This window comes from Ricinus communis, chromosome 5, assembly GCF_019578655.1.
Source record: "Ricinus communis isolate WT05 ecotype wild-type chromosome 5, ASM1957865v1, whole genome shotgun sequence".
Lineage (NCBI taxonomy): Eukaryota > Viridiplantae > Streptophyta > Magnoliopsida > Malpighiales > Euphorbiaceae > Ricinus > Ricinus communis.
In genome coordinates this window covers 3,044,460-3,116,548 of record NC_063260.1, presented here as the reverse complement: position 1 = coordinate 3,116,548, position 72,089 = coordinate 3,044,460, and the positions used below count along the sequence as shown (strand labels likewise).

Genomic DNA, 72,089 nt, shown 5'->3' with positions numbered 1-72,089 from the left:
TAATAAGATAATAAAATAGTGAGGTGGAGATTATCTATCTTTTAGGAAGTGATAGAGGAGGTGAACGATTATGTCTCTATTATTTGCGTGGAACAATACCTTCTAACAGGTATGCATCACTTATAATTCAATCTATTAAATGGATGGATTGAAAGAAGCTAATAGTTTTAAAAGCTTTCTTTACCTTTTAATTATTGTTCATTCTTTCCAAATTAAGTAAACCTTCTAAAACTCTACCTCTATTTAATGTACAAAATCTTACCTTACCTTGGTTTTCTTTGCCAAAGAGAAGGTTAGAAGGTAGAAGAGCAAAAGTCCAAGACATCTATGTTGCTAAATTCTTTTTGAAACTTAAACATGAGCTGCATCTTCTCCATTTGCTTAGGTAGGGCCTTGATCTATTCATCTTTTTTATTATCCATATAAAGTTGGACCCCTTTGATGGCTTGGGTCTTAGACACCTTAGATTCTTTATCAAGTGAACCTAAGTCATCCACTCGGGAACTTCTTACTAGAGGTGTCAACCTCTTAGAAAGTTTCTCTTCAATGAGCAGTACATTTCTTTGCCAAGCTATAGGGCTTTTTCCATTTTACTATGTTTCAGGAATCGCATCATTATTGATTTGAGCTCATCGAATTGAGAAATGATATATGCCATTATGTTCTTAGCAGTTTCTTTCAAAATTCTTGTATTATTGACAGTTATAGTGGGATCTTGAATTGGGAGGTAGCCTCCTGATAGTCACTTGTTTGACATCGAGAAAGGAAAAAGGCATTATTAAGTCATTGAAATTTTTGATTTTATTTATTGAATCTCTTATATTTTATTAAATTCTTATATTTTTATATTTATTTTAATTAAAAACTATTAAATTTCTGATTAAAATAAAAATAAAAGCTGAATAGAATAAGTAAAAATATTATAAAATATGTATAAAAAGTCATGAATTAAAATAGAAATAAAAATAACAAAAATTCAAAAACTTAATAAAACAAAACTGAAAATTTTCACAAACCTCATAATGGCTCTTATTTTATGTGCCGGCTAATTAGGAAATTCTCAATTTTTGCTTGCAGTTGATTTGGCCTTGGCTGTGAGGTATAAACACTGAAGCTAATCTCGTATTTGGTGCCATCTTTCATTGATATTTGAAGTTCTATTGGTTAGAGAATTTGTATTGACACTTAGTTTAGGAAAATCTTGGAAAAGAATCTATCAAACAAATGAAGTTTAGGAATAGCTATGGAAGAAACAATGCAGACTGTTACACATGAGTGTTGACACTTAGTTTCTTGAGAAAAAAAAGGTTAAAAGACCATATATTTGATATTTTAACATAGTAAAATGAAAAGATAAAAAAAAAGGCCATAAATTTTATTGTTTATTTCATTAATTAATAATATAAAAATCTAAACTATAAAAAATAAAGCTATGAGCAGGCAAAAAAGAGCATATAAGAAATCCATGATATATCCTACTATGATTTCTTCGTTCATAGTTTTCATTTTCACTTAAAAGAGTGAGATAGAGCTTCTTCTTCTTCTTCTTCTTCTAGTTCTATTACGTAGGACGATATTAAGAGTTTGTCAAACATGACCCTTCCGAATACACAAGTATATCCGCAGCCATGCATTATTGCAGTTATTTAATTTAATTTATTTTTTTATGAATTCTTAGCTTTTAATTATTGTTTAGAACCTTAATTAATGCTCCTAGATATAAAAATAATTTTAATTTTTGCTGTTAAAAGTAATATATCAAATGTATTTAATAAATAAAATTGCATAATATTAAATACCGGATGCATAATTTTGAACCTTGGATAACTAATTATTTCTAATTTTTTTAAACTGATTTTTAATTTTTTTCTCTTGTCTAAAATATTAATTTTTTGCGATATCATCTAATAAGATGGCTTTGTTTTATTTTCCAAGCTTATCATATTTTTCTTTTCTAGTGCTTTCCCTGCAGACATGTATTTGCACCATCTCCCAACAGTCTTCTTCTTCTAGACGATGCAATTGGAAGTTTGACCACTTGGCCTTTGAACCTTTCTACACAATAAAAAGGTGTAACAAGTAGATGCAGCCATGCATTGTTGAATGACATAACAAGTAGATGCATTATTGAATGACAAGAGTTTATCTTTAAACAGTTCTGATCTTCAATTATTTATACATGTTCAGACAGAGTGTCCGGTGGTATAATCCCTTCCATTCTTTCCTTTTCTAACACCTATTTGTCCTTCCCATTCCCCACCCAGCTCATATAGTCGTCCTTTTTGATATAATATTTCAAACATATATATCGATTGAAGATGATGAAGCAAAAGGCTGCTTTACTGGTAGTAATGCTATCTATAGCAGCAGAAACGACACAAGCAATGGTTTGCAGCCCCACTTATTCAGTGTCATCATGCCAATCGGCACTCACCATGACTGTGCTGCCATCTAGCCTTTGCTGCCGGAAAACAATGGAGGAGAGACAATGCTTTTGTCAGTATATCAGAGATCCAAATCTCAAGCAATTCTACTCAAACATTGTTGTTAGAAGAAATGCTAACGCCTGCGGTCTTCCTTTCCCAGTTTGTGGCTATCAGATATAAATTATAATCATGCTGATAATGTAGTAGTAGAGTGTGCAAGATCTGTTTATTCTTTTTAAAGCTCTACTTGTAACTGTGTAACGCTAAATTGATGGTGTCAAATGCTTTAGCAATGGGTCTTTTCTTTGTCCGTCACTGATTCAGTGAACAAATATTTTTCCTTAGAAATAGATAGTCTGTCACTAAGTTTAGGGCAAAATCCTCTTGCACGTTCAATACAGTGACAAGAGACTTGGGTTTACTCAGCAATAAAGTTGGCAGTTTCTTTATATGAATTTGGGATTTAATTAGATTTTGTAGCAGTCATGATTCAATGTGGACAACCGCTACAAAAGCAAGGAAATAGCAAAATCAAATACCTTCTGTAAGAAGCTAAACGATTTTAGATTTGTGTCCCACTCAAATTCAAACAGAAGTGAAAAAATGACGTGGCCCAACTGTCTGTTTTTAATATTAATTTAAGGTGCTTTCCAGATGATTTTATTTAATTTTACTTTCTTTTAAATACCATTAATTTTTAATTAATTTAGAATTTATCTTTTAAATTTTCTAAGCAAAGATGACCGATAACCCTAAACTCTCTATAATCTTATAATTATAAAAATAATTAATATTTTATAAAAAATTACAATATTCTTCATATTTTTTTACAAATTATGTTAATTTTTTGTAAGTCTTTGTAAGAAAATAAATAATATTATAAAAAATAATTATTTTTATAAAATATAATGATTTATGAAAAAATTAATAAATTTATGAAAAATACCAAATTTCTCGTAATCGTGAAATATATTGCTAAATTGCGAAAAATGATAATTTTTTTATAAATTATACTAATTTTTATAAGTGTTACTAGTTGCGAAAAAATGAATGATATTATAAAAAAATGATAACTTTTGCAAAATTTAATGATTTTATGAAAAATTAACAAATTTAGAAAAAGTATTAAATTTTTTATTATTGCAAACATTGTTAAATTATGAAAAATAATAATCTTCTTCGTATTTTTTTCGCAAATTACACTAATTTTTCGTAAGTGGAACTAGTTGTGAAAAAATAAATAATATTATAAAAAAATAATAACTTTTATGAAATTTAATGACTTGTGAAAAAATTGATAAATTTATAAAAAATATGAAATATTTCCGTAATTGTGAGATTTATTGCTGAATTACGAAAGATGACTATCATCTTCGTATTCTTTCATAAATTAAACTAATTTTTGTATATTTTAAGGGTGTATGAATTTTGAAATATATCTTATGTTACTTTAGCAAACTCCATTTTAATTGGTAACTTATAGTCATAAGTTAATAATTTTTTTAAGAAAAAATAATATAAATTGTCATTATTTTATTGGTGGATTAAAATAAAGTTTAACAAAGTAATCATAGAATTCATCTTAATTTAGACGTGGTTAATCAAATTTGATCCACATCGGTATTTTAAAAAAAAAAGTATTTTTACTCTATAAATATATAAATAAGATGGTAAGGTTTTTTTTCATTTCAATTAAAATTTGAAATTCGAGTCTTAAAAACATAGTTGTATTAATATTTTTAAAATAATTTTTTATTTTTCGTAAAAAGCATGTCTCATATTTTAAATTAATTTTAGATGATACACACTAAAAAAATATTTAATAAAATAAAAAAAATATTTAACAACTCACTAAAATAAAATAAATGTACGTAGGCTCGGTGCACCAAACACAACTAGTTCAGAAGCTCTGCAGTGCATTTTGCTCTTTTCTTTTTCTTCTATGGTTTGGACATACAGCTTATTCAAGCTGACGTCACTAGCATTTCCACAGTCTTGACTCGTGGATAGGTCCGACGCGGCTGCTGAGGTCTCTCACATGTCCAGGATCTTCTTAGAATTTGAAACAGCTATGCTTGCTTGCTCGGCATCGGTGGGACCCAAAGGAACCCAAGAAGTAAAACGTAAGGTATCCGGCTGGTGAAAGTGGGACCCTCTGAGTCCTATATTGAAATTAACGAAGGGGACAAGGGAATGGATTCTCTGCTTGTCTTTGTCGGAACCCCTTTTCTTTACATTTATGCTCAACATTAATGCTATTAAATTCTATACATTTTGGCAACATATGAACGAGCAAATTATTAATTTGAATAAATCTGTTCTTTCCCTTTAGTGGGGTTTTGACTGAGGTGGAGTTAACTGTGGAAGGAAATATTCATTTTCAAGCAGCAAAGCAGATTTTAATAGAATCAATATAATTCAGGGCATTCCACCATGTACTATGAGTGTCTTTCGACTTTCTTTTGATCTCTGTAACCATGTCTAATTATTAGCGGAAGGAATTAGGGTTTAAAGGAAGATCCAGTATATTAGTCGGGAAAGTTTCGAATGATTTCAATCTAGCTTTATTGGCTAAAAAGGGTATCAAGAATCCATGGTGGCCAGAGCTCTCAAGGATTGATATTGTCCTAATTCAAACTTTTATATGCCAAGTTGGGATACATGCCAAGTTACGCGTGGAAAGTATTACAGGATGGTCAAGCTTTCCTGAAGAAAGGGGTTTGATAGAGACTTGGAGATGGTGGTTCAATTATACTCTCTCCATTCCGTATTAACATTAACTGTTTCTTTTTTAATTTAAAAAAAAAATTAATTATTAATCATTTTTATATATCTAATAAGACATTAATTTTTAATTTTTTAATTTATCCAAAGCTGCACTCCAAACACAGCTGATAATGCCACAACAGGAAAGTTCTATGGGCATAATAAAAATAGCTAAGAAATAAAAAAAGATTTTACAGAAAGCTTATTATGTGTCTCTTGTTATTTTAATCTTATTACATGTCATTGTCTTATAGAGAATTAGTTAGCAAAATTAGCTGATATTTTAGTTGCTAGTGTCTAGTCATGATTCGGATAAAATATTTCCAATCAATTGTTATTAATAATGCTGGAATGTATGGGACAACAATGAAGAATTATTAATACAAATTCCTATTTCTCTCGGATTTCTCTTCCATTCTTCTTTTTTATTCTTCTTCTTACTTTTGCAACTTTCTTTCTCACTATTCTTCCTTCCTTATTTTGTTTCTTATGAACCATTACTTATTCACTGAAGCTAGTCTGTACTAAGTTGCTAAATCCATGTTTTCCATGAGCTTAGTACATGAAAAAGGGTAGTAGAGCAGTTCCATTTCTAGGGATTGCCTTTGATTTCGGCTATTTTCTCCTCTTTTAATCTCAATTCTTTTCTTTCTTCTTCCCATTTCATTTCTTCTTGATCTCATATTTAATCTTCCTCTATTCCTTTAATTTATTGATTATCAAACATGAATCAAATTTGAAGTTAATCCTACAAGACTAAGAGAGCTTGTACAATTTTTTGACCCAAATATTATAACCATTAGCATGTTATGCCACAATTGGAAGAAAATTTCAGCATCGATTTATCTGATAACAAAGTATTTATAAAAGAACAAGTTAAGTTATTTCTCTTTGATCAAGATGGAAATCTTAATACTGAAGTAGACGCTTTTAAATTAGAGAAGAAAATGATGAGCTCATGTAATCACAAACTCCAACTGTAGTTAGAATCGATTTCGGTGAATATTGCTCTATCGACAAACGATCATTATGAATATTGCTCTAACTTGGTTAATTCTTTTTTTATAATTAAATCTATTAAATATTTTTTTTAATCTAAGTTAGGAAGACAAATGGATAGACACTGAAAACTTTTGTTGAAGCTCCCAAATCAAACAATACCTGCAAAACTCAGCAGGCAAAGACTGGTAGTAAGGACCAACAGTCTTTGACTGTTGGTCATGGCCTTAAATATCAAGATCATCACAGGCCTAGTTAGGAAAAAGGAGCAACACCTCTCCCCTAAGGGAAAAGGCTGCTTCTACCTCTCCCTACACAGAAAATTACTGTTAGACTACAAGTGTATATAACAGAATGCATATCCCACTTGTAATTCAGAATTCATAAAACATCATTGATCAATAAAATCTCAGTTCTTCGATTTTTCCACATGGTATCAGAGCAGGATTGATCCTGTCATCATCTACCCAACAATCAAAAATTTCTTCTTTCATCATGTCACAAAATGATCTCACCAAACTCACAAACATTGTGTTAATAGGAAATCAGAATTATTTCGAGTAGTCAAGAGTAGTTTACATTGGTTTAAGTGGCAAGAAGAAGTTAGGGTTCATCACAGGAACCCTAACCAAGCCAACAATATAAAATCCGAACCAACCAACAAAAGAGGAGATTGAAACCATCGAAGAATGGCAGACAAACGACCATTTGGACATGTCCCTCATTACCAACACGATGGAGCCTCAGATTGCCAGATTATGTATGCTTCTGGCATCATCACAGGCTGTGTGGGAGAAGATGAGAAACTTGTATGGACAAGAGCACAACTTCGCACACATTTTCAATTTAAAACAAGAATTAGCACACATCAAGCAAGGAACCAGGTCCAGCGCAAGCTACGCAACCGAAGTGCTGACCCGGTGGAGGAATTACAGAGTTACCTCCCACCCACGATAGATCCCGATCAAGCACGCAAGCGACAGGAACAAGACTTAGTCTACACTTACCTCGGCGGGCTCGATACGAGCTATGAAGCTCTCCGGTCCCAAATACTTCTCTCTAGCAACCTCCCTCCGCTCGACGCCGTCATAGCATTTATTCAGCAAGAAGAAACTCGTCGCATTACCATGGGAGCATCAAACACCGAAGAGCATGAAGGTCGAGCCTTCGCTGCACTCTCAAGAGACCAAGCCCGATGCAAGGGGATGCCCATCAACCTCGAGCGGATGCCTATCAACCTATGGCAACTTCTTCATGGGGAGATAATGAGTCACCAACAGAAGAACTTGCCCTACGGAGATCTACTAGACCTACCAGACCTCCTGCTCGGCTAAAGGACTATGTGTCCAATTCGGTATCGTATCCCATTCATCACTATATCAGTTATACTTCAGTATCACCTTCATACAAGGCTTATTTAAATATTCCCACATCACACACAGAGCCCACCTCCTTCTATGAGGCTAATACCAATCTCAATTGGTGTAAGGCTATGAAAGAAGAACTCCAAGCTCTAGAAAAAAATGAAACATGGGATCTTGTTACCCTACAACCAAATAAAAAACCAATTGGCTGTAAATGGGTGTATAAGATCAAATACAAGCATGATGGTACCATTGAAAGGTACAAAGCCCGGTTGTTAGCGAAGGGTTTTACCCAAATTTATGGTGTAGATTACTAGGAAACCTTTGCTCCAGTGGCTAAAATGAGCACAGTCCGTATTTTATTATTTGTTGCTATTAACTCAGGGTGGAGCTTATTTCAGATGGATGTTAAGAATGCATTTCTTCAAGGATCTCTAGCCGAAGAGGTATACATGAAACTTCCACCAGGCCATACATTAGCCTCTAATCCTTCCCTAGTATGTAAGTTGAAAAAGGCAATCTACGGATTGAAACAATCACCGAGAGCATGGTATGCCAAGCTTAGTCAGTTTCTCTTAATAATTAATTTCAACAAATGTACCTCTGACTCTTCTATGTTTGTTAAACACACTCACACTCACACCATAATTATTTTAGTATATGTGGATGATATCATTATAACAGGAAATAGTAATGAGGAGATTGAGAAAGTAAAACAAGCTCTAAAGGAGGAATTTGATATTAAGAATCTCGGTCAATTAACTTACTTTCTCGGAATAGAAATAGCCAAATCTCATAAAGGACTATTCCTATCTCAAAGAAAGTATGTCCTGGATCTTCTACAAGAAATAGGAAAATTAGGAACCAAGCTTGTAGATACTCCAATGGAAACAAAAAACTGTCTTAATCTAGAGGATGGCGACTCTTTAAGTGACATAGGTCACTACCAGCGTTGGTAGGAAAATTGATCTACTTAACCGTCACCAGGCCTGATATTAGCTATGCCGTAAGCATGATTAGCCAATTTATGCATGCTCCCGTACTTCCCACCTGGATGCGGTCGAAAGAATCCTAAAATATCTCAAGGGTACTCCAGGCCAAGGTATTTTGATGAAGAATAATAATAATGCTAACACCGTTACTAGTTTCTCCGATGCAGATTGGGCAGGCAGCTGCGATAGAAAATCAACCTCTGGGTTTTGTGTCTTGTAGGAGGAAATCTGGTAACGTGAAAAAGCAAAGAGCAATCAGTAACAGCAAGATCCAATGCTGAAGCTGAGTACCGAGCCATGGCATCAACAGCTAGCGAGCTTTTTTGGATTAAGCAAGTGCTCACTGACATGGGAGTAAAATACAAAGATCCAATGGAGATGTACTGTGACAACCAAGCAGCCAGACATATAGCATCGAACCCAGTCTTTCATGAATGGACTAAACATATTGAAGTTGATTGTCACTTCATAAGGGAAAAAGTCCAATCAGGAGAAATCACAACCCCATTTGTCAGAAGCTACGAACAGCTGGCAGACGTCTTCACCAAGGCCCTAGACAAAGCAAGCCACCAAAGGCTCCTAAGTAAGATGGGTTCTATCAATTTATTTGAACCCACCTTGAGGGGGAGTGTTGAAGCTCCCAAATCAAACAATACCTGCAAAACTCAGCAGGCAAAGACCGGCAGTAAGGACCAACAGTCTTTGACTGTTGGTCATGGCCTCAGATATCAAGATCATCACAGGCCTAGTTAGGGAAAAGGAGCAACACCTCTCCCCTAAGGGAAAAGGCTGCTTCTACCTCTCCCTACATAGAAAATTACTGTTAGACTACAAGTGTATATAACAGAATGCATATCCCACTTGTAATTCAGAATTCATAAAATATCATTGATCAATAAAATCTCAGTTATTCAATTTTTTCACAACTTTCAACTATATTCCCTGACAAATTTACTTCCCAGAGATGCCACAGCTCGAGATATTTTTAATCAGGAAGGTAATGGCTAGAATCCTGATTTAATTAATCTCATTTTTTATCCTGAAGATCTGGTTAATCAAATTCTTGTGCCCAAGACAGCCTAGACCAGATAAAATATTTGGCATTATTCTTCTCGTGGTTTCTTCTCTGAAAACAATTATTTTTCAGGATGAAGAAAAAATATAGATATACAAATCTTCCCGAAATCTCGAAAGAGAACTATTATTTTATTTCTCAACCTATTTTCAATTTGAAGCCTTTTAATGTTGTGATATCATCAATTTAATGGCCACACAAGTGTATGTCAAATTTAAATGCAAACAAGTACTCTATCTATTTCATATTGTCTGTCTATTTTTTAAAATTAAACAACATAAATCAATTATCTGATATTTTATATATTTAATGTAATATTTTATTTTTTATTTTATTCTTATATAAAAATAGGTATAGCAAATTTTACAATATTTATAAAAAGGTAGTTTAATTAGCTATTTTTCTATAATTAAACTTATTAAATATTTTTTTAGAGGATGTTTGGTTTAACTGCTGGGGCTAATCGTTAGCTGATTTACACCCAACAGTTGAACAAAAACTGTTTGGTGAGGATTTAATATCAGCTGCTGGTAGCTGATTCAAATTCGAACAGCAATTGATAGGATCAATTATTTTTTTTTTTTTTGAAGCTTTTGGCCAACTGGTGATAATATATTTATATACAAGATAAAACTATCTTACTATTGAAATTTTAAAATTGATATTGTTTTTGTTCTTATTCAAAATACATAGTAATTCTCTTTTAAATTTCTCCCACAATTTGAAATTTCTTGCAATCTCTTTGTTACGGTACGTAAAATCTCAACTCTCTCATTGATTGATCTTTTTATCTATAGTATATATTTATATGATTTAGATCATCACGTGTTTATCTACAAGAGAGTAAGATATCATTTACCCGAATTTCAACGTGGTAAGCGACCAAAAGGGTTGAAAGAGGCTTTCAATAGGTGGCACTCATCTCTTAGAAATTACATTGAACGAATTTTGGAGTTTGAAAGGCAAGATGAAAAATCTTACGAATAGTGCCTTCATATCCATTTTATATACAACGAGATATTTTAGTTGCATCACTGGCACTATATAATTATATTCGAAGAAAAGCATTAACAAATCCAACATTTCAGTACTTGGATCAAAATCAAATTTTATTGCCTTTTGTATTTGCTAGCTCCGGTGACGCTCATATTGATGAAAGTTAGGAGGAAGCCGAAGCAATTAAAATGAATGCATTAAAAGATCAAATTACCCGTAGTTTAATGAATGTAAGAAATTACTTATAGCATATTTTTATGCATGAAATTGATTAAATAGCTATATAAATTATAATTAATAGCTTGATATTTTTTTTTGGTAACAATTAGTTATTTTTTTATAAATATTTTATTAATATCATCGTTGTTATTTTAATTATCTTTTTATACTTTTTATTTGTATAATATAAACTAAGTTATAGTTTAAATATGAACTATACCCATATTGGTTATTTTGCATACCAATAGTTACAATTCAAAAACATTTATCAAACACTTATATGAATTAGCTACTAGTTATCAGCTATCTGCTATCTGCTATCAGCTGCGCTGATCAGCTGAACCAAACATGTACTTAACTAATCCAAGTGAAATGCAAAAAAGGACAATTAGTATAAAATAGAAGAAGTATTTATACAGCCAATCCTTCGAGAAAAGAACAAGAGTGTAAATATAATATCTTTAAATAAAATAATAATAATAATAAATTAATTAATTAATAAATAAATAAATAACAGGAAAAAAAAATAAAACTTTTTTTCTCTCTTTTTCTTCTTCTTCCTCCTTTTTCCTTCCTCTCGTCACTTCCCTCTCCTCTTTCACCTCCTTTTCTTTTCTTTTTCCGCCGCCTGCCACCTCCTCTGGCCGCCGCAGCTTCCTCCCCACTCCTATTTCTCGCTGGCGATGTCTCTCTCTACTTCCCCCTCGCCATTCGTTGCTGCAACAAGGAGGAAAAGTTGACTCACCTCACTGCCGCAGCCGAAACAGCCTTCTGCCAACATCTCTTCACCGATCTAACACCAGAAAGGAGATCCCCACCATCGTAAACTCCCTAGCGAGCTCCCTAGCCGTTTTTCCCCGCTGGCAGCAGTGTATAGCCTCATCGGAGCTGAAACTTTTCAACCTCGATTCGGTGGCTTCCAGCGAGTTTCTAGCAAAAGCATTTGCATTTTCAGACTACTTGCAACTCAAGCTTCGCGTAGGCGCTTCTAGATTCAAAATCTGACACCGTTGGTGATGCTGGCTTTTAGACCCTAATGTTTTCCGATTCATAGCTTTTTAGGTTTGGTAGGCTACCGTTGATTCGTGCAAGACTTCTCGAGGATCGCAGCACCTTTGACTAAGCTGACTCAAAAGAACGTTAGGTTCCAATGGACTAGTGTGAAAGAAGTTTTCAGAAACTGAAAGACTGTCTGATCTCAACTCTGATGTTGACCTTACCCTCTGGGACTGGTGGATTCATGGTGTATTGTGACGCTTCCATAGTGGGTTTGGGTTGCATTCTGATGCAGCATGGTAAGGTAGTGGCTTATACATCCAGGCAATTGAAGAGGCATGAACAAAATTACCCTACTCATGATTTGGAGATGGCAGTAGTAATCTTTGCCCTAAAAATCTAGAGGCACTATATCTATGGGGAGACATACGAGATGTATACAGACCATAAAAGTTTGAAATATGTTTTTCAGCAGAAAGAATTGAATATAAGGTAGAGGAGATGGTTGGAACTTCTGAAAGATTATGATTATAATATTATTTACCATCTAGGTAAAGCAAATGTCATCGTTGATGCCTTGAGTAGGAAGTCAGTTGGTAGTCTTGTTCATATCAGTACGGAGAAGAGACCCTGACTAAAGAGTTGCACGTATTGTATGATCAAGGGTTGCAGATCGAGGTATTGGAATTTGAAGCATTATTGGCATATTTTAGGGTTAGGCCTATGCTTGTTAATAGAATCATGTTAGCTTAGAGTCAGGACTCACAGTTACAGAAAATCTTGGAAGACGTGCAGCAGAATCGAGCTAATGATTTTATTATAGATGATGACAATACTCTCATGATGGACATCAGGGTGTGTGTTCCTAATATGGATAATCTCAGGAAGAAGATTTTAAAAGAGGGTCACTGTACAGCTTACAGTGTGCATCTGGGTTCTACCAAGATGTATTACGATTTGAAAGGCAATTATTGGTGGAATGGAATGAAAAGGGATGTTTGTCTTCAAGTGTCTGACATGTCAGTAGGTTAAACTAGAGCATCATAAGTCATCAAGATTATTACAACCGCTTCCTATACCAGAGTGGAAATAGGAAAGGAATACTATAGATTTTATTTCGAGTTCTCCTAATACTTCGGCTGGTTATGACTCTATCTGGATAATTGTAGACCGATTCGCTGGCTCAACGCACTTCCTTCATGTGAAGACTACTTATTCTACGGCTAAGTATGCACGAGTTTATCTAGAAAGAGTTATTAGTCTTCACGTTGTTTCTGTTTCTATAGTGTCTGACAATGGAATGCAGTTCACTTCGAGTTTTTGGAGAAAGCTACAAGAACTTAGTACTAGATTGGACTTCAACACAGCCTTTCACCCCTAGACTAACAGACAGTTGGAGAGGATAATTTAAACCTTGGAAGATATGCTTTAGATGTGTATGATAGACTTCGGTGGTCAATGGGATTGGTACCTACAACTGATTGAATTCGCTTATAACAACAGCTACCATGCAAGCATCAAGAAGGCCCCTTATGAGGCATTGTACGGTCGGAAGTGCAGATCTCCTGTGTGTTGGGAAGAGGTTGGCGAAAGGAAGTTAGCAGGACTAGAGTTAGTTCATATCACTTCAGAGAAGATTCATATTATCTGCAAGTGGCTGAAGACAGCTTTTAGTAGGCAGAAGAGTTATGCAAATAGGAACCGAAAGCACGTGGAGTTTAGTATTGGGGAGTATGTGTTCTTTAAGGTATCCCCTATGCATGGTGTGATGCGGTTTGGCAAGAAAGACAAGTCGGCCCTTCGTTTTGTGGGACCCTTTGAGATTATTAATAGGATTGGAGAGTTAGCATACAATTGGGCTTGCCGCTGAATTTCTTGCATGTACATCCGGTATTTCATAAATCCATGTTAAGAAAGTACATTTCGGATCCTTCGCACGTATTGCAGTCTCAAAATGTGGAAATAAGTGAAGACTTGACTTACAAGGAGTAGCCGGTTATGATCGTGGATACTCAAGTTCGCCAACTGCGCTCCAAAGTTATACCAATAGTTAAGGTGTTGTGGTGGAACCATTCGTCAGAGGAGTGTACCTGGGAAACCGAGTTGGAGATGATGAACCTTTACCCTTATTTCTTTCAATCTTGTGGTAAACCTTGCTTCTTTCAAAATTCGAGGACAAATTTTTTTTCTTAAGGGGGGTAGAATGTAATACCCTTAAATAATAAAAATAATAATAAATAAATAAATAAAGAAAAATCTTTTTCTCTCTTTTTCTTCTTCTTCCTCCCTCTTCCTTCCCCCGTCACCTCCCTCACCTCCCTTTCTTTTTTTTCCACTGCCTGCCACCTCCTCTAGCTACCGCAGCTTCCTCCCTACTCCTATTTCTCGTCATCACCGTCTCACTCTCCCTCCCCCTCGCCATTTCTCGCTGCAACAAGGAGGAAAAGTCAACTCACCTCGCTGCCACTTCTGAAACAGCCTTATGCTAGCGTCTCTTTGCCGATCTAATGCTGGAAACATGCTCCCTACCGTCGAAAACCCACTAGAAGAGCTGCCCAACCATTTTTTCCCCGCCGGCAGCAATGTATAGCCTTGTCGGAGCCGCAACTTTTCGGCCTTAATCCGGTGGCTTCCGGCGAGTTTCTAGTAAAAGCATTTGCATTTTCGGACTCCTCACAACTCAAGCTTCACGTAGGCGCTTCTGGATTCGAAATCCGACATTATTAGCGGTACCGGCTTTCGAACTCTGATGTTTTCCGGACGCGCAAAATTTTAAATTTTTGGCTCAGTATAATTTTTTTGGGCTTTAAAAATTATTTTATAATTTTTAAAAATATTATTACTATTAATTGTCAATTAGAAATAATTTAATTTAATTGGATTTAATTAATTATAACTTAGTTAAAAATATTATAAATTAATTAGTGTGATTAATTATTATTCTGATTTATGATAGATGTGGTTGTGTATAATTAATTAGTTTAAATATCAGCAAATTACTTGTGGGTTGGTTGAGAATTAAATGTTTATGCCGGGTAGATAAATAATTTTTTGGTTTGAATTGTATTGCGGAGTCGGAAAAAAATAATGCAGTTTTGGTGGTCCGATTCTCGTTAAATAATTGTGAAATATTCGAAGTGTTTCTAGCAGGTTCTTGACCCATTTTACGGGGGTAAACATCTATATTTTAGGGGAGGTTTTGCCGAATTTTCGGTAGAATTTCCGAGTTGAAATTTCTTAGGCAATCTAATCTAGGAGTCTAGACCGAGGAGAAATTAAGAATATCTTATTAATTGAGTTATTTTCGTGAATAGATAATTCATTCGTCCAGCCAGCTCCACCCGAGGTGTAGGAGCAGATTGCAGAACGCGACAAACTGTAAGTTAAAATTATATAATCAACTGCTTTTATGTCGTGTCTAAATTAAATGAATTGCTAATTGATTAATAATAATAATTATTATTATTATTAGCATTATTATTATAAATTTTATTTTCATTATTATCGATATCATTATTAATATTGTTACCATTATTTTTGCTATCATATTTATTGTTATTTTAATATTATTATTATTATTACACCTAATTTCAGATTTGCTATACTCGAGACTATTAAATTTTAATTCTTAATATGTTATTGAATAATTTATGTTTGCTTATAATTTATACTATTTATAATTATTATTGATGTTATGATTGTAACTTCGGGATGAGGCGGCAGTAGAACATGCCACCTGATGGGTTGTATCAGGATTGTGTACGCACCGGTATTAATCTGAGACAGATAGTAAAAGATTATTTTTAGGATTTGTCCTCGCCGAGTACAACTCTCTTGGCTGTAAGAATTTGACAACCGGAGAAAAGGTCCTTGGTCGAGTGTTGCTCTATGGGTGCCGGTTTTATTAGGAATCAAGTGACCAAGCTGAATTTAAGGACCCTAGTTGAGCTTCGCTCTCTGGGCGCCAGTCCTATTGGAGCAAGAGGGCCGAAAGGCTGCTAGTATTGGGATTAGAGTTTTACTGAAATACTCGTCTCATAAATGGTTAAATTGTATTTTTCTGAATTATGACATGAAACATGTTTTGATATAGTATAATATTTTATTCTGATTAAATAAATATTTTTGAGAAGGCTGTATTTATTATAGGATTATATGATTTTAACTCACTCTCGAGGCTGACAGTCTCAATTTTAAATTTTTCAGGTGATAGCTAGATTCTCTATCGTCTTTCCTTTGACAGCCTGACTTTCTTTTCCTTCAAACCTATTGTAATTAATTTCTAATTTTTATATTTTGAACTATTTAAAATTTTAGACTCTCTGCAGTAATGTTTCTAGTATATTATATTTGAATTTGGTCCGTAACAAATTATGGAATGTTAGCTAGTATCTAGCTAGAGTATTAATCTAATTATACGTAGATTTTGTGACTAAAATATTGAGTTGTTTTAATAGTATATATGTGTATGCATATTTGAATTATCGAATAATTAGACTTACTAGCCTTAAACCTATTTATTTTCTAGTATCGAATACGGTCCAATGATTGAGTTATGAGAGGAAGAGCTTCTTTTCAATCATAATCTATGATCCATTGAAAATGGTTGCCCACTTGACCTTTCAACCCTTCTTTTCCATTCCACACAACGAAAATGATGTAACACAAATGTAGATGCTTGCTTGCAGACATTATTGAATTAAAAAAAGATATCCCCAACCCACAGTTCCCACCTCCTTTTTCACATTTAATAATAACATTTATTGCGTACGGCTGTATTAATACGCCCTCTTCAATACTTATCATCTGCTAACTATCATCTTCATTTCATTTCTCATTCCTTTCTAATCTTAAAATTTGCACCGAAATCACCCATTGAAGGGATAATGATGAAGAAGGTGTCTTGGTTGTTTTGTCTGTATGCAGTGATGGTGATGCTGACAGGAGCAGAAACCGCACAAGCTGTGGTTTGCAGCTCAGTGGAATTAAACGTATGCACGCCAGCGCTCGTCATGTCGTCGGAGCCTTCGAAGCTCTGCTGCCAAAAGGCGATGGAGCAAAGGCCCTGCTACTGTGAATTCCTCAGAGATCCAAACCTTAAGCAATTCTTTTCCAACGCTGCTGATAGAAGGCTTGCTAATGCCTGCGGTTTTCCTTACCCTGTTTGCGGCTATCGTACGTAATATATTAGCATGTTATTATTTGATAGTTCAGTAGTGGAGTTGTCTGTAATATACGAGGTTAGCAATTTTCTTTGAAGGATACTTTTAACATCAGAATTAAATCTTTATGATATTTGCAGATTATCTTTCTTTTCTATGTTTATCTGCTATGCTTTGAAGTGGATTTTCTTTTCTTGGCCGGGATTTTTTCTTTTTTCTTGGGAAAGTGAGACTTCCGATGAAATGGTGAAATATCTCAGTGAGAGATTTTTGGGCCTATGATATAATTATTGAATTTATAAATGCTAGCAGGCGATCGTGAACCATAAATGTCAAAATCTCATTTATTAATTCAGAAGCTCCATTAATATATTCTTTTTCCTTTTTCTATTTATGACAGTTTTTCTGTTTGAGAAAACTGATCTGAATTTTGTTTTATACACACAAATTGTGATATGCTTTCATAACTCTTGTTCTAGAATAATTTTGAAATGATTATTTTAGGAGCTATAATATTTATTATTAAAATTGAAAAAAGAAAAATTCAGGCTTTATTCAAATTAATATATCTATCTACTATTAAATTAAATTAAGTTTATAACATAATTCCAGTAACATTTTAGATGCTTCTCAAATTTAATTTGCCAGACAATTTAATTTTTAAGGTAAGATTTACTTTTCTTCAGCTTAAATCAAACTAGGTCAACTACTAAGCTACCGGGCCTAATAATACCCATCCTTAATCCCTTATTATAATAAAAAATAAACAAATGTGTATGCTTTTGTTAAGTTCAATATATACCGAATGAGGGTGGCTTAACATTTGTGAAAGACTTAGACAAGTGATACATATGAGGTCTTTTAACTTTAAAATAAATAATAAATTTAGTTATACATTCAATATTAAATTTGTTAAAAAGACCATGTAATCTATGAAAACTAAAAGAAATTTTGTGCCAGGTACTATTAATGTTTAGCGAAAGAAAGAGTATTATGAGTTTTTGTTTGAAATTTTAACATTCTTTTTAAAGAATTTGAGTTAATTAATAGTAAAGTAGATAATTACAATAAAAAAAAAAACCAATTATGTGATAGTAGGAAACAATTTAATAAAGCTTATAGAGTTAATTAAAATATTATTATCACTACCGCTAGTTCTTAGTGCGCTAATATTATAAACTAATTTTAGAATGCTTTAATTTTGTTGGTGCTTTTATGTTTAGTTTTTTTTTCTCAATTTTAATTTACAAAAATAATTTTTTGGTTTTTAGACTATAGTGTACATGAAACTTCTATAATTAAGAGGTCTCAAACGATTGTTTAGTGGCCTACGACCCCGATTTTGATAATATCATTTAGATATTTATGCTCTAATCATATTTTGATACGGTTCTAAAAACTACTAATCTAATTGAATAGAGCGGCTCACTTATATTTATATGTTTTTATTTTTATGCTATGATTTAATAAATGAGCTTGGGTAGAACTCATTTCAAAAGCTAGCTCAAAAAAAGAGAGTGCACAATCTATTTATATACATTATCACAGCCCAGTAACCAAGCGATGTGGGATAAATACAACTTCTAACACTTTCCTTCACGCTTAGCGTGACATACAAACGGGCCGGGACCAAACCCACCATCGCAGACAAAATGTTGGCTCTGATACCATGATAAATTGGCATAGGTAGAACTCATCACAAAAGTTAAGTCAAAAAAAGAAAGTGTCCAATCCATTTATATACATTATAACAGCCCAGTAACCAAACGATGTGGAATAAATATAATTTCTAACATGATTTTTGGGTTTATGGGTTTTTATAAGAGTTGGAAGGTATAACCATTTTACCTAAAAGCAAATTCAAAACTGTTGTTGGTTTTGCAAGTGCAAACATCAAATTTTGAAGGCAATTTGGTACGTTTTGGTTCTTTCATATAATAAAAATGATAATCGTTGATTTTGGAAAGAAAAAAAAAAGAGAGAGAGAGAGAGAGAAAGAACAAGGTAAAGTTGTGATAAATATTTCCAAGTAAAGGAAATGGGGCGATCAATTTTTATGCCACATAATTTCCATCGTCAAGTTCCAAAGAGGGGGGCCAAAGGGTCAACCGAAGAAACAACTCTCTGCTTTAAGTCTCCTCTTCTCCTCGGAAAGGGCATTTAAAGTCAAAGCTATTTGGCAAACAACTGAAATGAATTGCAAAGTCACTAAATTTTCCTTATTCCATCACCAACTTCCACAAATGAAGCCAAATTGAAGTGGCAAACTTTCCAAATTCCATTCTTAAATTTTTTTAATTTATTTTTTTAGTGATGTTTAAAATAATTTTATTATTTATTTTTCTTTTTTTAATTACTTTTTTTAAGAGTGCATTCTCTCCTTTATTTATTTTTTTCTCTTTTATCAATAAAAAATTAAGTAGAGTATAAAATAAAAAATATTATTGAAGCAAACATATTTTAAAAACATACTAAAACAGCAAGTTAATTATTTATAATTTAGTAAGAAATATATAAAAAAACATTAACAAGCTCTTAAATTATATTCATCCTCTGTTATGAAATATATCTAAAAATTAGAACTCCAAGACATTATTTAATTCATCTCTTATCCTAAAAACTATTAAGAATTACATTTAACTTTTCTAAAATTTAAAAAGAAAAAATTTACTATAAAGTATACTTTTATTATATTTCTCTTTTTTTTATTCTTTTCACACCTTTTAATTTAAGAATTACATTCTTTCCTTTTACTATTTTTTATCTTTTATTAATAAAATTAATTAGAAAGTAAATAGAAAATATTATTAAAACTCACACGTATTTTAAAATAAAATAAAATAAAATAATTATTTATTTATGATTAATAAAAATACACAGCCCTCATTTGTAAAATTGTCATACTTCTGGAAAAGAGTATGCCCTATTCCTAATTCGTGTGTTATTAAAAAAGATTCTAGAAATAATGGGAATTTTCGCCAATCAAATATGATTTTCATGCACCAACGAGACGTGATCATCAACTATGGGCTTATACAGCATTATGATCAAATGAAGAAATTGATGGAACATTGAATGTTGACTTTAATCAAATCAATCAAGAATAACATCAACCTCTAAAAGTGACACCCATGAGGAAATTACTTTGAACGAACAAAATTAAGTGGTGGAATCAAAATTGGTGATGTTGGTTCGTCAATGCATCAGAATCACAATTGATAGATGTAAATTTGTAAAGTAATAATGTAATTCTGCCAAATAGGGAAAATATATGAGTTAAATTAGATTAGAAATGACCAAAAATATTTACATATTTTTTAAACTATATTTGATTGTCTTAATTTTCTGAGATTTAGGCTGATTTAACCTTTCCATTAAGCAGCAAATTGCCAAGGAAAAATGATTAAATGGGTTTCTTCATCACATAAGATCATCTCGGATTTTCAATGCTCTATGCTTTCATGGAGGGTCAAGTAGAGTTGGGTGGAAATGACCAATATAAAAGATATGGGTACCTATATTTATCTAAACTCAGAGCTATACCTAGGGACAAATAGGCCAAATAAAGACATTGATATACAATGAATTTAACTTTTACATTTAAAACTCTAAATGTTACAAGATGCTTCAAGTACATGGAATATAGATTCTATAAATAGTCAATAGTGTGAATTTTATATTCTAAGGCTCCATTTATTTGTGGAAAATATTCTTCTGAAACATATTTTTTCTCTTATTTTTTAATATTTGAGACATCAAGAAAAAATAAGTCAAAAAATAATAATTTACTGATTAAAAGAAAATAATTTCAAAACACAAAAAATAACTTTCCATTTTGAGAACTGAAAGTTAATTTCTAACACTTAAAAACACATCTACTAGATTTCTAGCACTTATTAAATATAAAGACATATAAAAAAATCAAAGTTATAAATTCTTTTAAATACAATCTTCTCTCTTACTTAGTACCATTTATAGGCTTAACAAACCAAATCCAATATACATATGAAATGTAATAGTATATACTATTTCTTTAAAAATAAATAAATTTAAATTCTAGTCAAATATTAAAAAATATTTCTAAAATGGCTCTTAATATTACAATCAAACGTTGAAAAATATTATATTTCTCTGAGAAAATATTTTTCAAAAGGAAAATTATTTTTCGCAAATAAACGAAGCATAAAATTTTATAATTTTAAAATGCTTTTCGTCTAAAAATTTTCATTTGAAAAGTGTAAATAAAAATAAATATTGTTTTTTAAGTTAAAAAGGTTTACAACAGCAGGTTCAAACAAACTTTTCTATCATTCATTCTTTTAACCAACATATAAATTCTTGGACATTAAAATGCATAAATTGAGAAAATAAAAATTTTCTAAGAAAAAGTACCTCAATATTATGGACTTTATATATTATATTTTACGTCTTTGATTAATTATTATTTATATTTTTGCTAATCTCTAAAGTATATGAAAATATTAATATTTTATGTATTTAGTCAAGTTATTAATTTAGTACATTGGTTCATATTAGGACTAAAAAGTTGTATTATTTAGTTGAATTCATTAATTTATTAAAAATTATTTATTAAAATTTATTGTAAACATAAATTTTTTAATTATTATTATTATAATTAATGTATAATTTATTAGTATAAAACTTTTAACTCCTATAAATTTTGAATTTCATATTTTTTTACATACAACAATAGTAAAACATACCTTTGTCCATTGAAACATGATTTCATAAATCTAATAAAATGAAAAAATTGATAGAGAATTATTTCTCTCATTAATTTACTGCAATAAGTTTGGTATGAACTCAAAGGTCTAATACAAATTCATTTGAAGCCTTTTTATTTTTATGTTTATTAGGTTTCTTAAGTTAGGGCCTAAACTCAAAGGTCCAATACAATTAATTTAAAGCCTTATTATTTTCATTTTTATTAGGTTTTCTTAAGTTAGGGTGTGATTATTTGTTATTTGGAATTACACAATGGATACATATGATTAGTTATAATTTGGAGTTACAAAATATATGCACATGATTAGTTATCATTTGGGAGTTAAAAAATGAGTGCCATTAATGTAAAAACAACCATTCATTAATGGGAATTAAAGGGAGAACGTGAGAAGAACATATGGTAATTTTCTATCAAAACTAAACCAAAAGACATATCTTTCTATAGCCAGTAATCATATAATGTTTAATATTAGATATATCTAGAGTCAATAGTCACAATATTTAACATTAAGCATATGACTTTCTTATTAAAATAAATTTTTCATATGAGTCACAAATAATAATTATTCTTACAAAAGAATACGAGTAAATTTAAATATCAATTTTAAATTATAATCTCATTAAACAAAATTAATATATATTATATTTGAATAGGCTATGTTAAGATAATAGAATAAAAACTATTAAAATAGTAATGAAAAGTTGAATAATTAAAAATTATTTCTAATTCTAAAAATATAATATATCAAATTTTACTAATTATCTTATAAGAAAATAACATATAATCAATAGTAAAAAGCCTATAAATTATTAAATTATTATGGATTATTTTTATAAGTTATTTACATGTAAAAGGATATATTCTTATATATTTTCCCTTGCAATAATAATATTGAATACTTTGTTTAGAAATTAATTTAAAAATACATATTGACATATAAAAAGGAACCGAAAATTATTTCCTAATTCTTAGCCGGCTCTAGGCAAATATGGGCCGTAGGATCTAAAATGTAGCCTCATAGAAGGGACACAATCGCCATGGCCAACCACATGCACCAGACATACGCAAATAATGCATGGTCATTCAATCTCAAAGGGGATTTAATAATATTTCAATATCGCGTTTACAACTGAGATTTCTCACCAAAGAGCTTAATTAGATTCATCATCTGATTGGTCCCACTGGTAATTGATAGCTATTAATGGATAGTTAATAGCTTATGAACATGGCTCATGAAATAATTTTTGCTGTTAGTATCGTTACAAATATAATTTATTTTTATTTTTATTTTATTTTTATATTTAATAATACAAATTAATTAAAAATAACTTATAATCATTTAAAATGTTATAATTAATTTTATTTAATTTAATTATTTTATTATTATACACATTTATGAAAGTTAATTTTAAAATAGGGGTAAGAATTTAAATAATTTTATAAAATATTATGATCATTTAACTTCCTAAATATAATTTGTCCCGACTCCACCCGTGGGCCCATGACCGGCACTAGGGAATGGGTAGGCGTAAGGCCACCGAAACCCGTAGTAAGCCTAACACTCACTGACTTAAACAAATCTCATCTCAAATTAATATTATTAAAGCCACAATTTATTTTAACAGCTACATTCTACATAAATACTTCGGTCTGCCAGAAAAACTAGGCGAGACCTGAAACTCAGAAAATTTACAACTGATACGTCTACTATTACTACTGCGGAGAATCTAAGATTTACCAATTTACATACCAAATCAAATACATCACCCGATGATGAAGGAGTCAGTTCTTGAATAAGAGCGAGAGGACTAACAGTCACGAATCTGAAAAACAGTAAAAATGAGACTGTCAGTCTCGAGAGTGAGTTAAAATCAAATAATCTGGGAACTATTGTATTCTTCTCAAAAAACATAGATTGTTCAAATCAGTATATCAAACCATGCACATAAATACCAATCATACTATAATCATACCCTATTACTTTCTTCACAAAAAAAATATTGATAATTCGAATCAATATATCAACTATGCACGTAAATACAATCCATATTATAATCATACCATAATAAATAAATAAATGAATAAATAAAAATATATTTTTACTTTTACGGGACGAGTGGCTCAGTAGAACCCTAACCCCAAATTCTAACGTACCATTTTGGCTCTCTTAATCCAATAAGACTGGCCACGAGAGCAATACTCGAACAGGGACATTACTTCCAAATTCGGTCACTTAAGTATCCAAATAAGAAATCTAGTAGCCATTCGGCTCTCTTAATCCAATAAGACTGGCCCCCGAGAGCAATGCTCGACCAGGGACCTTACCTCGGCAGAATTTACAAATCGGCCCAGAGAGCCATGCTCGACCAGGGCAAACCTATAAAAATCCGATTACATGTCCATGATCATTACCCGATGTAACCCATCAAAGGCATGTTCTACGAAAGCCACATCTCCAAATCGAAATCATCACATATAATAAATATCATTGTATAATGAAATCATTCAACCATATCAAAATAACAATTAACAATTAAGAGTAAGACATCAGGTAACTCATATGGAAAACTGATTATATATGGTATTATCATAACATTACTATAATAATACTTATATTACCTTTAATAATGAATAATTCAGTGAAATTATTTACGTTGCGATACTAATAACCATATTAAGCATGAACTTTCAAAATAGCATATTAAAATCAAACTTAGCAATAGCACAATGATTAAATGACTTTAACTCACAGAATTGGGCGACCTCCTAGCTCTGCTCCGGTGCCTCAGTTGGAGCGAGCCGAACAGACAGATCATCTAATCACGGAAAACAATTTATCAAAACGCTGAAACAATCGATCATTAATCCCGGTCTAGACTCCTAAGAATCTCGACTCGGAAGAATTCTACCAAAAATCCGCAGAACCTCCCTACAACACGGACATTACCCCCCCGTAAAAACGGGTCCAGGACTGCCGGAAGAACACTTCAAATATCCAACAATTTAAACAACGGAGTCGGGTCCCCAAACTTCATTATTTCCGACCTCACACAAAGACAAAATACGAGGCAAGCAAACTGACAGACAATTATTTATGACTCACAAATATCATCAAATACTCAATATAACCCAATAGACACAAATTTAAAATCAAAGGATTTCCAAGATCAATGGCTAGAGAAAATTACCGAGACGCTCGGTCGACTCGCCTTCGGCCGCCGGAGTCCGATCGACGATCTAGACACACCATCGGACTCACAACGATGCGCTGATGACGATCCCCGCTTCCGATTTTTCGATCTGACACCCGATCATCCGGAGAAATTTACGGACGATCACGGCCGTCGATTTGCAAACGGAGCCCGATCGCCACCAAACCGGTGCCATCGCGAAGCTTGAGCTGAGGAGAGTCGAAATACATCCTCTGATCGTCCATCCTCCGCCGGATCTCGTCGGAAAAAATCCAAAAACGCCGGCTGCCACCATTTCGCCAGAACTCTCTCCTCCGGCCACCAAAACCGACGCCGCTGCCGCCAAAAGGAAGCTCTCTCTAAGGGGAGCTGATCGCCACCGAGATCGTAGGAAGCTCTTGCTCTCTCTCTCTCTCTCTCTCTCTCTCTCTCTCTCTCTCTCTCTCTCTTTCTTCCTTTCTTCTTCCCCGATTTTCTTTCCTTTCAATATCGACATTAGGCCCCGAACTTTTCCTTATTACAATTTAGTCCCTCAACTTCCTAATTACTTACAATTCCATCCATCAAAATTTCAATTTAACCCCCAAACTTCTTTTTAGCCTTTCAATTAAGCCCTTAACTAATTAATTTGGGCCAAATCCGAATTATTGAAAATACATAATTACAAAAATACCCGTGACCGACATATTTATTTACAAAAATACCAAGCTCACAAATTTCCATTAAAACCCCATAAAAATAACATTATACTTTCAATCCTTATTCCAAAATATAATTTTACTTATATAAATATACATTTGGAAAAATTTTGAATAACCAAAATATAATCATTTCTCAAATAATTTACTTAAATAATTTCTTAAAATTTCAAACTAATTGGGTATAGAAAATAACTCATTTATTAAATATATAAAAATTCGGAATATTACATAATTTCAAAATAATAATTATTAATCATGAATTATAAAAAATTAATTATATGAGATAATTTAAAATAAAAATATTATTGTTCAATTAAATTAAAAAATTAAATTAAATATCAACTCATAAAAAAAATTTAAAATAGAATTGATAAAATTAATGGCTAATCTGGATTAAATCAACTATCAGCGGTTGATTTTTAAACATAATTTTAATTAAAGATGCCATAATTTTGGCATTTAATTCAAAAGTATTGGTCTGCTAATTTGTAGCAGAAGCCGTCTTTGAGGCTTAAAGAATGGCGAGAGCATCTCCTTTTGTTGCAATGAAAAGAATCTTCCTTCAATAACAAAACTCTCACAATTAATTCCTATACTATTACATATCCCTGCCTTGGAGCCATTTTGATGGCAGGAGGCATCTGACTTTATGTTAAGGCGGTCCAAATTTGGGGCCATTCATCTAATGAAAATAACTTCATTAGCTCACCCAACTTTGAAATAGGACATCCAAAATTCCTCTCTAGGATTTTCAGGTTTTATAGCTCTCAATCTTTTCTTACCCAAAAAATAAATAAATAAATTTAAGATACTTGTCCCACACCAAGCTGGAAAATTATGTCCAGTACCCCCATCCACCTTGCACTATTGGCCGAAGGCAGGATACGTGTGGGACTGACGTCACATTTTTTGAGGTTTATTTTATTATATTTGAATTTATAATAAAATTAATTCTAAAAAATTAATATTATATAGATTTAAATATATATATTAAATAAATATTTTTATTTTTATAAAAATTAATTTTTATTTATGCATTGGATGATTATCATAAGTATTCTAATTTTAAATAATAATATAAATTGAGTTTATAGATAAAATTAAAATAAAATTTTTAATATTTTATAAATAATTTTATTATTTTTATAAATAATAATAAATTAAATATTTTTAATATTTTTCTTAATTATTTATACGTAAATTTAATGTTTATGTGTTAAAAATAAATATACGTATCAAAATATAATAACATATATTAAAAAATTTAAATCTCAAAATTATATAATATATATTATAGGGAAATAAAATTTAAAAGTTAATATAATTAGTAACACATTTTTTTTTTATTTTTTCATATAGCCATACTCTGAAAAATTAAAAATCAATATACTTTCAATAAATAATAAAATGAATTATTTATTAAAACTAATATAATATAGTTTTTAGAAAATCTTCATATACTAAAATTTTATATTATTGGTGAATAAATTAATCTTTTACACATTTGACAATTTTAAAATTTTTATCCATATATAACTGATAATTCCATAAGCAAAAGTATTACATTTTTATAATGGATATCAATATTTATCATTTATAAGATAATATTCATTATTTATTATATCGATGTTCATTTTATATTCCATCGATTTTTAAATGCTCATTATTTTAGTGAAAAATATTTATCATTTATGATATACATGTTTATTAATCTGTTTGTCAATTCAGCATTTATAACTTTATAAATATTTCTCAAATCTTTATAAAATATTTATTTTCATATGAAAATGATATTAATTTTTTATGAAAGTCAGATTTATTGTTTTTGTGATGCATATTGAAATATTTTTATAATTGATATAAGTTTTCATCATTTATAGGCATAATATTCATTAGTTTGTTAATAAATATTCATTATTAATGAATGTCATATTTATTAACTTATTGAAACAGACATATATAACATAGGCATAATATAAACTGTCTTTACAGTTAGTAAATAAAAAAAAAATCAAACTAAAATTATCTAACAAATATTTATAGTGTGGTATAAATATTTTTTTAATAAAATAAAATTAATAAACAATGAACATTCAATATTTAAACAATTAACATAAGTTAATAAACATTTAGTACTGAATTAATAAATATAAATTTTTTTTAAAAATACGCATCAACACATCAAAATTCTGATGCACGTGTCACATTTAACCGGACCATATTATAATGTGGTCCGAGGTGCATGATATAAGGCAGCCACCAAGCTAGCATAGATGGTATGCCCATTTTGTTAGGCATGTAAGCAAGATTGTTAGCAAAACAAAGTTTGTTAGAACGTTGATAAGGTAGAGGAAATATTTTGTTGGTTCTTCTTCTTTATCATTATCAAACAACCATTCCATTTAAAAGCTTAAGGCATATTGGAGTAGCTTAGGATCAAATTTTAGACCTTTCGATTAGAGCTAAAGCTCTGATACTATATTAAAAATTATTCCATTTAAGAATTTAAACTGTTAACTAAAGCTCTAACAATAATTTTATATCTCTAACAACCGTAACCACCACACAAAGTTTTAGAAATATATCTCAACTTGAACTAATTAATTTGGGTGGGGAGTAAGTTTTTCTGAGCCCAATAAAAATTATAATTACTATGTTACATATATTCTTTACTAATAACTAAATATAACAAAAATTAATTATTATTATTATATTTATATAATTAATATAAAAAATAAATTATTTATTTATTTATTTTAAATTTTTTAATAATTAAAATTCAATCACGGATCATCGATCAACGGCTACCAATTTGATAATGATGAATAGTTAATGGTGATTAGAGGTGTTGAAATTATATCGTAATGAAATAATAAATTATTATGAGCCTTTATAAACCATACAGATACATAATTGAGTTGCCCCCATGATGCGAAATCAGAGTTTCATTATAAATGTTTTCGTTTAAGACTGAACCCAAAAAGAGAACCTTAAATATGGATTATAAACAAAAAAAAGAAATAGAGAGAGTAGGTCAGGCCAAAACCTAATTAAATTATTAAGATTTAGATTACGACTTGAAACCGCCAAATCCTGCAAACTTAATAAATTAGTTTTGCTACTGTCATATAAATATTGGGACCACACTGTCCCTCTCTATAATACACCATATACATTACCAATGAAATCGTATATATATATGGAATTCATGTGTAAACAGATTATTTTTCTCCCGTTCGAATTCTTTTCAATATAAATATATTTATATTTATTAAAATATAAATGTATAAATATATATATAATAATAATAATTACGTAATATTTATATATAATAATATTATATATATATATATCTTATTTTATTTATTAATATATATATATATATATATATATATATAATTCATTTATTAATGGATCGTTTTTCTTCCGTTAAAATTCATTTCAATATAAATATATTTATATTTATATATTTATATATATAAATTTATATATGTATTAAAATATAAATATAATAATATAATAATAATATATATAATATTTATATGTAATAAATATATATAATTTATACATATATATATATATATATATATCTTATTTTATTTATCAAAAAAATCTATATATATATATATATAGTTACAATTTTTAATCAATGTAATTTATTTTAGTCTATTTAGCTGAACGAAATTACGTTCCAGATTTTTCTTTTGAAAATTTTATAAAACAATATATTAGCAACTTTTTATTTTATTTAAATCTACATTGTTTTTTAATTTTTAATTTTTATCTCATATTTTTTTATTTTTTTTATTTTAACACTATTTTTATATTCATATTCTTATATTTTTCTTTTTAAAAATATACTTTCCCATGATTTTTTTTTGAGACATAAATCAAATATAAGTTGACAGAAAATCATATAAAATTAATAAAAAATTTGAATTTGAGTCGAAAATAATGAAAAGAATAAAGAATTATATTATTGTAATATTGTTTATTGTATGACTTGTTTAAGTAACTAATTTTCTGTTTAGATTTTATTTTTGATGTTTTTGAAATTGTATTCTTTTAGACTAAAACCTAAGAAAAACTAAACACAAAACAAATAGAAATTAACTGAAACTAAACATAAACTAATATAAATCAAATAAAAACTAAACATAAACTAAAAATAAATCAAACAAAAATCTACCATAAATTAATCGAAACTCAATATAATTTACACTTGATAGAAAATTTGATTTTTTTAATTTATGGAATGTCTTGGTGTGGCCACTGATTATTAAACTTTTATTCTATACTGAAAAACTAATTCTACATTTCGCATCTAGCTTAGTATTATGGTTGCCTAAACTGCTCAAGATGATGATCTATTATACCACAGAAGATTTAGTATTTCATAGTTTATTATTGGACGTTTAAGATCTGAAATTTTAATTATGAGATTTTATGTTTGTGGGGTTTTTTCTTTCATTTCTTTTTTCAAGAAGAGAGAAATGAATAAGTTGAATTATACTGTTCAAGTTGTTAAATGTAGCAAGCTTATAATCCAGAAATATAAATGACTAATTATTATTTTTTTCTTTTTCTCAAAAGATTTTATTATCGAGTATATGTATCAGTCAATTTTTGTTATAAATGAAAATATTTAACAAAAATAGACAGATATTCTCATATTATTGAAATACTTAAATAATATTGAATATGTATTGTTATTTCTATGGATAGAACTTTTTATATAAATAAAACTCTATTTATGAAAGTATTTGCAGCCATAAACACATACATCAGATGTAAACTTATAAAGTAAAAGTAATTTAAATGGGAAACTTGTGTAGTTAACTACTGAATTGGACCGATTGGCTGTATTTGCACTTCTTAATGAGTCCCCAAAACTGATGTGCATCTCAGAAGGAAGTTCTCTTATTTATTGATTATGGAAAAGAATAGTACAAATAATAAGAATTGTTTTTAGCACAAAATATTAATAGGTAAAATGATAAAAGTGCTTTAATAAGCAAGTTACATATGATATTTATATATATATATTCAAGAGTATTATTAAATTATTGGTTAATTAATATAATAAGTTATACAATTATTTCGCACAAAATACTGTAAATAGTACAAAGTTATTACAGGATAAGAATCAGAGCGCACTTTAATGCACATGCCACCACTCAACAATCAACGAATTAGTAACTGATCAATTTCTAATCGGACACCTGTCACTATTAAATGAACCTGATTTAACAATGTAGGACCTACTTCTTTAAATTTTGTGGGACCCTATTTGAACTACCCACATGACGCACCATCCCACTAACACCACCTTTCCTTGCCTCCTCCTCCACCTCTATAAATTTGCTCCATTGCTTCTCAGTCCAGAGCACCCATTTCTTGAATATACTCAAGTTCTTGATTCCTGATACTAAAAAAGATGAAGAGACTTTCTTGCTCAGCACTCTCGGTGGTGGTTGTGGCGGTGGTTCTCTTATTAACCGAGGCGGCACAGGTGTCGAATGCAGCAACATGCAGCCCCTTGGAGTTGAGCTCATGCCTGCCGGCGATAACCTCATCGTCGCAGCCATCACCGACCTGTTGCGGCAAGTTGAAGGAACAGAAGCCGTGCCTTTGTGGGTACCTAAAGAACCCGAACTTGAAGCCTTATATTTCTTCTCCTGGTGCAAAAAAAGTCGCTCATAGTTGTGGTGTTGCTCTCCCTAATTGCTAGTTTTAAGCTATTTTAGGCCAGAAATATATGTAGGCTTCTTAATTTGCATGTGTATTTATGTTTGCGTTGCTGTTTCAGAAAATAAAAATGGCAAAAAGGGTATCATTTAGGGGAGGTCCTGTGCTGTGTGAGATATAAAAATTGAGTACCAAATGCTTAAAGAAAGAGTGTTTAGATCAGTGTCTAGTTCTCTCTTGTAACTGATCTTCTCTATATACATATATAAATGCTTGTGTTATTATGCCTGCAATGATTGTCTTTTGTTATTTTCAAAATTTGCTCATCTTCTTTTTCGTTTTCTTTCTAGAATACAGCATGCGGTAGCTATGTGTAGAAATTTGAGTTTTAGACTTCTGAAATTCTTACCGTTTCCTTAAAAATCATTTTGAAATGAAGTACATAAATAAATAAAATCCTCCAATTGCAATTTTAATATTATAAGTTTGAGTTTAAATGGTTAGACGATATTGTTAAATAAATAGTTGTTTATTTATGTTTTACCCAATTTGAAAGTAAAAATTTACTCGCAAACTCGTCCTGCATGCGTATCTTAATATGAATAATGTTTTTGGATCTTTTTACCTTTCTTTATAATTCAAAAATAAAAATTATAAATACACAAGTAAAAGAATTAATAAATTTAATTAAAATGTAAATCTCAAATCTAGCATCTTAGAAATAATATTTTTTCATAATCAAGTTTTTAATAATAATGATTAAACAGGGAAGAATCAAACGCTAAACAACTTGTTGCGTGGATATAAATGAATTAAAAAAAAATTAAACGTTTTATCTGTTTATTATTAATTTTATGAACAATTCTTATTTAAATTTGGTCAATTCTCCTTATTTATATGCTAATATAAAACATTCATTCAATACCAAAATATAAAAAATTCATATAAATATATTCCTCTCCTATTATTTATAGTATATATATTAAACCTAAATAAAAAGCTCTCTAATTTTATTATGTGTATTTATCATGTGATTTAATTTTAACTAATTGTAATAATTAGCTAGAATTATCAGTGTAAGTCTTAAAATTCATTGTTATTATATTGAAAATTTATGTATATATAGATAAGACTGAAACAAAAATTATTAAAAAGGTAAAAGTTACCTTAAATGCATCATACGATACATCTAATATTTAATGGAATGTGATTCTATATCGGTATTGCAATAGATTTCTTTTTAATCCATAAGAAAAATATTTAGTATAAAAACATAAAGGATTGTTGCAAAAAGGTTATAACTAATTAAAATATTTAATTTATCCCTTATATTTATATATTTAAGAGAAATAAATGGCATATACCAAAATTTTGACCTACATTTTCAATTGATATCGATGCTTTAATTTTTCTGGTACTGAAATTTTAAATAGGCAATAGTGTTTATTGAGAATCCATTCAATTTTTGATAATGTGGAGTCCAGAGGTCCACATCAGCATTCCACTCATTGTCCATGTCACGCTTGATTTTTAATAAATTGTTTCATTGGTATATTTTACTACTTATATCTAAATAATACTAATTTTTTAATTTGTTTCTTTTTACTACCACACACATTATTTTTATTTCAATCTATGGTAGCTAATGGAGATTCATGAATGTCCGTGCGAATTAAGAACTCGCCAATAATCGATAGTCTGCTTATACTACTAATATACTCAATAAGCAAACCACCATTACATACACCCATAAAGTATTACTCTTGAAAAACAGGAATCCACGTTCCTCCTGATCTTTAAGACCATAGAAAATATGAAAATAACTAACACTTCTCTTATAAACGGTCACTTAAAATACTGATGAAAGACTAATATTAATACAACCCTCCAACACTATTTCTTAAGCCCTCAATTACAACGAATTAAATTGTTATTATCTTACATTTTCTGTGATATTAGTATCTATTGGATTCTAGTGATTTTTTACTAACATGGCAGCCAAAAATTTACCTAAGCATTACACTAATTAACACATCAATAAAAAATCATAGGAATTCCAATAGGTACTATATAAATAATGGGTATGGTACTAAAAAGAAATAAATTAAAAAATTGGTACTATTTGGATATAAGTGGCAAAGATTTGGTTCCAACAGATAATTTATCTAAAGTCACATTTGACATGAATAATATGTGGAATGCCAATGTGGAACTCCGTCCTCTCAATCATAATTATCAAATTAATCCTAATACTTAGTTAACTTATTTAGTCAATTTATTAATTATTTTTCAATTAAATCTAATACCATTTTACTAATTAAAAATTTTACTATTCTTTAAATAAATTCTTCCAAAAGAAAGAAAATAAAATATATTTGTATACCTTTCAAATATATTTAATCTATATATTCATATTAAGGAAGATTTAAGTGTGAGATTTACAAAGAAAAAATAATTTATCCTTCATATAACTCACTTAATTAATTATTTAAAAATCAAACTAATTAGATATAATTTAATAGACTCATTTACTTTTATCTAGCCTTAAAACACTCTCTAAATTTAAGTCTCAATAAGGATCCTTTATATTTCATCTAGAGTTTTCCAAATACAACTTGTTATTTTAATCTCACACATAATTTAATTAATTTTAATTCTTTTTAAAACTTCTAGTTTGAAATTATCATCATCCCACTCCTTGTTATTATTATCATTATTATCGTTACTGCTACTAGTAATACTACTATTACTATTATTATTATTATTATTATTATAGTTCCTTAGGTACGGATGTTATAAATTAATTGTCTTTTCTTATAATTAGTGTCGGTATTTAATTAAAAATGTAACTTATTAATGAATTAGTTAATATTATATCAAAATATAATTAATATGTGCTATTTCTTATGAAAAAATTAGTATCCTTATCTTATTAAGAAACTATTTATTAATTAATATAATATTAAAATATAATTGATTACTATTTCTTAAAACTAGAGCCAATGTTTAATTAGAAATGTAACTTATTACTTAATTAGTTAATATAATATTAAAATATAATTAATATGTTATTTCTTATGATAAAATTAGTATCTTTATCTCATTAGAAAACTATTTATTAGTTAATATAATGTTAAAATATAATTAATATGTTATTTCTTAGGATTGGAGTCAGTATTTAATTAGGAATATAACTTATTAATTAATAAATTAATAGAAAAAACTATAGAATTACATATAAACTTGAATTCGATATGTCAAAAATAAATACACATGCCAAATAAAAACATGTGTCGAAAATTAAGCATACATGTCAAAAAATTTTAAGCCTTAGAAAATACTATATATATATATAGATTTAATCTTTTTACCTTTTAATAATTATTATTTCTCTTTCCTTCCTCTCATCTATTTAATATATGTTTCTCCCTTCCCTTTAAATATTATTTATTATGTAATCAAACATAATAAAGTAAAAATTTTCAATTTTCTCTTTTTAATTCACTTCTTTTCTCTCTATTGCAATATATAGTGTAAAGAAGTAAAAAAATACTACATCTAAAATTTAGTTAAATTTTTTTGATATAAACTAACTATAAGGCATAGTAAAAGATATATACATTTTCTATTTTAAAGAGCTGATTTTCATATAATCTAATAGAAAAAATGAGTGCAAGTTTAATATAATTATAAATTATCACTAAATTTTACACCAATTTTATCTACTCACAAAATTTTAATTTATTTTATTTTAATCATTAAATTTTAATTTTAATTAGTTACTTTGCCGAAAATAAACTTGAATTGACATATTATGTTTTTCTTTTCTAATTACTCTTTTTCTATTGATTTTTTATATTCTAATAATTTATTTGTGAAATAATTAAATTAAAACAGTATTAAATTTAAATAATTGAAACAAAATATATTACAATTTTATGACTAAAATGAAGTAAATATAAAATTCACTAATCATTTGTATCATTTATTCATATATTCTGAGCATTTGAATTTTAACTATTTGATCATTTAATATCTTGATTTTTAATATAATTTGATAATTAGATATTTAAATTTTTTAAATATTTAAATACATTTTGATACATGATATCATTTAACACATTTATGTGCATTTTGCATAGATATTCAACTGCTACTAAAAAAGACAATATTCAAATTTTTAGTTTGTTAAAATTAAAGTGTTTGAATGTTGTAACAATATAATTATTCTATTAGATTAATTTAGAAATTATAATATTAAAATAAAAAATATTTAATATTTATATGTTTAAATATACATTTTACTCTCTCTTTTTTTCTTAATTTACTTTAAATACCTATTACAATTTAAACTCAAAATCTTAAAATTTTGAAAAAGATTCTATTATTGCTGATAAAACTTATTAATATTATGCATATAAAATCACTTTAGCATATGATCAAATAATTTATTTCTATTATATTACGATGTCAGGTTTTGTATATACTTGTCATTTTAGTGCTATTTTTATTAAACTAATTAGATATACTTACATGAAAATATAAAATCAATAATTAATTTTTGTAATTTTTAAAATTTTAACAAGTAATAGTATAAATAATTTTGTTAATTCCCCAGGAGAGAAAAAGAAAAGAAGTCGGAGTAGTATATCGAAATAAAATGTAAAAATTATATCATTATAATATAACATTAATAAAATATTTAAGAGATATTTTTTTCACTAGTTGAATATTATAGTAAAAGAATAATAAAATATTAGGATAAAAAAACTAAATAATAAATTAAATAATAAAAATTGAGTTGATTTATGCTTAAACTCATTTTGAGCTTAGAAAAAATATATAAATTTACACTTGAATTGAATTTTTGATGTAATTTTCATTTTTCCCAACATTCCACAGAGCTTTTTACAAGCTAAAGAATAATTTTTTTTTTTTTATATACTCAAGTAAAGTCTTTTAATTTAAAAATATGGGATAAAAGACTTTTTGAAATGTAAGAAATATATTCGTGAGTAATAATTTGAACAATAATGATGACATCAAGATTTTTGTGTCTTTTCTTTGGGTTCTCTTGGTCGTGCAAATTTTGAGAATGCAAGTTGGATGCATGAGCTGAGATATTATCTTTCTGATTTTAATTAAAGATGCTTTTAATTCCAGTCAGTCACTGAAAAAAGAAAATGAAACGGAGAAAATGAGTTTTTTTTTTTTTTTTTTCCTGTTTTCCTTTTTCATGTTTTCATTTGATTTTAGTTTTCAATTTTGATTTAGGAATTTTGGTTTGGATTTAGGAATTTCCATTTTCATTTTGACTTGAAGTTTGGAATTTTGATTGTTGATTTAGAGATTATCTACTAATTTTTTGCCTTTTGCATTTAGGTCCTTTCAAGGACATTATCATTTAATTCTAAGACATTTTAACTAAAAGTAACGATTGATTAATGAAAACTTTAAAATAAAATATTGGAGGATGTTAGAATTAATTATTTTAAATAAAAATATTTACTATTACAATTTTATAATAATTTAAAATGTTAAAATAATTCATCTTAATTTTTCTCCTTAAATGAAAAACTAATAGTTTTATTATGCAAATTAAAATATTTTATATTAATAAAATTCAGTATTAAGTTCTTAAAAGTTTTAAATTTTTTAATTTTATACTACTAAGTTTTAAACTTTTATTTTATTTTATTGAATTTGTGTATTACTTTTTTAAAAAAATAAATATGAATATTATATTAATGAAAATTAATAAATATATTTTAATTTTAAAAAATAAAAATAAATATCAAATATCAATAAATACTCGTAAAGAAATTTACTTTTAACAATCATTAACTGTATTGATGAAACACCAGATTGTAATTCTATAAAAAAAATACTCCACTTAGTAATACTAAGCTAAATATTAATTTTATAAGTATCTTTTGAAGATCTCAATTTTTTAAATATTAAATTGAATTTCTATAATGAAAGAATATAAAATTTCTATAAAACGAGAATTCAACACTCCCATAATCGAAGAATCATAAAAATATTAATATTTATTTATTAAATTAATTAATATAAAATAGAAAAATAGAAAAAACATCACGGTTTAAAAATTATTGATGGTAGATAAAAGGTAAGATTTTGATAAAAAATAAAAAAAATAAAAAATAAAAAGAGAGAAAGAAGAGAACCGCTAAAACTTTCCTGTTTGTAGTATTATATGGGGACATACTTATGTATTACTTTTACTTTGACCAAAAATATAAGAGCTTACAAAATAAAGATTAAGAGATTTTCTATTTTTCTTTTTTTTTTTTCTATCAATATTTCTACCTTCGAATTTTCTTGATTTCCATCCAGATAAAAAGTTTCATAAAGTGGTATATTTTTATAGCATATCTCGTTAAAGTGAAAATGGAATTCATCCTTTATTTTTTTCTTTCCATTCACTTGGATCTCTTCCGTTTCGTCGATTTTGTCCCGATTCACTAAAAGATTTAGAGTTTAACAATGCATTTTTGCTTTATATATTTGAGGTTTAAAAGGCAATTTGCCCCTAAACTTGGTATTGATGGCTGATTTACCCACTTTTTTGAAAATTCTATCACCAATTTATCACTTTTGGCCAATCTATCTCCTTTCTAGCTAATATAAGCGTGTGAGGATCAAAAAACTTAGTTTAGATGCGAGTGAGCAATGTTTATTTTTAAGGAAAAAAATTTAGGTATATGTTTCATAGAAATAAAAGAAAAAGAAAAGACAGGCATTTAACCACTTCTATTTAAATAAGCAAAAGACTTGTATTTTACTTATAAATTGTAAAAGAAAAAAATTTACTTTCACTCGAGAGCACGTGGATGAGATGGTAAAGATTTTTTATAATTTAATTAAAGTCTTCAGTTTGAATTTTGGATATACAGTTTCGTTAAAACTCTTAAAGGAATATTTTACCACTTATAAGGGTACTACCCGACACGCTCTAAATTAACTCTAGTATATAAAAAGAAAAAGACATACTTCATTACTGTTAAAATGGAGTAAAAATAGTCCGCATTTTATATGCGATTTGATGATATTGTGTAGCATACGTACTTTATTTTTCTAAAGGTTTAATGATAAAGAATTAGAGACTGTCTTTGAGACAAAAATATTGGTATTTGAAAATTATTTTTACTTATTAAATTGTTTAGATTATCTAAATGATTTGCAATGTTGTGGAGTTGAGCTGCTGTGATTGTTGTTTATTGCAATGAATATTTCTTTTTTGCTCTTACTACGAAGATAACTCAAATATGTTGTGACCGAGTTGAGCTCTTTGCTGTGATATATTGTGATTGCTATTTTTATGATATCTTATTTACAACTGGATTGTTGTTTTGAATCTCTAAAAGAGTCTGAAATTTGCTGCGATTGTTATTTATATTCAATATAATTCATACACCATAATCTTTAATTTTAGAAAATCTTTTTAGTGCCGTTGAAGAAGAAGAAAGGGAGAGAGAAACAGAGATAAATTCTGTCATTATTATTATTTATTGTGTATTTAATATTCTTTTCTCATTATTTATTATATCTCTTAGGAGATTCACGCGATGGTATCAGCTAAGAAAGTGGATATACGAGCCAAATGTGGCAAGTTGGTGACTGAATTGGGCAGTTTCAGAAAAAGTGGGTAAATTGGCCATCAATGCTAAACTCAGGGGGCAAATTGCTCTTTAAACGATATAGCGGCATCCTGTAGTGTATTGTAGAATTCCCCCAACTTGAACCACACGGGTTGGAAGCCGGGGGAGTCATGATATTGCACAGTGCGGCTATGGTGGCACTTTGTAGACCGTCTGCACTTAGGCCAGTGTGCTTGGCTTCCAACACCAAAATCAACACCGAACAGCTACGTACCCAGCTTGATCAGCTTCACGTGGAATCCGATACTACCAGAGCCAAAGGTTAAATTAGACTGCAACATACCCTTTTGTCCCTTGCGTTATTTGGATGTTATGCGTGTGTTTCTACTCTTTGTTTTTCTAGCAACCAGTTAACACTAAGATTTTGATCATTTTCTTTATTTGGGTTCTTGTGGTTCAATATTAATTGGTATATGTCATTAGTAATTTGCCATATGGTGATGCAAAATGACATGGGCTGCAAGACCTATATAATCTTAATTGAGGTTTAGATGATACTAATTGCTTCTTTCTTTATTGCAATGATAAACCACTTAGTCCTTTTAGCATTTTCAGGATTTAAATTGTGTATATAACTCTCTGATTAATGGATATCTTTTGTGATTTTTTTTTTCTGCATTCATCTGTCTTTTCTGCGGATTATTTATGATTCTGATTGAGTGCCTTAAAATGCATCTGAACTTATCTTATTATTGTCAATTCAGCAAATAGTGCAAGACTGAGATTTATGCGATTATCAGAGGCAGCAGAGAAGCTTAAACGGCAAGCGGCTATTAGTATTCACTCTGGGAAGGAAAATGAGGCAAGGGAACTTCTTTTCCAGAAGAAGAAGGTTATGCAAGCTATGGAAAGATCAAAGAGTCGAATTGAATTGCTTGATCAGCTTTCTGCTAAACTTAATGAGGTAGTTTGACTTGTTAATCTTCTCAGAATTAATTTAAAACCAAAATCAAACATAAGTAGAGAGGCTAATTTATGAAAGAAATATAGATTCAACTAATTCATGTTTGAATGTAAGATATCATTCTAGTATAAAAATGGTAGATTTATGAAATGAAATTAATTTTCTCAGAGCTTGTACGTGGCAACAATTTTACTTTCTCAAACATAAACATTTCCTCCATGCATTGATGCAGTCTCTCTTGGTAATCCATCTCATATGGCAGCAATTATTGTTGCTTCAATTCATGTTATCCTGTAGCTGACCCAATCTTTAAGTCTTGTAAAACTTTTTTCAGGCAATATCTATTAAAGAAAGCTTGTTAATTGGGAATATTGCTCTTGATCTCGAGAATGACAGTAAAGATGCTTCTGGTCCGGTTCGAATTATATCTCCTAAGGAGGGAATTGTAGATGACAAAGATGAGGATAAATACTTCTCTAGTGTCCCGAATGGTAGCAGCAATCAAGACCTGCAGTTATACTCAGATGATGAAGCAAGCCGGCAAGCTGATAAAGAGCTAGGATCTCTCAGCAATGATGTCGGTATTGAAGATAGCATGGTTACAGGCTTAGTTGGTATATCCTCTTATGAGGACTTCTTGGAACATCTAGATTTACAGCTCAACAGAATTGAAGCAGAACTTGTCACTATTCTGAATGTGTCAGCCTTGGTAATCAATGATGAAGATAAGCCAAAAAATTCAAAGGTGCAACAAACTATAGAGCTTCTTGATAGTGTCCGTTCTATAAGAAACAGGTAATCAGAAAACTATTGTCTTTTCTTGTATTCACCCACTGAAGATTCCATTAGAATCATGATAATATCTTGGAGATGTCATGCTGTTTTTCATTTTTTAGTATCTGTATTTTCTTTTTACAGAATTGGCAGAATTATTCAGGGAAAGGCGGAGACAATATGAAGCTTTATATAAACTTCCTTTGGCAAGCAAGTTTCTGTCTCAAGTAAATTGATTTTTTAAGTAGTAACTCTTTGCCTACATTGTTGTAAAAAGTTATACTAGTGTAGAAAAAGAAAGAAACTCTCTTTTTGATATAATTAATAGTTACAAAATCCACATATTTGTTGATTTATAAAAAATTCTTCTGAAGGAAGCAAGAAGAAACTGGTAGCAGATCGCCTTTCCATTTATTTTTTTACGTTGTGTAGCTTCAATGGTCTGTCTTATGTTTTCATTTGAAAATGTCTGCATTTGGCGTGTAAATCTGTGCTCTTTTCTCATTGTGCCCTCTTAACTTTGAATTTCTTCAATTAACTCCTGAAGTTATTAACTCATGTTTGTCAAGTCCCTTAATTAACACTTGAATCACTTAATTCCTTTCCATAAATGAGCCATTATCTAATCTAACTTGGAGAAGGTTCTTAGGCATATGTATCTATAGTATGGCACATAAGAGGGACTTATCTAACCTTGACCAAAATATATCTACACTGTTACTAGAAAAAACTGAAAATAAATTTTTCTCAATGTGGATTCGTTTTATCTATGTTCCAACTGTGGCATAGAGGAGGGACTATTCTAACTAAATCAAATTGTTCTCTATGTATTGTTACTAGGAAAATGATGAAAAGAAATTATTGTGAATGTGAATATTTATGATCATGTGGCACATAGTGGAATATGGCTTGGTGGTTCCATTAGATTTGGCCAGAAGTAGCACTGAAAAGGATAAGTAGAAAAGAAATAGGAAAAAAGTGTCTGCTTTCTTCTAGGGCTTTCAACAATAAGAGAATTGGACCAATTGGTGAATAGAGAAGAGAGATAAAGATTGTAGATAGAAGTTGACATTTGAGAGTGTCAAGTGGAGCAAGAGACAAAGGTATTCTGGTTGAAAAGACGGTAGTCCTATTTACAGCCTTTGATGGCTGCTCAAATTCTAGGGTTCAATAAATATTCTTGGCTTTCCATGCCCTTAAGGGACATTTGTCTTTTAAAATGTTATAATGTTTCTTTTCCTCACTTTGATGTGGTTTTTCATGTGATTGTCTTCTTTAATCGACACGATCAGATTTGATGATTTTTGAGCTGAAGAGATTCTTGTTTTCTTCTTTTTAGATGTTGAAAGAGTGGACGCAATAGCTACTATGTAACTCCTGAATAAGCCTAATCCAAGGAAATGGTAATTTTATTGGAAATTATGAATTTTGAGAAAATGAGAATGATTTGATGCATCGAGGATAAAATATAGTTGTGCAAATTACAAGTCACTACACCACGCTTTGGGGATTGTTTCAAGTCACTTACACTTGTTAGTGCTGAGTCAAGTACCTCCCTTGTGTTAACATTCGCATAGTATCTCTTATTGCATTCTATCACTCATTATGCCCTATAAGATATCACATCAAATTTCATAGGGTATATTTGCTGTGGAACATGCTTGACTAGACTCTATAAAATAATTTGCACTATTGCTGATACTTTGAAGTTTAAAATAATACGGTGATGCAGATAACATGAACCTCTAATCTAGCACCACCTTACAATAGATATGTGACCATCTTGTTAGCAAGACCTCCTCTTTTAGTTATATTTACTAAGTTGCCACCTCTAGTTATTGTTACACACCTTTGCAGCTGAGCTCCATAGTCTTCTTTGTAATCGATAGTTCTACTGCAAACTTAAGCCAGCAACAATGGCAGCAAATGGCTATTTAGGATTTGCTACACAACACAATCAAGTTCCTTCTACATAAGAAAACCAGCAACAGGTTTCATGCATGTAGACACCTCTTCTTTGTTGAACCTTCGATTATTGAGGAGCAAGGGACTCCTTCAGTCAACTCTGCCACCATTTTCTCAACCTCATTGCCATAGTGATTTTCCGTCTGATCCTTGACTTCAAGAAGTTTAGATAGTCAATGTTGGCTTTAAGATGTACTTACATTGAAAAACTCATAAGAGAGTACCAAGTGGGAAACATTGTTGTTAGCTTCTGCATCTTTAACTTTCTGCTATACGAGTCTTATTGACAGCCAAACCTAGTGTTAAGCTGTTTTACCTTGAGTAGCTTATATTTTACTTCTTATACCATGACTTTTATTTTTTTGAATATTTTGCTTTGCCTCATTTTGTTTTTCTATCATTCCTGCACTGAATTATAGTTTGTAGGAAAGCTTATGGGCAAATCTCAAACCAAGCATGAGTACTTTCTTGTATTCCTTTATTGCAGTAAAATTTGAAGAGATTTGTCTGTCTGTGAGTTAATGCTGCAAAAAATGTCCTCGCAAAGTCCACAATCTGAATTGATTACTTATATCAAATCTCCTGCCTTATGTTGCACTGTAATTAAGCATATATTGGTGCATTTGTAGGTTTTCAAGGAAAGAAAAGTGGGTGGAAACTCAAGAAATAAGAGTGCAACTTTTGATACAGCTGCTTTTCTAATAGTAATCAACAGTATCTTAATAGTATTTATTTACAATTTCCAAATACCAAATACCAAATACAAGCTGACTCCTTTAGAAATTAAGCAACTGAGAGTACAATAATTTTTGGGATAATGAAGCTGTCATGGATATCTTTATAATGGCTTGCAGAAGAATACTTGCAATAATCAGAACCAGCTGACCGTGGTACAATATCAAACCTTGAAGGGGCCACCATCTGACTTGTTCTAACTCCCTGTAAGTAATGATTTTGTTTCTTTACCTACTCTTCGCCACTTTGACATTGCATTTGAAATTGTGATTTTGCAAAAGCAACAATTTGAAGTTCATGTTATGGCTAAAGTAACCAAGAGTTGAGGCACTTTTGGGAACCATTCCAAGAGCATATAGAATGTAAATATTCTTTAATGCTTTTGGACATCGTAGCCATCAAAAGTTATTTTGCAGACAAAATATTGGATAGGATTATTTCCTTTCCTCCCACAAACATGTGGACCTTGCATAAATGAGATTTTTGGATCTCATCCAAGATGAGACTTCCATGCGAGAGGGAGGATCATAGGGGATGATCCTATCAGATAATTTTCAATAAATTTCATACCTTATGGTCTGAGACCATAACAGTCACCAGCAATCTCAAACTAACCCTACCAACAAATATTTTGGAAAACCCTGTTTCAACAGGGCAACCTCTGTTTAGCTCAGCCAGCTTCCATGAGACCTGCAAGAGTGATCTTGCCACAGTTGCTATTATCTATAATATCAAATTGGTTGCAGATCAGAAGGATGTCTTTTTCTGTTATTTTCCCCATCTCCTTTAGCTTGTATATAATGAATTCAGATTTGCTGCAGCATGAAAGAAATCAACATGATGATTTTCATTGTTGCAAGTATTTGAAAAAAATGTAGAGACCAACAAAGTGAATTGTCAAGACAGCAAAAGAAACATTTTATGTACTATGTTTAATCTTCAGTACCTAGCAACTGCAATGCAAGTATCTTACTGGAATATAAACTAGTGTTAATTGTTCTTTGCACTCATTCTCTCAAAATAGATTGCCCTTAATCTTTCATAAATTCTTTAGTGGTTTTATTTTCTGCTGTAATTCTCTTTGAAACAATTGACTGAGCCAAGCCCACAGCTCTCTTTGTCAGTTGCAACAATTTGGCTCAGAACATTGCAACGGGAAGATGTATGCCATCTTCATGCTGCTTTTTTTCCAAAGAAATCATGCTTTAGTGAATGCCTCGAATACACTTAGCGACCAGGAAATTACAAGTTTGAGGTTTTAAAGCAGCTTCTCCAAAAAAAGAACTGGGGAAGGACATGTCATAGATGGCGGAAATAGCAACCCTACAGATACTCCTTTGTGTTCAGTTCTATGTTTCCTCCCTCCCCAATCTGTACTATGTTTCTGATATCATTTAATTTCTCTTCCTTGCATTGTTACGTTGTCTGACTTGCATATTGACTCAGTGGCATGTCCTTAGTAAAACCATGGGTAAGATGGATGTATACCATGTAACTTGTCTTGATTCGACTTGTTTCAACTTAAAAAATAAGGCAATAATTTAAGTTTTTTCACTAGTTTCTGGTCTCTGTGTGTTTCAACAGGTAATATGAATTTAGTGTTGTAAACTTCTTGTTATGGGATGCCAATTTCAAGTGTGTGAATCATCAATTGAAACAGATTTACGTACATGTTGAATCAAAGCATATGCTAGGATGAAAATTGGGGTGATGGCAACTTATCTAGGACCGTTAGAATCTGATACAAGCAATAGCTTTAATTAAAAACTTTGTACTTGAGAAAAATGAAGAATCTTACCTGATGGATCCATCATTATCAAGGTCAGCAGCGACCAAATCCCCAAGTGTCATCTTCTTCTGAAGAACCCATTTTGCAATTATGCGATTCCTCTTGTCAATCCTCAACTCAGCCAAGTATAGAAAGGCCCTGGCAACTGCCAAAGTGCTGATTAATAACCAAACAATTGCAAAACATCTTCCTGTTATTGTGGTGAAAGCATAATCCCCATAGCCAACGGTTGTCACAGAAGTAACAGAGAGATAAAAGCTATCAACCCAACTAAGGCTCTCAAGGAAGTGCACTGCAATCGTTCCTATAGCAATGCAGCCAAAGACAACCACCAAGGCCAAGCAGACCTTTGTTCTTATTCTCATTCTTCCTTTGGCTCTATCAATCACATAGGCCTGAACCATTGTATTGAACCGATTCTCGTCTACAGCACTCAGCAGCACTGCTTCTTGCCTATCACAAATGTACGTGACCAGTCCATTTAGCAGAATATCTATAAAACCAAAACCAACCAATATAAAAACACAAGTAAGCAACTTGGTAAATGTGGAATCCGGAATGATATCGCCAAATCCTATAGTACAAAGAGTGACCACAGTGAAGTACAAGGCATCGACTGGCCGGCTTGTAGTGGTACCCTTGAACTTTCCACTGACAAGGAAAGTAACAACAACAATAAGTAGATACAGGATTACGCCAATAAAGGCTTGCCAGACGATTACTGGAGTAGATTTCGGAGTAGGTCTAGGGTCCAAAAAATTGGTCGAAGATCCTTTGGCATCAGTGAATATAGGGGGAGCAGAATGTGATCGGTGAGGGAGTTTCCTTCTGTTTTTGTTCAAGCTGGATAGAAGATTTACATAAGAAGGAGAAGGAGAAGCATTTGGGGTCTTGACAACTGGGATAAGTGCATCATTATTGGTGATGGGATCAAGGTAACCTGAAGGGAATTCTCTCCAACTGGATGATGATCTGTAAGTATCTTTCTGTGTTGTCTTGGGAAGAAATGGTTCATCCATGTTGAATCAGCATGTATAGAAAATTTGAGAGCTGTTTTTTAGAAATATTTTTGTGAAATCTCTGACTACCTAACAACAACAACAAGTCAAATGTATTGATTCAGATAGAAAGTCTGGTTTGGATGGCAGTTGACATCTAACTGTCTGAAAGATAATTTATATTTATCTTAATTAAAATAGCAGATCAGAATAGGGACATTTGGATGGCCTTTAATTGATGATTTTATGAACTGGTATCCTACTACAAAGATTTCCTCTGAAGACTTCTCACCAATGTATTTTTCCTATTTTTCAGCTCAAAACAACAAAAGGAAATAAGAAAATATTGCAAGTGACTGTACTGTCAGAAACTAACTTATATTTGTTGGGTGTAATTAAGGATGTGGGTAGAGGATTTCATATCCAATTGATATGCATATGTAAATTATAATCATATCATAACACAGAGGATAGCGTGAAGGAGAGAGAGACGACCATACATAAAAGTGCAAATGGGAAAGGAGACAGATTAATTAACTAATAGAATTTTATTAATTTTTTAATTAATTAGATTAATTCAGTAATTTATTAATTATTATTTGATTTTTCTTTTTAATTTCTTGCGATAAAAGTTTAATAATATAGTGATTATGAATATCTCAATTGTGGGGAGAAGAATTTTAAGTGGAATAATAAGTCTTTAAAAATAAAATAGGAATAGGGATTATCAATAATAAATCTAAGATATATTATATTATAAAAAAATAAATAAATGATAACGCAAAAAGACAAATATTACATCAGATATTATAAGGACAAATAACCAAATTAAAGAAAATAGTAATGATATAATCAAGAAGTAAAAAAGAAATAGTATGCAAAATCTTACTTTTAAATTTTTCTTAATGAACAATAACGAAGCAAATTATTAAAAATTCATATACAATGTGTGAGTGAAAAATTGGTTTATATAAAAGTATAAAGGAGGGAGAGATTATCAATTTTTCCTATAAAAATTTGATTAATTTGGCTATTTACTTTATTATGAATTAATATTATTAGTTTACTAGATAGTAGAAAGTAATATTTAGTTAGTATCATTAATGTACTATTATTAAAGTACCATAATTTTAATGGTTTGGCTATGCCCAATTGTACATATTTTTGGTAATCTTATCTGTAATAAACTCAATCTTCCAACTTCATTTACAAGGTTGGTGTCACTTTTCTTCTAATCCTGATCATTCTTTTGGCTTCAGACAAGGGTAACTAACGCCGGCCTAGAATTTGAAGCATTCCTAGTGTCTCCTGAGTTACCCAATTCAGTGCCGCCGGATTCCAGAAGGGGAGACCATCAGACGGCCTCGTGGCAGGCCGGCAGGCTCAAAAATTAAGCCAAAACCACCCATTATTGTGACATGAGATAGTGCTAATGCACTTAGCGCTCATGCAATGGAGGTCAGTTCAGGGTGTGATGTAAGTGAGAGCTTAGCCAACTTTGCTAGGAGGAAGCAGCGTGGAACCAGTGTCACCCTAAGACAACCCGCTTCGTCTGGGGCCATTGTCACCCTTCATGGCCGATTTGAGATACTCTCCTTGCTAGGATCAATATTGCCTCCATCAGCTCCACCAGGGATTATAGGGCTAACAATTTACTTGGCAGGTGCTCAAGGACAGGTTGTGGGCGGGGGAGTGGTTGGTGCTCTCATTGCATCAGGCCCTGTTGTGATCCTGGCGGCATCTTTCAGGAATGCTGCTTTTGATCGCTTGCCCATTAGATGAAGATGAAATTGTCACAGCTGTGCAGAGTCAGCATTACCAAAACAGTAGATTCCATCACTACCACCGCCACCTGGATATTACAGATCTCTTTGGAGTGCCACGAAACTTGCTTACCAGTGCCCCAAGAAATTTACTCTTGGGCACCGGGACGAACCATGACAAAATCCTGACCTAGTTAGCAGCAAATCCATTAGCATGAGTAATTCCTAACAGGTCCCAATGTCTCTGCCATTTTCACTAATATTGTTAGACATGCATCTCTGCAACAGCATTCTATATCGTTGTAACTTTTTAGCGTGGGAAATCTATGGAATCAAAATTTTGTTTCTAAATTCATCAAGATTGTGCCTCATATATTATCTGTGCTTTCACACATAATCAGTTTCAGAAACTATTCAGTTCCTTTTATTTGTTAGTGTCAGAACATCCAATACACGGTAGATTTCCTTGATTTCTGGATGCGCCCTTCCACCAGCAACAAATTCATGGACTTCCCCGCCAACTTCAATACAACTACATCCAGGTTCTTTCCCTATATGATTTTCCTTCAAAGTAAGCCTTTCCTTTAATGCTTCCTCAAAATTATTGGCGGCGGCATAAGCATTAGCCACGAGTACAAAACTTGAGCTTTCACTTGGATTTAACTCTATCAAATGATTTGCTGCTCGTTTTGCCATCTTAATGTTTCCATACTTGCAGCAAGACCAGAGCAGAGATCCCCATATAATGGCATCTGGATCTACATGCATACTTCTTATTAACTCCTCTGCCTCTTCCAAGAGTCCTGCTCTGCCCAGCACATCAACCATACAACTAAAGTGTTTTATTCCTGGTTTGATCTTATATTTATCTCTCATCAGCAAGAAATAGTCCTTGGCTTTATCCACCATGCCAGTGTGATCACAAGCTGTCAACACAGCGATGAAACTAACATCATCCGGCCTCAAATCTGAAGACTGAAGCACTGAGAATAATTGCAATGCTTCATTTTCTTGACCATTCATTGCTAGGCCTAATATCATGGAGTTCCAACATGATAATCCTCTCCTGGGGGCACTTTGGAACACCTGAACAGCCTTATCAATGCTTCCACACTTGGAATACATATCTATAATTGCTGTAACAACAATGGGATTCAATTCAAACTTCTTCTTCACCATATAATCATGAATCCATTCTCCTTGCCTAATTGCTCCTAAACAAGCACAAGCATTTAACAAGCTTACCATTGTAAACTCACTAGGCTCAATCCTTTCTACTTGCATCTTCTGAAAAAGCTCCAATGCATCAAAAAATCTACCATTCCTTACATAGCCACTGATCATTGAATTCCAAGAAACCGCATTCCTCAATGACATCTTATCAAATAACCTTCTAGACTCATCAACTAGTCCACATTTAGCAACTCCCATAATCATTGTATTCCAGGCAACAATATCAAAATCCATTCCTCTGTCAAATACTTTTCTTGCTTCACTCGTGAACCCACAATTCACATACATAAACAAGATTGTGTTTCGTATAAAGGAATCATTTTCAAGTCCCAATTTAATCATTTTCCCATGAAGCTGAGCCCCTTCACTAGCAAGGTCAAGCTGAGCAAAAGCCTTAAAAACTGAAGGGTAAGTCAACCTTTGAGGTTGAACTGGAGAAGTGAGCAACATATCAATGTATAAAGAGATTGAATTTTGCGGAACAGAGCTTCTGGAGAAGCCTCTAATGATAGTATTCCATGCAAATATATTTGGGTTTTGGATCTGTACAAAGACTAGGTAAGCATAGTTGATGTCACCGGCGGGAGAAGCGCAAAACGCTAGGATCCGGCTAGCAGCATTAGTGTCTTTGGCTAGACCAGTTTTAATGAGTTGAGAATGGATCTTTTTAAGGTCTTTCATGGTAGTGCAATTTTTGTCCAGCATGGAGAGATAAGTTTGGTCAGAAATCAACTTGGATATGGTAGCTGGTGATGGAGGAAGCAAGCAACAGAATGGTACCATTTTCTATGGCTCTGGTTGTTCTGTTTCTCAAGTGTATTATCCTTTTTTTATGCGGTGAAGACGGGAGCAGAGATGGCAATTTCCCCTGACCCGTGGATGGGTATATTCGTAATCGGACCAGTAGTGACGGGGCGGGAACGGCCCCCGCCCTGTAACACCCGAATTAATATATTTAAAAATTAATAACAAAATATTTTTATTATAAAAATATATAAAATAAGTATATTAGATATTATTCGAATCCAATCTAACTTTATTTTAAATAAAAAATCTTTCTATCCCATAACTTCACTCTTTGATGTGGTGGGAATGAGGCGAAATCCGCTCTGACCCGTTCATTGCCATTCGTAAACAGAAGAGAGTGTGAAAAGGGGTTCTGCATTCGGGTGCCAAATTATTAGAACATCCCTTAAATAGAAAGTGTATGTTTTCCTATTAAAAATAATAAATATTAATTAGATAATTAATTTACATTATAAATTATATTATTCTCGTTTATTATTTTGAATAGGGCTGATAATTTTTCATCCAATTCGATTAAATGTCAGAATACGACACGTAATTAAAAGGATTTAGGTTTAAAATAAATATATTTGGATCATAAATGGGTCAATATGGAAAAAAACTAGATTTAAGCGAGTTAATTTGTTTAACCAACGAGTAACACTATTAAACACGTTTTATTTAAATAAATTTATAAATTAATAGATAAATACAATACATATAAATATATTTATTATCTCTTTTCATATATTTATATAAATAATTTTATTATCCATAAAAATAATTATATTTTAAAATAATAATTCAAATTTGAGTCATTTTATTATTAAATAAATATATATTTTTTAATAATTAGTTTTTACTTAAAAATATATTTTTAAAATTTTAATTTATTAAACGAATTATACAGGTCGACCCATTTAACTTAATTAATAAACGTGGTTATGTTTGAATTTGATGTTTTGACACGATTAGGTAAACAAATCATGTTTGAGTTATCCACTTTTATATTATACGAGTATATGACACGATTAAATACGACAGGCCACGTATTATCAATCTTAATTTTGAGAAGATTAAATTGTTGTTTAATGATAAGAAAAATATAAAATATCTCACACACTTAAATTTGTTTAAGGAAGAGTTTAAATGAGCTAAATATATAAAAATTTAAAATAAAATATTTATACATTTGAAAAAATATACAAATTAGATTTTATCCCTTTCTTTAATAGTCAAGTGCTAAAAGTATTTAGACCATAAAATTATGTAATTAAATTATAACTTAAAAGTTAACTAAAAATAATAGTTAAATTTAATGGACTACTATAATTATTGATATCCAATAGTGTATAGATGAGATAGTAAGGATCTTCTATAACTTAATTAAGGTCTCGAGTTTGCATTTTGGATATGCAGTTATGTTAAAACTCTTGGAGAGTGATTTGCCATCCATAAAAATCCTAATCGGCATACTCTAGATTTAACTCTAGATATATATATTTCATTATCTACAAATAAAATTGACGTCATCCAATATTCATTGGTTAAAATGTCCATTAGTTAAATATAAATTATTCATCATCAATAATTAAAATGCACACTAAATGTGCATATGATATTATATAAATAATAATTTACATAAAAAAGAAATTAATGTTCAAAAAATTAAAAAGAGCTCAAATCTGTATTTAAGAAAACTAATTGGTATTTATTTGTTAAAAACAAAATGTTCACCTCTCATAAATAATTTATTGGGTTATATTTGGATATACATTTACAGTGACAGTTGAATAAATAGACTATATAGATCATAAAAAGCTAGCATATTATTTAGAAAATAAAATAAAATATACATTAAATGTGGATATGATGTTCATGTAGTATTTTTCTAATAAAAATGCTAGCATATTATTAACAACTATAATTAATGTTATATAGTAAAATAAGTATAAATACACTTAAAATATAAAATATTAAAATCATAATAGAAAAAAAATATTAGTAATAATAAAATACAAAATGAAGAGTTGAGATGTATAAAAGAACCATTTTATAGTATATAATAATTTATACTTGCAATGAATTTAAATTTTTTTTTTGTTTTTTTCATTTTAGTCATTTAGACATTTAGTGACATAAATTACTAATTAATCCTTAATTAATACCATTTCCAACTTTATAATTTATAAAATATGTTTCTCAAGAAAAATAATTCACAAGTTTTAATCTTAAAACGTGGTGTATTATGTACCCGGCTCGAGTTATTATATTGATAATGAAAAGGTGGCCCATAAAAGAGCCCAAAAGCACACCCCATAAGTACCTAAACTTAGCCTAAAAAAGCAACAAAATTTCGGTCCAATAGTTTCGGCTCACCAAAAATTTGGTTTCGGTCACGTTTATTCATATCTTAAAAAAGAACAACATAAAGAAAAAAGTTAATTATTGGATTGGAAAGTGCATTATTGCATATTAAGTGCATGATAATAATAATGGGACATCCAAATCAAATGACAAGCTAAGGAGAACTGCATGAACATAACTACCCATATGAAGAAAAACTCAGGAAATATCCATTTTAAAAAATTCTAGTAGATTCTAATTCACATGCTCATTGAGATCTACCTAATTCACACTTTACATTACCTACCTTTGTTGTAGCAAAAAATATTAATGTTGATTGCGAATCATGATTTGCATGCATGATCATCAATTATCCAAACCAGAATAATAAGCAATAATTAATAACAAAACATACTAATTATTTCTGCTAATGAAAATTGCATGAAGCTAACTTTGGTTGGTTAATCTGATTAGTTTATCGATGGTCGGCAAACATAAATCTTTATATATTTTAAATATGTGTTTTTATCTAAAGATGATATATATTTATTAGTATTAAATTATTATATATCGATTATTCTAATATTAAAGTGTAACTTACAAGGTATCAAAAGCATATGAAATAAATCACCGAGACATCAAATGAGAAAAAAATAGTAAAATTTTATTCTTTTATTTATTACTAAATTTTTTATTTTTGTGAATGCAGGGTTGAAGAAACATACCGGAAAATAGTTATTGGTAAAATACCGGTGAGCTCTCAACAACCCATTAGGCTTAATAGTAAAATAAAGAGTCTTTTAAAAAAAAGAGATTAGTAAAGAGGTGCATTTGATGTTACTATTACCAAAAGTCAAAAGGCTTAAAATGTAGTTGAACCTTGCTGTGCCTTTTGACCCATTTAGGAACTATTCGAATTGAGGAAGGGGAAACAAAAGTCAAACGATCACATGGTGGATATGGGTTATCTAACTTGAGATAGGTCCACGTGGATATCAGATCAACTCCATTGATGAAGGTTCTTAAGTTTCTATCAAAGCTATCTTTACAGCCTGTTGACGAACAGTAGAACCTTCACCGTACCAAAAAGTTTCACGCATTTCTATGTATAAAAATGAAAATTGTTGGAAATTCCCATAATTTAGATTTTCAAACTGAAAGGCGGTCACCAACAAGCCAACTAACCCTGTTGCTAATGCTAACCCTGGAAGGAAAATTCGTATGGACAAGCAATGTCGTATGCTCCTTTAAAAGAAAAGACAAATTATGAATGACCCAAATGAAAATTATAGCTGCAAACATAGATGAAATTGAAAGCAGGAAACCATAAAAAGGATTGCATGCAATTAATGCTAGCGGTGGGGATAACCAAACCCAAATACTGTGGTCAACTTTTCCCCCTTTCATACACAATACCCTTTAATGACTTATAAATATTTTCTGCATCCTTCCACTCTTATTCACAATCCACTCTTTCTCTTTCTGTGTGTTTTACTTTCTTTTTCTGTCTCTCTGCTTTCACACTGAAGCATTAAGCTTCTTTTCGTTTATTAATAAGGCAACGTTGACATAGAACCAATTAAGAGAAGCCATGGTCTTCCAAATGGTGATTCTCAAGCTTGCACACTGGGTCTTGTACCGGCTGTTAGCTAACTCTTGTTACAGGGCTGCGAGGAAGATGAGAAGTTATGGCTTCTTCCTGAAGAACCCATCTTTGAAATGGTCACAACAGCAAGCTCAGTTGTTTCCTAGTGTGAGCAAATGTAGTTTGGAGAACAGGGGCTCTGACACAATAGTTTGTGAAATTGATGGAGCCTTGTTAAGGACCACTTCTTTCTTCCCTTATTTCATGCTAGTCGCTTTTGAAGGTGGTGGCATTCTTAGAGCACTGTTTTTGCTGTTATCGTGGCCTGTTTTGTGGGTTTTGGACTATGAGCTCCAGTTAAGGGTCATGATTTTTATAACCTTTTGTGGGCTTAGGAAAAGGAATATCGAGAGTGTTGGTAGGGCAGTTTTGCCTAAGTTCTATCTAGAGAATCTTCATCTTCAGGCTTATGAGGTCTTAGCTTCAACCGGGTCTAGGGTTGTTATCACATGCATACCTAGAGTGATGGTTGAAGGATTTCTTAAGGAATATTTGAGTGTTGATAAAGTGATGGGTACTGAGTTGCACTCTGCTGGAAATCATTTCACTGGTCTTTTGTCTAGTTCTGGTTTGCTAGTAAAGCATAGAGCTCTCAAAGATTTCATTGGAGACAAAACGCCTAATATAGGGCTTGGAAGTTCAAGACTCCGTGACCAGCTCTTCATCTCTCTTTGCAAGGTATATATTCTAATTAGTTAATACCTAGAATTAATTTTGTTGCAGAGAATAAATCAAAGAATACATATATATATATATATGTAAGTTTTTATTCTTTATTTTAATAGGCATGATCCTTGTAGACTGCACCTTGAAGGCTTAATAGATTCATAAAGAATTTGGTTTAGAACTATTTCATTTTAGGATCATTTTGACATGCAGAAACCAAACTATTTTCTTTCTTGTGGATGATAAATGAACCTTTACTGTATGATAACTGATCGTTGCTACATTAACGTACAAAATGAAAGTACAAATCTAATTTTTACGCAAAGAAGCTTATATCTAATTTCTTACAAAGATTTCATGTTAAATTAAATATAGTTAAAAAGAAAAAGATAAAATCCTTATTTCTTTTGTTCCAATTTTTCTTTGTGAATGTAACAGGAAGCTTATGTGGTGAACAAGGAAGACAATAAGAGCAATGCAAGTGCAATAATGACGAGGGACAAATATCCAAAACCTCTTATATTTCATGATGGAAGACTAGCTTTCTTGCCAACCCCATTGGCGACTCTTGCAATGTTCATGTGGCTTCCTTTTGGTGTACTTCTTTCTATCTTTAGACTCACTGTGGGTATTTACCTTCCTTACAAATTAGCCCTATTTTTGGGCATTAGTAGTGGCATAGAGGTGAAAACCAAAGGGAGCCTCCCTCCAATTTCAGGGCACAAAAAGGGAGTTCTCTACGTCTGCACTCATAGGACACTATTGGACCCGGTTTTTCTCAGCACATGCATAGGAAAACCATTGACTGCTGTCACATATAGCCTGAGCAAGATGTCTGAATTAATATCACCAATTAAAACAGTCAGGCTGACTAGAGACAGGAAGAAAGATGGGGAATCCATGGAAAGATTGTTAAATGAAGGTGATTTGGTGGTATGTCCTGAAGGAACCACATGTAGAGAGCCATATTTGTTGAGATTTAGTTCACTGTTTGCAGAGTTAGCTGATGAGATAGTCCCCGTTGCTGTAAATACCAGTGTAAGCATGTTTTATGGCACCACTGCAACTGGTTTGAAATGCTTGGACCCAATCTTCTTCTTGATGAACCCTAGACCTAGCTACCATATTCACATCCTTGAAAAGCTTCCCAGAGAACTCACATGTGCTGGGGGAAAATCTAGCTGTGAAGTGGCCAATTATATCCAAGGAAAACTGGGTGAAGCTCTGGGTTTTGAGTGCACTACTCTCACAAGGAAAGATAAGTACATGATGCTAGCAGGAAATGAAGGAGTTGTCAAGGATAAACAAAGAAAGCACTAGATATATATGTATGTTAAACTATATATACCTTCCACTCATTGTATGAAGTTTCCAGTTTTTCCTCTTTTTCTTTTTGGCCCTTTTTTTGCTTTCGAACGACCTGTGTGTACTTTTGGTTTGGTTACTTTTGTTGATTCTTCTATGCTTGGGATGCATCCATTCTGCTGTTCAAGAACATTCTTGTTCATGTGACACTGCAGAAAATAAGATTAAAATCTCAAAACTTTGTAAACAGACAGTAAGCATGTGCGCATTGAATTACAAGGTACTGAACCCAATAAAATATTGAAAGGCTGAGTAAATTGTTTCAAAACTGATAGCAGAAATACCAAGATATTTTGGGCATTAATTAGAACACAATAAAAGATCTCAAATTAAATATTACCACATTAATAAATTAATATGAACCAGCCGACCATGCATGAACTAGAGTTAATTAATTTCCTTCCCAACTTAATAATTGATATACATTCAACTAAACTAGCCGTCACGCTTTCTTCTTTAACACTCGGGCCTTGACTCAGTGGTTGGTATATATTCCAATTTGAGCAAAGTTTTGGAAGTTCTAATCTTATACTGATTCATAATAAATGCGGAATAATAGACTTAATAGTGAAGTATTTTATTATTCTTATTTACTATTCCCTTTTGTTCCGGGAGGAATAGCTTCTCATCATATTGCAGCGGGTAATTGTAAATTGTAATAAAAAAAATTAAAAATTCTATATTAATGCTTATTTACTTTCAGAAGGAAGATCACTTTTACTTATTTATTCAATAAGTATCTTCTTCTTCTTTTTTCTCTTGATAGAGGATTTAATATGCTTCTTATTTCATAATTAATCTCTATAATTTTACTATTTCAAATTATATTAATCTTTACAAGCTATATTTTATACACTAAACTACGTTATATCCAAGTTTTCACAGCTCAAAGAAATTGGATAATAGTATTATCAGTAATTCTTTTTTGAAAATATAGTATTATATAATTAGATCGTAGCTTAATTATCAAAAAGTACTAATAAAAAATAGGTTAAAATTGATATTAAAGATAAGTAAACAAAAATATTATACATAAATTATTTATTTTATTATTAACTCTAATTTTAATTTGCCAATACCCCTTGTTTATTAAACGTTTCTACTAGTTTTGCTCCAAAATATGAGGCATTAAAGTAGGTTTTTTTTATTTATTTATAAAATCTTTAATTCTAATTAACTTATTTTAGATGTATCAAAATATTTCAAAACCCTTTTTGAAGCACTTTTCTTTGCCACACTGGAATTCTTTTTTTACCATATGTAAAGTAAGATTCAAATAATATGTCAATACTATAATAATACAATTCAGCTTTGGGGCATTGATTATCTTCTTCTTGATTATTCTTTTGAAATTCCTGATCAATTGGATTGTCATTTTCATTTTTCACAACATTATTATTCTTTTCTCTTCTTGATACTCTTCTTCACTAAATCTGAATAATTCATAAAATATCATTTATGTTGTTATTTTTTTGATTCACAATGCACTTTCATTGAAGACGATAATAAGGAAATATTGAATTAAGAATGAGATTTTTAAAAGGCTATTTTAATTCAATTGTTTGTGATGTGATATGAAATCTATTAGTACATTTACTAATTTATTTGTGAAACTATTGCTTTTTTATCAACTAATAATTTTTTTTCATAAGGAGTAAAATTCATTTTCTTGATTTGTGTCTAAAAGGATGTCATATAACTATTTTAGTGTTTAATAACCTAAGTTAATTATCAAACCTACTTCGCATAAAAATTATTAGATGCAAACTTTGGTAAATTGGATAATAAGTAATTAATTTGGGATTAATTGAACTAATTGGAGCTCGTGGAAAGCCATCAACACCACTTGTTATATTTCTAATAGAATTTTTGTAAAATCAATTTTAAATAAAACACCTTATGAGCTATGGAACAATAGAAAACCTAGAATTTAAGATCTTAGAATATTTGGTTGCAAGTGCTTTGTATTGAAAACCATGAAGAATTTCAGAAAAATTGATTTTGAATTGGATGATGACGTACTCTCTTAGGGTTTGCCAATGCTAGCAGGTTTTATCACATCTTAGTAAAAAAGAACATTAATAGTTGAAGAGTCGATGCATATTGGAAATTTTGCTTGAGAGCAGAAAGCCTTCAACAATGATCAGTTGTATGGTTTTGAAGGTGGCAAATCTAATAAGGGCCACGGTTACGTCTGCGCTGTTGCCATTATATGATGGCCTTGAGAACTGTTGCATAGGTGGCGTTGGGAGAAGTGGTGCAGTAGATGGAGGTTTCATAGTAAGATTTGCAACTGGCGGTTCCTAAATACTCCTGAGAAGAATCTCATGGGCGACTAATTGTCTATATAGCTCACAGAAAGGGAATTGGGTAGGGATGAGGTTCATAGCAATAATAATAATATAAAATTTAAATCCAATATTGCAATAGATAATTGTATTAAATTCAGCTAGAGTAATAGATCTACCTACAGCAGCTAGTTCATCCACGAGTGATTGACACATTGAAGATAGGCAGAAACTGAAAGTTCATTCTTTTTGAATTCTTGGAATTTAATATGAAGTTGAAGTTGTCAGATTATGAGATATAGATCCAAAGGCATTAACAAGGAAATTCCAGAGATCAAAGGAAGAAGTCAAGCCGACTACATACAGAAAAATTTCTACAGTAATGAAAGATAATAATCAGGAAAAAGAAGCATTTGGTCCTTTTGACATACTATGTTGGATATTCAAAATTTGGAACTTGTTCTCGAGTAGTTGTAGAAGTAACAGTTTATGGAGGAGTAGCCGAAGAAACCAGCAATGAAGCCATGAAGATTTTGATAATTAAGGGTGTGTTTGGTACCGAGGTTGAAAACTGTTTTTTCAATCTCAATTTTTATTTTAAATTATTTTTTAAGTTTTGAAAATTACTTTTGCAGAAATCACGTGAATTAAAATAATTAATATATTAAATAAAAAATTGCACCAGCCGACATGAATTCCAAACACACCCTAAAAAAGAGGAAGAAACTGTATTTTCTAGACCAAGTAATTTTTGGTAGTGAGTTTAATAGAAAAAATATGGTCAGCAGCATCAGGCAGTTGTATTTTCCATAGTTACTGTGATACCATGTGAATGATAAGAAAGGATTTGTTTGGATTGAATTAATTAACGTCCATGACATAAGGAGTATATGTATATATATATGCTTATACTTACAATAACCATACTAAAGATATATTATAGGATAGATACACTGCTGCAAGTCTAAGCCATATATATATATATATATATATATCAATAACAAATATATAATAATGTGAACTATCAAAATGGAGGGAAGCAAGCAACCCATCTCTTCCTTGTATTATTATTGTCATTAATGTCATAAACCCCTAAACTAATGGTTGTAGCAAACCGTATTGTCGACAATGGCATTGAAGAAACTATAATATAAAAATGTGGAGAAGATAAAGATTATCTGCCTCCATATTATGAGTTATAATACTAAGAAATGGCTTTTGCCTGCAACTGTATTAAAACAGAAATCATGGAGCTTTTACCTTTCCCATGCTTCATCCGGAGTCGGTTGTACTTAGTCATAAATGATGTGATAGATACCTCTATCTGCTGCTTATCTCTTCTCTTATGGACTTCAATACGTACCATTATCTTGCTGGATCCATGTCTACATATTTACTGCCAATTAAACTAGTGCCTTCAAAACGTGCAATGTTTTTATGTGAAACGACCAAGTTCGTTGATCCAATTATTGATTTGTTTCACATTGCCTTTTGATACATGGCTTAAATCCCATACAAGTCCTTAGAAGATATATGTTTGTTAGATTAACATCTCGCCCCGCGACTGAAGCTACGCCGCAAGATTTTATTACTGAAATTTGAAAAATGGATAATTTTTCGCTGCGCATTTTAATCCCGTTACATTAAGCTTAAAAATCCTATAATTTAGAAGCAAATCTAGCAATAAAAGAATAACTAAAGAAGTATGTATAAAGTTATTTGACAACTTCCTTGGCTAGGTATATGGATTAGATAGAACGATTTTATACACTTCATACAATGAGGAAGACAAATAAAAACAAGCAAGTAAGCTAGCAAAAACTAATTATCAAGCACATAAGCACAAATATGTGAAGAAAACAAAATCCGAAACATAAATAATGAAGGTTGGTCCATGTCCACTCAAGTCTATAATTTTAGAGTCAATTTTAGTCGGTATTAACTGAAAATCTTTATTGCAATCATTTTTCTCTTCATAAATCAAATTGAAACGGACTAAAAAAAAATAAAAAAAACAACTCCACTAAAAAAATTATTATTTTATTTGTTTACAATAGCTTATCAATAATTTTGTTGGTGATTTTTCTATTTAGTATTTTATCAGATAATAAATTAATTAGAAAATAAGATATCTTATTTGAGAAAATCTCATTCCTATTTACCCAGTGCGACGGCTAAGTTTCTATTTGTTGTCGTTGCTTCTTAACGAAGAAGAGGTCATCATTGAATTTTGCTATCTTGCAGTTAAGGTTTTGGGAAACACCAGGCTGCTTAGGGGTTTGTGGAAGAAAGAAGAACATAAACTGCCATTTTAATACAACCCATTTACATTGAACATCAGCTTTAAATGACAGACGTTAACCCTGGTAACTTTAAATTTGGCAAAACTTGTGGTTAAGCCTTTAAACTTTTTTTAATTTTATTCTTTTAAATTTCTTTTTATTTATTTTATTCTATTGAATTCTTGTATTTTTATTATTTAAAATAAATAAGACAAAAAGTAATATTTTCTCTCTATTTTGACACTTTATAGAAATTCTAACAAAGTACAAAAATAATTATCGAAAATGTAATAATTTCATATAAAACTATTTTAAGTTATTAATCTTAATGACTATAAAAATGAAAAGTAACAATGGCTAAATATATTTAAGATAAATAATTTTTGTTTACTAATAAATCAAAATTTTTTAAACTAATTAATAAAGATATTAATATTTTTTGTTAACCCTCTTTAACTGAAGGGAGTAGATTAATAAAAATGCTTCCAGGAGTAGGTTAATAAAATGCACTATAGATTAACCGTTAATCTCTAGATAAAATTATATTACCAAATAAATTCATTTGGTATAAGATTAAAAATGAAAATAAAATTAAAAGAAATGAAATTATTCTCAATTATTTTATTTGGTTCAGTATAGAATAGAAATCAATCTCTCAAGTTCCATTTATCTAATAACAACATTTGATTATTATAAAAAGATCATAATTTTTAATTTGATACTATGATGTGCAATAAATATATAATATAGAAATATAGAAATATGATATTTCACTTGTTTAATTATTTATAATTAATTTGACCTAATTCCGAAAAACTCATTCCCAAAGAAAAGAGAGAAATGGACAATTCCCTTCAATGGTAAAATTCTAATCCAATTCCATAGTAATTTTGGACTAATCAAAAACCAAAAAAGTAAGAATTACTCATTTTTCTTCACCAATTAAACAAAGGTCAAATATTAATAGTGATTGTTAAGCTTATTACATCCCTACCCAAACATACCCATAATATTATTAAAGAAAGGTTAAAAACAACTGTACAACCATATATACTAATCAAATTCACATCCTTAGCTACATAACAACAGTGACATCCAGGAAGAACAGATCAGAGTCTGTTCTTCTCACTTCCTATACAATTTGGGTAAACAACCCTACTCCCATAATTATATATATATCCATATACATATATGCATATATATTAACATGTGAACATTTATGAAAATGGACTCCAAAACCTTGAACAAAAACAGGAATGGGGTCAAAAGCAACAAAAATCCAAGAGTGGTCATGCAGAAATCAGCAAGCAAAGCATTTGGCTACGGGTAGACTTCCACCTCAGCAATTTGCTATACCTTATTCCTCTCCCTTGGTTAAGTAACAATTCGTTTTTCTACACTTGAACAAATGCTCTGTGCCTCGGTGAAATATTTTTGCAGTATCCATGATATAAAAGTGGAGACTGCTCATCATTCAAGCAACAAACACCTGTTCCTGGTCTTCTTTTCCAACTCTGTACACTTGAAATACCTACACAATGGTCAGTGCTACTTCTAGCCACCATTTAAGGCTAGGAGTATCATTTCACTGTTAACTCTTGTCTGGCATCCCATCCAGACTGCCCCTCGGGCTCTCCAAAGAATCCCCAGAATAAGATCCATCTGGCTGACGAATACAGATGTTTAAGTTGGCAGATACAAAAGGTTCCTGGAGGATCCACAAATACATGCGATTTCAGCAAATAAATCCAATATCAATGCAACGAAAACACAAGGGCTTCGAGTCCCAAAATGAGACACCCTGATAGCTAAGACACAAGATCTCAACTTTGAGATCTTTCATGATAAATTTCATTGCAGTTTGGGCTAAAAAGGTTTATGATGGACGGGAGAGGACTATCTTACTTAAAAGCCTAAGATCAATGGGACTCCCAGTGAATTGTAAAAAGAAAAACGAAAGGTGATATTTTGAACTGACCCTTAGCTTTTCGTAGAAGTTCTAAAGTGCATCAAGTCACAAAAATTTAATGCTGAATTCCTGAAACCAGATTAGCTGGGTTTATAAATTGTTCAAAATAGGCTAGACACTTGGGCCAGTTACCTAAACTGGTCTCTATCCTGCCAAGAAATTAACAGAACCTCGACATGAAATACTCAAACAATCACTTCCCTCTTCATCTACAGCCTGCCCTGTTGACAATTTTTTCTGAAGGATTCATACGGTATTTGTTTCAACGGTTTTCATCAGCATTCTGTTCAGCTACTAAATATTAAATGAATTACATGGTGATTTCACATAAGGGACAAGGTGGTTGGCTGAACCAATGAAACTAATCTTCGATCTCTTTTCAGTTAATCCAGTAATGTTAAACAATAAGTAATGTCCTATATACACTCTTAAGACACCATATGCAAACAGTATTTAAAGAAAAGATTCCAACTCATGGAGGAAAAATGCCAGCTTTTCTTGTTGTAGAGTAAAACTAGCTCAAATGATTACCTGCTCACCAGCCTCTTGGCCCTCGGAGTGAAAGAGAATTGGCCGGCATCGTTTATCTTCATTCATTAGGCTTGAATTCTGAAAGTGACTGACCAGGGCAGCTTTGCCCTGGATTCGTGCATATGCCAGTGAAGCGACTTTTTCACTATTAAACTTCTCCCACTTCTTCCCATTAAAAGCCTACATACATTTTTTACATAAGATTCTAGCAGATAGTTACATAAATTTAGGCCACACTGGTCCGATTTAGAGAAACTTGGTGCAAATTTTTCTTGGACAAAAACCATCAACAAAGAAAAAAAAAAATTAGAAATAACGACTAGTGCTTGAGATGCAGCCAGCTTCAATTCAGATGTTTTCCAGGCAGATGATGCATAAAAAATAAACAATACATCAACATATGACCCTCCCAAACAATAACTAGAGGACCAAAACGCACCTCATAGAATGGAATAATGTGTGAAGGAGACGCCATATTGATGAAGGCATAACCCACATTGCATTTATTCTGCAACCGGATGGATTCAACAATTAACAATATAATTTGGAGCAAATCAAAAGACCACCAATTTACATTTATCAAAAATCATTGTACCTTAAAATCAATGGGCAGATAGAGGAAATCATAAGCACCCCGGTGATTTTCATCTATGGCGGCCAGCAGCATCTTGGAAGTGTACCTAAACAAGAATGGGAAAAGCAAGACAATTACGTATTAGGAAACCAAACTACTCAATTTCTTTCAAAGAACTCATTTTCCTTACTTATTAGGAATGTTTTTAATCATTAACGTAGTTCTAGAATCTTCGCCACTAATGATTTTATCCAAATCGAGCTGATACTGCTTCTTGCTATCTATCTGGTTTCCATAATTCTCAAGTCGCCGACTTCGGCCACGCTCAGCAAATACATCACTACTGATTGTTCCTGGTCCTAAATAAGAAGCATTCCCCAGAAACATGGGACTATTATGGCTTGGGAATGACATCCGAAAACTAGGTGAACTGCTTTCAGTGATGGATCCTGGAAGTCCAATACCAGCAGCCACAGATGCACGAGCACCGATGTTGTTCAAGATATAATTTCCATTGTTGTGGTTCAGACCCATACCCCCAAATGCATTCGGAGTCATTAAGGATGTTTCTGGTGACTCTGGAAAGAAACCAAAATGCCTATCAAGAGGAAGACCAGAAGGAGCAGATCCCACATGATGGTGATAATGTGAGCCAAGGAAAGAATTATGCCGACTAGTATGTGGAAGACCCTGTCCCTTCGCACTTGATACAAATGCATGCCCTATAGACGATGTTGGCCAAGCAGAAGAACTGACATTCTCAGAATATGGAGTAGGACTTCCCCATAGGAATTGAGGACCAGATAGTGTTCCAATACCAGACGAATTTGAGTTTGAATTTGATTCCCCGAAAGCAGATATTGAAACAGGACTGGTGCTCGGTTTCTGGTCATAATGCTGAAAAGCTACTCCATTGTTGGTAAGCATTTGGTTTGTGTTAGCCCTTCCTTGATCCTTACCGATAGGGGCAATCTTTGCTGGGTTAGATATATGTGAGGGCAGAATTGAAGCTAACCCAGGCAAATTATTGCTGCTTACAGGACTGAGAGTACCCAGACCCGGAGAATTGTTAAAGCCATGCAATGGATTATGTTCAACCGGGCTGCCATATTGTGTCCAGTTACCTGTAATGGATTGACTATTCAGCTCAAAATCCAAAATGCGGCTCCAGCAGGAGAAAAGAAGTGAGCACAAACTGATAAAGAAAAATCTGATGATTGAGTTTTCTGATAAATACAAAGAAACATTTAATACTTTCTCTACCTGGAGGAGAGTTCGCCACTGGTGAACCAACTTGGTGCCTGAAACTTCTAGCTTCATCATTTTCCAGCTCTTGACTTAGTTGCTGCATCAAGCTACAAATAAAAGAACATCCAAATTATATCTTTCGCACCAACATGATCAACAGATGAACAATTTATAATGTTACCAAAGATTTATAAAAAAAAATGCCATGTCTTAACACTGAAGAGATATAGACTCGCCATATTTTGACTGTCATCACATCAAGCACGCAAACACCAAGAAAATGCAAAAAGTTGCACAATATTAAGTCCGGAAAGAGCAGCATTAGAAGATAATGCAAACTTCAGCATGCAATGTTGAAGCCCTATCCTAACTACATATTCCCTTCATGTTAGAGCCCTGAATTTATTTCCAAGTTACAAGGTCTATATAACCTTGTGGTTTCTAAGACTCGTCTTGTTTTAACACAAAAAGCCCTTAACAATCATCTTGCCAGTTACTTTCCTGGACAAGTTAAATTTTACTCAACTAGTTACAGGAATGGAATGACTGGGAAACTCTTCCATTTATTTCAAATAACAAAAATGGATATGTCATTGTCCCATCCTTTTCCATAGCAATTGCCAATGGAGTTTCATCAACAATGGAAAGTATACAAACTCTTATATTAAACTAAACTGTATTGCGCATATGTTTATTTGTCATGGGACAATATTATACAGAGTAAACAATTAATTCACTGTTAGGGATCATTCTAGCAACTCTATTCATTATAAATGAAAGAATATAGACAATTGTCGAGTTCAAAGCCTCCTTTCTAAGAAAAAGGAAAGGAATCTATTGCACCTAAGACTTATATATGTTGAGTGTGTCTGCACATGCCTTTGTGGAATTTAATAATTCCTATCAATCAAGGAACAATTTTCATATGATACAATAAATCATATCTGTGTTTCATTTGTTAAACAATGCATTCTGAGCAAAAGCTATTCTCAAATGGTAAATACATTAAGGGCAACACGAGTTACTTACTTCCGGCGTGCTCCACCAGGACGACTAGGTTCAAGTTTAATGCGCTTGCCAGCTATATCACTCCTGTTTAATGCTCTGAGAGCAGCCTCTGCAGATCTAACATCATAGAACTCGATGAATTTATGGTGTCGCTTATGTGGTGTTTCTCTTATCTGCAATTTGGATGCATAGGAATCGCTACTTTATTCAGCAACTGAGTCTCACTTGTAAAAGTCTTTCCAGACTAAAACAAAATATAAGAATATTTAATATCTACAATTATACCTCTTTGACTTCTCCATAAGCCCCAAATATTTGTCGAAGATCATCATTTGATACAGACGCATCCAAATTGAACACTACGAGAGTTCCTTGATTTATATCCTTTTCTGAAGGATTATCCTAGCACATTGCAGGAATTCAAGGATTAACAGAGATGTTGAAGGAATCAACAGGTCAACATGCAAAACTACACAATCTATTTAAACCTTTGGAATTGAAAAATGAATATCCAGTTTCCTTCGTCTTAAGGGCTTATTTTGTAATCCACGCATTGCAGCCCGAGCATCTCGAATATCATAATAAGATATCATCACAAAGCCCCTATGCTTGCATGCTGTGTACAACGTTCTGATATCCCCGTATTGCTACAAGAATGAAAGAAAATTCAAACTGAGTGCTAGCACTAGTAAATGAAGATAAACCTCCACACGTAGAGGAGAAAGGGAAAGAAGAAAAAAAAAAAAATCAAAACCTCAATTTTGAACCTTGTCTTCTTCAGAAAACTTAGCACCTCTGGTGATTATTAAAGAAATAAGATGCCAGAAGCTTTAGACTTGAAACAAAATGAATGGCTATGTAATATATGTAGTGTACAATTTAATGCAATATGGCAACAACACTATGAGCACAACTTGCAAAAATCCAAAATCACTATTTATCATTTTGTTATAACTAGTACCTTTCTTTTTCACCACGATGAGAATAAGGGAAAAGTAATACAAATAAATAACGCTCCTTTCTTAAGTGCCATGTTGCTGAAAATTTAAAGTTATTGCAAGCAGCATAGAGCAGAAAGCAGAATTATAGTAAAGATTAATCAATTGGAAAAAGGAAGATATTTTGGTGGTTCACCTTTCTTAGTTGCATTCATAGATGTTAAAAGAAATTTAATTTCCCATTTTCTTAATACTGGAAATTTATTCTCTCAGTTTAATTACATTTCATTAAATCACATCTAGTATGTGGAAAAGAAAACAACAAAATACACGTGCACCTCATTATCAAAGAAATATCACAATAAATACTAATCACCTAGATATTAAATATCACATAATATAATATAGAGATAAACTATACTTGATCCTAATCAAATAGATGACAGATCCAACTACAACTTAAATTTGAGTGTAATAAGCTGAACCAAACCAAAAATACAACCTTGGTGCGCGTTCTAGCAAATTCAGCAATGTACAAAATCTCAGAGCTAAATGGACCAAAAAATACTTCTTTTATTTTTCTGCGAGGTGATAAATCTAACAAATAACAATCTCAAAATAAGAAGTTATGTTTTTACTATTAACACTGCAAAGCAAAAGGAAAATAATTGCACTTAGTATAATCAATTCTGCAAAGGGAGAATTTTCTTTTAGAAGAAAAAAACAGATTCTTCTTTACTATTAAGCTTGCTATAATGGTATCATATGTACACTACAGCATTCCATTAATAAATGGGTCAATTATTTCAATCTCTACACTTATGATCACAATTAACGAAACTATAAGGATATGACAACAACAAATTAAACAGAAAAAAAGAGCACAAAAGTTTAGGACTTTTTCAGTCAGTTGCACAAAATGTTACTTTTCCAAAGAGAGACAAAAAGAAAAAAAAGAAAAACCTCAAAGTAATGAACTGATAGTAAATGCAAAGAAAAATACCAAGTACTCATCTAAATTATAGCATCACTAGCCAGGAGCAGCTATAAACAAAGAACTTATAGCTAATTGACAGTTGACAAGAATGAAAAAACTTTCAGTTTTATTTAAATTACTATTTGATTATGTGAAAATACCTCAAAGAGAGACTTCAACTCAGAGTCTTCCACATTACTATTTATATTTCGAACAAATAATGTTCTTGAGGGATGCTCCCCATAAGGATGCTCCCCAGCCACTGTTGCCGCACCATTTGAAATAGCATAATGGCTCATCCCATTTGCTGCAATCCCTTCAGATATGTTCAATTTTGACATACCAATACGAAGACTCTCTTGGGGTTCAAAATCCAACTCCATCCCCCCTCCGCTGCCAAAGAGATCATACTCTTCCAAATCCTCTACTTGGCTAGGCAACCCACTGAGGTCGAAATCGTCCATTATTCCAGCAAGAAGCTCCTCTTCATCGTCAGGAAGCAAGTTACCTATTGCATTTGGTTCGACATCTTCAAATGGGTCCTTATCTTCAAATTCTAGTTCAACATTGTTTAACTTAGGTGACCCATCATCAAGAGATTGGCCACAATGTGCTGAATCATTGACTTTCAATGCATTGGAACCATTGAAGTTCACTGCACGAGGAAAAACAAAAGCCAAAAGATATTTCATTATTAAAACTAACAGGACACCTATGAAATCCTCTAAAAGAAGAGCTTAACATACACTTTTCATGTCGAAGGACTGGCAATGAGCTAGAAAACAAGCTTGCATCACTTGATGAGTGATAAGCATTAGTGCTTATTGGGATACCCCATGCACTTGTTCCTGCTTTCCTAGATATACTACTAACTGCAACAAGTTTTGATGGACCTATTCAACACATATTAAAGAGAAATCATATATGATTAATACATAAGAAATGATTCAGTAATTTGAAAATATTAATTTCGTTTTAAGAAAAAAAAGGCACCTGCAGACTGGCCAGAAACCAAATCTTCTAAATTTTGCTCCATTTGATATGAAGAAAAATCTGAAAGAAAAAAAAAAAAGATTAGTTAAAAGTAATAATGAAGTGAGATGAAGCAGGTAAAACAGAACTGAAGCAGGTAAAGATGATGGCTATCCATAATTAATATGCATTGATCAGTTAATAACAAAATATGATCTTTTGGTAGTAAAATTTCTCACCCTATTATCCCCAAACAATAATCAAACCAAAATCTAATTATAATTTTAAGAAGAAAAAGAAAGACACATAAAATTAGGGCATGTGCTATCTAAAATCACAATCATAACCAACCACAGAAAAAGTAAATGACTTGTTAAAATTATACAAAATCTAAAACAGTAAGTGATCAGAATCAATACATGCAAGCAACTCAAAGATAAATATAAATTAAAGTCAGAAGCTTGTGAAGTTCACTTAATCCCAAGTCAAACTCTAAATCTAACACAAAATTACTTAAAATTTATTCTAAAACTTAAGGAAAAAAAAAAAGAATCAGGTAACAACAATTGGAGAGAGGTAGGGAGAGAGAGAGAGAGCAAAATAAGAGTACCTGATGATAAAGAGAGAGAGAGAGAGAGAGCAGAGTCAAAAAGAGAGCATTGAAATTATTAAAGCAAGAAACAGAGAGAAGTAAAGTATTTATATTAAGTGATCAACGCCAAAATAAAAAGAGAAAATTCAGTTAAACTAACACAAAACACAATTGAGAGAGAGAGTTTCGTGAAAGGGCAGATTTATATTTCTTATACTCTTCTACTTCCTTCTCTCTCGCCGGGAAACCAGTCCATTTGCACTCCACAACTTTGCTTTTTTTCCTTATTTTTATTTTTATTTTAGTTTTAATAAAACAAATAAGAGAGAGGGATTTTTTTCAAGAAAAAAATAAAATAAAAATAAAAACAAAATAGACTAAAATAGAAAGGGGAGAAAATGATTGGAGGGAAGGAAGAGAAGGACTGAGTGAGAAAGTAGCAGTACAGAGGACAGGAGAGAAATTATTGAAGGAAATAAATGCTATTTAACCCCTGAAATTAGAATTGTTATATTAGTGGCCCTCGCATTTTCGAAAGTATATTCTTTTCTTTTTTATTTGACTTTTCTTTTTTACAAAATCTAAATTGAATAAGAAAATAAAGTATATTCAGATCCTATTTAGATTTGTAACATGGAGTAATTCTCCTTTTTGTTAGTTTACCGTTAAATTAAATTGTAATAGTATTATACCCTTTTAATTATTAAATATCACTTTTATTTTCTTAAAAGACTGGCTAAATTACTTTTTATGCTTAAAATACAAAGATAAATTTTTCTATTTTTAATGAGTAAAAAAATACATGGCACGTAATTATAAAAAATAAAAAATAATTTATTTTTATATTAAAAAGTCTTGTTATAGAATATTAAAAAATAATAATAAATTTGTGCCCAAAATCGCATTCATTTAAAGATTTTAATACCATACTGTAAAAAATCTCATTAGTATATCAAGTTATAATTTTATTAATTGAAGCCAATAATTATTATCATGCCACTATAACTTTTAATTAATAGAATTTCTGTAATTAATAATTAATATAAAAAGAACGAGAAAGATAAAAGTCTAGTTAAGAGATACAGAAATTTTTTTTAAAGGTAGATGATCATTTTAAATTAAATTAACAGATAGAAAATTCGAATAAAAGTGATTTTAATATTATACGTAAAATAAAAATGAGTTTCAAACAAATTCTTAAAATATGTGAGGAGGAATGTATAATATGCCAAATCTATGGAGGACATAGTATTTCTCCATTATTGAACAAAAGGACAAATATGCAATTTTAATAATTAGATTTATTATTTTATCTAAAACGAAAACTAAAATTAAAACGTGTTTCTCTCTCTACAAAACGGAAAATGTAGGAGAAAGAAAGGAAATAAAAAATTCAGCTGCATTTAAATTGTTTTTGGCGTCCGTTGACACCAGCACAAGAAATACAAAACAAGAAATGGAAAAAGAATTTATAAAAAAAAAAAATCAGAAATTAATAAAATATCTGGTTTTGGATAATTTTGTGAACGAAACTCACCTTACAATACAATACAACTACGTCTGTCTCTGTCAATGGCATGGTCAATTTGAGGTGTTACGGTATTTGTTTATGTGTCTAGGTGTGATTGGTTCAAAAGAGAAGGGCTATTTGGACATTTGGAAATGTGGGTTCGTGATTAAGTAACTAAAGTGGGGTTGAGTATAGGTGATTGGCGACGCTTCTGATTTAATTCAGTGGGGCTAGTGACGTGCTGCTTCGTCGGCAAAATTGGATGCATTCAAGTGCACCATTTATTATATGGTCTTGACGTAAGTTGTCCTAAAAATTAATATTTGATGTATTAATAAATTATGTAATTTTATCTTTTTAATACAATATATAATTTATTGTATTAATGTTGATTGGATTTTTTATGTAAAAAGATATATACTGAAAATTAGGTAAATATATTTTCTGATATATTTTCAAACCTGCTATAATCATTTTGGACCACAAGATTTTCTTTTTATAAATTATTAATTATTTATTTATACGTTGTATAACTGTTATTATTATTTTAATTATAAAATTAAATTTATAAACATAATTTAATATATTTCTAATATTTAATATTTAATTTATAATATTTTAAAAAAAATAGTAAATTAGTTATTTTTAAATATTTTTAATTTTTTGAAATTTTATTAAACAATAATATAAAAATTATTTGTAAAATATTTATTTATTAATTATAATTATATAAATTCATATTATTAATAAAATTGATATTACTATTTTTTAGAATTAGAATATAATTAAAAATTAATTTATTAGTGATATAATATTTAAAATATAATTTCTTTATAATTAGAATTATTAATTAAAAAAATAATTTATTATTTAATATGATATTAATATATAATTAATATATTATTTTTTAATATAATTATTATTTAATCAAAAATTAATCATTATCAAATTAGAAAACTAATTTATTATTAATATATTATTTTTTTAAATTATAATGAGTGTTTAATTAGGAATGTAATTTATTAATAAATTAATTAATAGAAAAAGTATACATATTAAGAAAACAATTCTATGTGTCAATTAAGCACACATGTCAAAAAAAAAAATTTTCATATTATATAATATAGACTTGCAAATTTTATATATAGATACAAATATATTTAATTTTAACACTTAATTTCATATAAACTTCACTAATATTATTTTCAGACTTCAGTTTGTCCTTTTA

The 72,089-nt window shown here is 30.8% G+C and overlaps 6 protein-coding genes and 1 pseudogene across 19 annotated transcripts; 4 read left to right on the top strand and 3 right to left on the bottom strand.

Moving 5' to 3' along the window:
• The first annotated feature begins 31,005 nt into the window (after positions 1 to 31,005).
• Positions 31,006 to 31,615, top strand: LOC125370219 (non-specific lipid-transfer protein 2). Its single transcript, XM_048375155.1, has one exon. The coding sequence runs from the start codon at positions 31,072 to 31,074 to the stop codon at positions 31,363 to 31,365; it is 294 nt and encodes a 97-aa protein (XP_048231112.1). The 5' UTR covers positions 31,006 to 31,071; the 3' UTR covers positions 31,366 to 31,615.
• A 7,343-nt stretch (positions 31,616 to 38,958) lies between these two features.
• LOC8278119 lies at positions 38,959 to 44,939 on the top strand. 13 transcript variants are annotated; one of them, XR_007215933.1, is made up of 8 exons: positions 38,960 to 39,265; positions 39,709 to 39,908; positions 40,243 to 40,703; positions 40,827 to 40,892; positions 42,022 to 42,085; positions 43,277 to 43,351; positions 43,502 to 43,588; positions 44,507 to 44,939. XR_007215933.1 is itself a non-coding variant. In XM_025159934.2 (4 exons), the coding sequence occupies exons 1-4, from the start codon at positions 39,115 to 39,117 to the stop codon at positions 40,864 to 40,866; spliced, it is 852 nt and encodes a 283-aa protein (XP_025015702.1). In that variant the 5' UTR covers positions 38,961 to 39,114; the 3' UTR covers positions 40,867 to 41,096. The 13 variants fall into 13 exon arrangements, 1 of the variants encoding a protein (XP_025015702.1); XR_007215927.1 differs by having other exon boundaries at positions 44,494 to 44,939; XR_007215932.1 differs by lacking the exon at positions 42,022 to 42,085 and having other exon boundaries at positions 38,959 to 39,265; positions 44,494 to 44,939.
• Positions 43,310 to 46,286, bottom strand: LOC8278112 (two pore potassium channel c). Its single transcript, XM_002534021.4, has 2 exons — positions 45,181 to 46,286; positions 43,310 to 44,197 (listed from the first exon to the last, which is right to left on the bottom strand). The coding sequence occupies exons 1-2, from the start codon at positions 46,188 to 46,190 to the stop codon at positions 44,053 to 44,055; spliced, it is 1,155 nt and encodes a 384-aa protein (XP_002534067.1). The 5' UTR covers positions 46,191 to 46,286; the 3' UTR covers positions 43,310 to 44,052.
• A 1,190-nt stretch (positions 46,287 to 47,476) lies between these two features.
• Positions 47,477 to 48,285, top strand: LOC8278113 (annotated as a pseudogene).
• LOC8278115 (pentatricopeptide repeat-containing protein At2g42920, chloroplastic) lies at positions 48,284 to 49,994 on the bottom strand. The gene has a single exon (XM_002534024.4). It carries the CDS (start codon positions 49,946 to 49,948, stop codon positions 48,347 to 48,349), a length of 1,602 nt encoding a protein of 533 aa, XP_002534070.1. The 5' UTR covers positions 49,949 to 49,994; the 3' UTR covers positions 48,284 to 48,346.
• A 3,709-nt stretch (positions 49,995 to 53,703) lies between these two features.
• Positions 53,704 to 56,052, top strand: LOC8278117 (glycerol-3-phosphate acyltransferase 1). Its single transcript, XM_002534026.4, has 2 exons — positions 53,704 to 54,620; positions 55,047 to 56,052. Exons 1-2 carry the CDS (start codon positions 53,889 to 53,891, stop codon positions 55,926 to 55,928), a joined length of 1,614 nt encoding a protein of 537 aa, XP_002534072.2. The 5' UTR covers positions 53,704 to 53,888; the 3' UTR covers positions 55,929 to 56,052.
• A 5,478-nt stretch (positions 56,053 to 61,530) lies between these two features.
• On the bottom strand, positions 61,531 to 69,724 carry LOC8278118 (protein MEI2-like 2). Of its 2 annotated transcripts, none has more exons than XM_048374090.1 (13): positions 69,370 to 69,724; positions 68,781 to 68,840; positions 68,534 to 68,680; positions 67,949 to 68,442; positions 66,362 to 66,520; positions 66,159 to 66,275; positions 65,895 to 66,046; positions 64,881 to 64,972; positions 63,808 to 64,741; positions 63,639 to 63,723; positions 63,483 to 63,551; positions 63,044 to 63,223; positions 61,531 to 62,251 (listed from the first exon to the last, which is right to left on the bottom strand). In XM_048374090.1, the coding sequence occupies exons 2-13, from the start codon at positions 68,821 to 68,823 to the stop codon at positions 62,135 to 62,137; spliced, it is 2,589 nt and encodes an 862-aa protein (XP_048230047.1). In that variant the 5' UTR covers positions 68,824 to 68,840; positions 69,370 to 69,724; the 3' UTR covers positions 61,531 to 62,134. The 2 variants fall into 2 exon arrangements, with proteins under 2 accessions (XP_048230047.1, XP_048230048.1); XM_048374091.1 differs by having other exon boundaries at positions 69,512 to 69,724.
• Between the last annotated feature and the right edge of the window lie 2,365 nt (positions 69,725 to 72,089).

What these genes read in the sequence shown, in the direction of transcription:
- LOC8278119 (XM_025159934.2), top strand. Translation starts at nt 39,115, where the DNA reads ATGATATTGCACAGTGCGGCTATGGTGGCACTTTGTAGACCGTCTGCA. An exon ending in CGATACTACCAGAGCCAAAG is followed by an intron (nt 39,266 to 39,708) that starts GTTAAATTAGAC and finishes TTGTCAATTCAG; the next exon opens with CAAATAGTGCAAGACTGAGA. An exon ending in TTTCTGCTAAACTTAATGAG is followed by an intron (nt 39,909 to 40,242) that starts GTAGTTTGACTT and finishes AACTTTTTTCAG; the next exon opens with GCAATATCTATTAAAGAAAG.
- LOC8278117 (XM_002534026.4), top strand. Translation starts at nt 53,889, where the DNA reads ATGGTCTTCCAAATGGTGATTCTCAAGCTTGCACACTGGGTCTTGTAC. An exon ending in TCTTCATCTCTCTTTGCAAG is followed by an intron (nt 54,621 to 55,046) that starts GTATATATTCTA and finishes TGAATGTAACAG; the next exon opens with GAAGCTTATGTGGTGAACAA.
- LOC125370219 (XM_048375155.1), top strand. Translation starts at nt 31,072, where the DNA reads ATGAAGAGACTTTCTTGCTCAGCACTCTCGGTGGTGGTTGTGGCGGTG.
- LOC8278112 (XM_002534021.4), bottom strand. Translation starts at nt 46,190, where the DNA reads ATGGATGAACCATTTCTTCCCAAGACAACACAGAAAGATACTTACAGA. An exon ending in GATAATGATGGATCCATCAG is followed by an intron (nt 44,198 to 45,180) that starts GTAAGATTCTTC and finishes TTCATGCTGCAG; the next exon opens with CAAATCTGAATTCATTATAT.
- LOC8278115 (XM_002534024.4), bottom strand. Translation starts at nt 49,948, where the DNA reads ATGGTACCATTCTGTTGCTTGCTTCCTCCATCACCAGCTACCATATCC.
- LOC8278118 (XM_048374090.1), bottom strand. Translation starts at nt 68,823, where the DNA reads ATGGAGCAAAATTTAGAAGATTTGGTTTCTGGCCAGTCTGCAG. An exon ending in CTTATGGAGAAGTCAAAGAG is followed by an intron (nt 66,047 to 66,158) that starts GTATAATTGTAG and finishes TCCAAATTGCAG; the next exon opens with ATAAGAGAAACACCACATAA. An exon ending in ATTAAAAACATTCCTAATAA is followed by an intron (nt 63,724 to 63,807) that starts GTAAGGAAAATG and finishes ATTCTTGTTTAG; the next exon opens with GTACACTTCCAAGATGCTGC.